Source organism: Mixophyes fleayi, chromosome 7, assembly GCF_038048845.1.
Source record: "Mixophyes fleayi isolate aMixFle1 chromosome 7, aMixFle1.hap1, whole genome shotgun sequence".
Taxonomy (NCBI): domain Eukaryota; kingdom Metazoa; phylum Chordata; class Amphibia; order Anura; family Limnodynastidae; genus Mixophyes; species Mixophyes fleayi.
In genome coordinates this window covers 40,645,035-40,717,123 of record NC_134408.1, presented here as the reverse complement: position 1 = coordinate 40,717,123, position 72,089 = coordinate 40,645,035, and positions in this window count along the sequence as shown.

The window sequence follows — 72,089 nt, the reverse complement described above, 5'->3', positions numbered from 1 at the left end:
AAGCTCCCATAATGCCACCAATTAATTATTGGAGCGAATGGTCTCAGTCCAAGATGATATTATAACACCATTCAAGGGCGAATGACACTGTCAATGGAGCAGAATAGAGCGCTCCAATATCGGATGAATCAGTCCATGGCACAGATGAATGTTCAACAGCAATAAACAGTGCATTTGCAACTCATGAAAATGCATCTTCAAACCATTTGGAAGAGCTGAGGGTCCGGCAAGGCCAGGGGAATGTTTCACTCTCTTTCCCCGATTGGAATCTTTCTGGACTGGTTTCCCCAACACCGCAGCAGAGCATGGCAACGGACTTGAACACCCCCCGTGGTGGAATTAAGAAGACCTGAGGGAGCAAGAAGAAGATTGTTGGAAGAAGAGGCCGAAGAGGAAACCATCAACCAGGTGTCAGAAGAGGAAGAAGGCTGTTCGTGAAGAAAGTAATATTAAATAAACTGCATTGTGTCTTTTTCTGTTTTTGGTTACATGGATATATATATTTGTCCTTTCTTAAGTAATATTAAGTATTATTATTTTTTCCTTTCTGAAGTGAAATTATATTATTTATATATATGACATCTTGACAAATATTTAAACATTGTTTATGTTTTCAATGTTCGTGTTAATGTATCCTCTTAATTGTTTTTTTTTTTTTAATTTCATTTTAGCTAAACCCGATATATCACTGACCAGACCCAGGATGGACAGACAGAAAGATAGAAGATACCATCAACCCCTTGAAATCATACATTGTTACTGCAAAGGTATTTTGGCTTAAAGTAATATCTCTGTCTTTATCTATCTATCTATCTATCTATCTATCTCTATATATCGGTATATATAGATATATATACATACAAGACAGAGATTTTGGTTTATAAAATATTGTTCATCATTTATGTCATTAGACACGAGAAGAGTGTAAAATGTGAAGAAATTCTGAACCACAGCAGGAAAGAAAGTGCTGAAAAATTTACTTAGTGAGTTTGTTTTAATTTATTCCTGGTTTTTATACTTGTTTTTTTTTACATGATTGTGTTCCCTTAATGGAAGGGGTATGATGTGACCAATGGACGATGATGTATAAATGATTATATGAGTCCAATATATGACTGATCCTTCCTTTTTTTAAAGATAAGAATTTTTTAAAAATACCCCAAACAGTTTTCACATGCACATTTTTCTTTTTTGTTTACAATGAGAGCGATTATCAAGTTTACCCTTTATGGCAAAGAACCTGGAACACACCATGGAAGGCATGTAAAGATCGAAGGTAATAATTATGTAAAGTTTTATGTATTAGAAATAGAGATTTACATACATCTGTAATGCCACTACCAGATGTGAATGCATAGGATAGCTTGTCACTTCTGAATTAAGTTAAAATACCAACATTTTGAGAAACAACAATGTATATGTGGTTTTTGTTTTCCAAAAAAATCATTTTTAGCTTAACATATTAGTTCTTTGAAATAGCTAATATAGTTCCCCCCCCCAAAAAAAATAAAAAAATAGAGGTGGAATTATATCAATCACAAAAGTTTAATGACCCCCAAAGATTTATTACAAATATCTGTCTAACTCCTCCATATTGTAATGGTTACTGTAAAATTGGGAATTCAGTGCAGCTTTAACACTTTTCTGTTGAAGAATACGTAGAAGTCACTGACAATTGATTGAAAGAAAAGTAAAGGTACCGACATAGAAGATTGTACATGTCATATTCAATAAAAATTTGAAAGAAAATTATTTCTTTTTTTAGTAGATGGATACACCTTAACACAAATTCTGTATAAATAAAATTAAAAAATTGTACGCGGGTAGAAAAGTCACAATACAGTTGTGGTAGTAGATGGCTTCACTGTAGATGAGTATTTTTCAGTTCAGATATTCTAAAAAAAATGTTGATGGGCACTGCTTCTATTCACATAATAGAGGTCAGTGTTCAGTAGGTAAGTGTTGGTCATAAAACCAAAATAAGTTTGGGTGTAAATCAATTATGTTTTCATATTTAATCTGTTAAGAGTTGGAGTAACTCAGGGATGATTTATTTTTATAGCAAAAATTATATTTAACACAGTATTCAAAATATAGTTGAGAACATTATCTTTTTTTGGAGCTATATCAGGATGAAATGATCTCATGAAAGTTGTATTAATTTAGTTTGGTCAGCACTTATTTTCACTAAAATCTAGTTGCTGTTTTGTAAATCAATTACATTCAGGTTATATGGTATAAAATTAAACCATCACACTTTTAATATTGGGTACCTGATAAAAAAAAAAGCAAAATTACATTTATTTTTTTAATTTATTAATGAAAGCAAACATTGTTTTGTCACAAAACACATTCCTGATGACTCCGTTCATCTGCGAGGTCAGTTTACGTGAAGAATCTCAGAGAGGTACTGGTTACTTATGTGAATTAAATATTATTATAATTTATTTTTTTAAAATGGAGCTTAAATTATGAAAAATGTATTATTAATGAAATAAAATGTCCTCCTTGGTGAGAGCTATACAGTTGTGCATCATTCTTGTATATTGGATGACAATGCCATATTTTTTATTATTTCACACTTTCTTGAACACATTAATATTATGTACAATCAATTGCACCCAGCACATTGGGCATTTGAGCCAAAGTATAAAAATCAGCTTTGAGCCCACGCCACTCTTTGGCGCACTGCGGGAAATTTATAAAATGTGCAGTGTGCTTTTAGGCCCTGGAACAGGATCCTAGAAAAGGTGGGTTGGGAAAACCTGGCAATAAGTGCAAAGGTGGGCTGAAATGTTCCTGAGGCCAAAAAATGCAAAGCATCAAGCAGTTTGGCAAGTCCAGGGACTGCTCGGTTAGTAGTGACACAAGGTTCCAGGTCCTTTTTTACAAGCATAGAGATTGTAAATTTCTGAAGAGGATAGGCGATAAAGTTTTCTCACGTCGTCCTCGGGCACTCCATCAAGCAAGCGCTTTTTGCGGTACAGACGTGGCCTGGGGATTCTAGTCCTACTTGCCTCACTTGACAATGCAGCCATTGCCTGTCCACCATTCTGTCCCACAGTCTCTCCCTCTTCCATACTCACATTCACACCACATGTATCAACATTCTCTCCAGCCACTCCCACATTTTCATCGCTTTGCATTGCATCCAAAGCAGTCTCCTCCATACATGTAGCATACATGTACAGCCACACTGTGTCCAGGAATGGCTCCATTGAAAAAGAGACACTAATTAAAAAGGATAAGTAAATTAAACTAAACTATTAACTATTTCTTTACAACCAAAAATGGAGGGAGTCAAGCCTGTTTGTGCAGGGGAAGAATGAGCCTGTGAGAAGCACTAATTTACAAGGATATTACTTTGGTTGAAGTGATTAATTTATATGTAAATTTAGCTAATTTTTAAATGACAAACAACACAAAGCAAACGATAAGATATGTGCCCTTGAAAATACATGATAATCCAGCAGAAATCACTTCAGTAAAATACAGGAGAAGGTGGTTAGCCCCAAAAAATCACTCAGCCAACAGTTCTTTCTCATAAAAGCTGTCCTTCACCACTGTCAACTCAAGTGATTGGAAAAAAAATGTGTCTGTTCTGTTTAAAATATAGGACTGCATCATTAAGCTATTTTTCAAAGCAGAAATAAGTAAACGTATATTTTTTTATCATGCTTTTTTATAAAATATTTCATCCTTTTGATTTTTACATTTTTTAACTTTATTGCCTGTTTTATTTAACTTTAAAACAATTTTTTATTTTTAGCACGCCCCAAAGATGTGCTGGATAAAACAGCATATTGGCCTATGTAAAAACCAATTGAATAGCTTTTAACACGGCTGCCTCTCACCCACCCTATACTTTCAATAAACCTTCTACTTGAGCGCGATAGGACCATTTGAGGTAAAAAAAACCAGTGCGTTAAAAATGGAATTGAATCTCGGGTAAAGTTAACCCAGTCGAAAATGATAAAAAACGCGTTAAAATTAATTTACGCGGTATTAAAAATAAGTGGAGCTGTTGCCTGTAGCAACCAATCAGATTCTAGTTATGAGTTATTTAGTACATTCTACAAAATGTCAACTAGAATCTAATTAGTTGCTATAGGCAACATCTCCACTTTTTCAAACCGGAAGTTTAGTAAATATACCCCTTAATATCAGTGTAAAAATAAAGCTATCACGTATTTGTGTGCTATGTGAAAAAACAGCCAGTATTTAGCTTATGTACAAAATAATAGACTCATTTGCACCCCTTGCATTGTAACATGGTTTTGTCCAGGAGAAAACTTGCTAATTTTTTTGCCTTATTTCCCATAATGAATCAGGATCATTGTATAGAAAGTATTATTATCTGATTACCGTCTCTTTTGAGCTGATGGTAATTTGAGTGAGCAAAGAAGTTTTGAGGATTCCAGCTAAAATTGAGAATTCCAAATATGCACAATTTTCACAAGTTCTAGCTCATTTCATTTCCTTACTATCATCATCACTATTTATTTATATAGCGCCACTGATTCCGCAGCGCTGTACAGAGAACTCATTCACATCAGTCCCTGCCCCATTGGGGCTTACAGTCTAAGTTCCCTAACATACACACACACACACAGACAGAGAGAGAGAGAGAGAGAGACTAGGGTCAATTTTGATAGCAGCCAATTAATCTACTGGTATGTTTTTGGAGTGTGGGAGGAAACCGGAGCACCCGGAGGAAACCCACACAAACACGGGGAGAACATACAAACTCCTCACAGATAAGGTCATGGTCAGGAATTGAACTCATGACCCCAGTGCTGTGAGGCAGAAGTGCTAACCACTTAGCCACCGTGCTGCCCTATATGAGAGACAGTCACGTTTTTGCATGTGTGCTAAATCTAGTGACATTATGAGAAATATCTTTCCTATAGATTGCTTATTTTGCAGTTGTTGCTATTCTGAGGAACTCATTGGTGTGTTCCCATTGTCTCACTTATTGTTTGTTTTCCTACTTGTGATTTATTACCTTTATATGTGAGAAAAGACCACTGAATGTTGAATGTTGAACCAGAGAAAGGCAAAACAAAAATCTCAAGTGAGGCAGCTGTCAATTTCATCCTACAACCCCATATATGATAATCACATTAATTATCTGGATTAATCACCTCAATATATTAGTTGTAATTACTATATAATTCCTTGTGCAAAACACATACAGTCCATTTTTACCCATGACCATGGCACCAGTTCACTGGTTGTACTTTCTTGGACCACTTTTGGTAGGTACTAACCTCTGCATACCAAGGACACCCCACAAAACCTGCGGTTTTTGAGATGCTCTGACCCAGTCATCTAGCCATCACAATTGGCAAAGTCGCTCAGATTCTTTACGCTTGCCCATGTTTCCTACATCCAACACATCAACTTCAAGAACTGACGGTTCACTTGCTGCCTATCATATCCCATCCCTTGACAGGTGCCATTAAAATGATATAATAAATGCTATTTACTTCACTTGTCAGTGGTTTAAATTTTGTGGCTGATCAGATTATTTCTACATACTCTATTAATTAGATCACCTCCAATGTGCTTTTCTATAGTATAAATAAGCTCCGTTTGTCTAGTCTTTTTTATGTAACACCTCCATTCCCTGCCATGGTCTAGTTGCATTATCTTATTTTTATCCATTTAAAACCTGATCTTCCATTTACATGTCCAACTTGCAGTTGTATCCACATTTTCCGTAATGAGTTTCTATCCTGTCTTGTGTTTATAACATATATAAATGTTATCTGCATATAAGGACAACCTATGTTCTTGGGCACCTAGAAGTTTATTAATAAAAAAAAAAACCTGAAATAAATTTAGTTGAATACATACCATTCTCCTTCAATTCTTACTGAATCACTATGTGCATGCTCCTTGTGCCTGCGAGGTTTTTCTCCAAGGGCTACAGTTATCTCCCCCTACAATCCAAAAACATGCTACCTGGATAAATGGCGTCCTGTGAAACTGGCCTTGGTTTCTGCATGTTTGTGTGCTTGTAATAGGGAAAGTACATTGGGGAAGGGACAATCTGAATAAAGTTCTCTGTAAAGCACTGCATAATATATAACTGCTTTATAAATAAAGGACTATAATAAAAATAATAAAAATAGCTGTGCACTAACTCTGAACCCTAGAATAACTACTTCTGTAGTTACAAGGTAAGCTATCCAGCCTGGGGAAACACCTCTAATTCCTGAACGTCTTAAAACTAGAATCCATTTTCAAGGTGCTACCTAGTGTTTAGAAACTTTATGTAAAGCATTCTGAACCAACCTACAGTGGATGGCACCTAGTTCGTTTACACTACAAAACTATCAACTGCATGATACCTCCTGTACACCTTGAAAACTTTAGATACCCTTAACTATATAAAAATGGGTGTTTCCTGAAGCCACCTCCATCCTGGTTATGAGGGTTTCAATTGCTTACTTTTATTCCTTTTCATACCTCCAAAGTACACAAAAGTAAGTGCTACAGTGCTTAGACATATTGTTCACATAGCACTGTTTAAATATAAAGGTATGAGATGGCAACAGAAATTTCCAGTCTACGGTCTCAACTACAACATAAATGTATAGATTCCACATTTACGTCAACCACGATACCACTCATATAATATACAGACTAAGCAGTTTTCATGCATACATATGGAATAATATATGTAACGAAGACAGGTTAGCCAGAATTTGATGGAATATTATTGAGCAATAAAATACAATGGAAAAATGAATTACTGCTGACAAAAAGCTATTATACTATTTACCAAACGCACAGATATAGTGTTAAAATAGCTTTTTAAATTAATTTATATTGTAAAATAATTGATCACAAAATTCACAAACACTGTAAACCACTTTTGTGAATTTGGTGTTAGCAAATCAAAATTTAAATCCAAATTCTATTTATGACCCCAGCACGGGAGCGTCAATATGTTCCGCTGCAAATCGCAGCAGTACGTTAGGAAGCACAGCTGCAGCTTACTATGCTGGGGCCACTCTGAGAGCCCCAGCGTTAACCCGTCTCCTCAACAAATACTTTTTTCTACTTTTTTCTATTCTCTTAATACTGCCGGTGAATCGAGGAAGTGCTCTGCGTATGGGAATAGCGCTTTCTCTGGGGGAGATCCCGCGAAGCTGAAGAGGTTTCAGCTGGTCCCATTGAAATAGACCAGTAATTCAATCTCAGCTACTTTGCTGCAAAAAGCTTTCATTCCTCCAGTATTAACCCTTTGATGAATAATAAAAAGTGGTGAAAAAGTCTATTGCTGGTTCTTATGCCGGCATTTTGACTCCACTTGTTAAATAAACCCCTTAATATTAAAATTGCATAACACTACTTGACATCAAATTCACAAATTGGGAAGTTAAGATGGCGGTAAGAGTAGAGTCCACTTTTTCTTACAATAAACGTTGTAGCACAATGCTTTCAACATTAATTTTAATTAAGTGTAGAGGTGTATCACTAATAAGTGTCATTATTAGCACCTAATCTAAGTCCACTTTATAAGTGTCTGCTAAAATTGTGCTATTACATTGAAATGTTACAACTCATTTATTTAAACCCTATATACTGTTGTTTAAATTCCAACTGATACATTTTTTGCTCTAAAACTGGTTTGTTGCCTGTTGTTATGATATGTTATACATTATTATGTAACATATTGTATGATGTTTCTTCTGTCATTCCACAGTGATCAATCAATAGCAGAAAACCACAGAACAAAAGCCATCATTCATTTGTTACTCTCCCCAGAGGATAAACTATCTGGCCAGTAGTTGTACATCACAGTTGCTAGATCATAAAAAAATATTTTTTTTACGGCTTCTGAATAACAAGTTTCTGCTTTGTAGAAATGACTTCTCCTTTGTTTTCCTTCACATTGAATACATCAGAGGCATCTAATGCCATCTAAAATAGTTCTATAAATTATATGTGATAGAAAAATATATGTTATAAACAATATTTATCATTAAATATAAATCTGGTAAATGTAGGGTTTTATTATAAGACCTGTGCATATTTTTATTTGTTAAAGTACCAATAAATCCCTAAACTGATTTATAAAATATAATCCACAGAGGTAAAACATATTGTTCTGTATTACCTCCAGGACCAGATTAAGGGCCACATGGACCTGGAACTGTAAATTCTGAAGGGCCTATCGTGAGAAGCGACGTCCCACCAGAGTGGACATGACCATGGAGTACATAGCTAGCGCCTACATCCAACAACCTACATCTCCCTCCCATCTTCCCTGACATGAAACACGCAACACTTACTCGTTCATGCAGGATTTAAGGATAATGGAAATATGTGGGGACAATACATTTACAGAAACAATAGAAAAACAAGCAAAATATGATATAGGGGTCACTTTTCACCTTAACAGCTTGTAAAATGTCTGTCAAACTTACTATAAGAAAACTTACAAAATAAGTGTTACCAGATACCAATTGAAGTTACACAGGAAATCCTTTGTAAGTCAAATTATATTATAAAATGAAGTACAAACAAGGTATTTCCAATATCATAAATAAAAAGTATGGAATCTTATATCTGGAAATTGTTTACCCAGAACATTGAGAAAACCAGAAAGGACAACAAAAATAATTATTGTTGCTAGGTGATAATGTCATACACATAAATTTGATCACTACGAGCTTCCTCCTATAGTGACTATTCAATTTCTTGAAGAAGGGGAGTCAAGGAGTAATTTTTTTAATTTCCTTTATTAGATCTTAGGCTTGGTGCATAAAGTCTAAGGGCTAGATTTACTAAAGGGTGGTTTGTTGAAATCGCTGTTTTTTTGCCAATTTTTTCGGCGGTTTTAAAACTGCTGCATTTACTAAAGCCAAAACCACCATTAAAACGGCCAGAATTTAAATTTCTCAAAGCTACCACTTTACTAGTCGCCATCCCGATTTTTTTTTAATAACATTAATTAAAGGGTACCAGCACACAATGTATACATACAGTATAGAAACCCCATGTAAGCCAAAATAGATAACGGTATATACGTCTGGAGGGGGCTGTGTAGCAGCCCCAGTTTTAACACAGAAGAATGTACACAAAAACAGAGGCAAATAAGTACAAAATTAAGTGGTCAGAACTGTATCGACATATTAAATATCAAACTATTGAATGATGAATCAGAGTGTAAGGTCTATTTTCTTTATTGTAATGAGGAAGGGAAGGAGAGAAAGGGACGTAAGGGACAGGGGCTGGCTGGGAGACTTTAGCCCGGGGGGCAAGCACATTGCACTGGCCCATAAGTAGCGACCCATCTTTATAGTATGGTTTTCGGTACAATATATATTTATTAATATAAAAAAGGTTATTTTAGTGTTTCTCAAGCCAGCGATACTTTATTATTATTATAACTGATAAATCTTAAATAATGAAAACAAATAATGCAGCAAAAAACAAACCTCACTTTATATTGCATTTTATTTTATATGTTACTTCTCCCTACAGCACTTTATTTATTTTTACACATACCTGGCTGATTATAATGGGGGTATAAATCATGTAGCAATAGATTATAATGTTCTATAATGTTCTATATGTTGTATAATGTTCTATTACAGTACTGAACATTAGGGCTGATTTATCAAAATGCAAAAAGCCCTTTTGCTTTAAAAACCTGGGGGCATATTTACTAAACTGCGGGCTTGAAAAAGTGGAGATGTTGCTTTTAGCAACCAATCAGATTTTACCTGCCATTTTGTAGAATGAGCTAAATAAATGATAACTAGAATCTGATCGGTTGCTACAGGCAACTAGTCAATCTGTCTGTTTGTGTGAGTGTTAGGGAATTTAGACTGTAAGCTCCAATGGGGCAGGGACTTATGTGAGTGAGTTCTCTGTACAGCGCTCCGGAATTAGTGGCGCTATATAAATAAATGGTGATGGTGATGACAGGCAACATCTCCACTTTTTCAAACTGGCAGTTTAGTAAATACACCCACTAATGTGTTTGCCAGAAAAAGGGCTTGCTTTTTGCTTCGGACAAAATACTAATAAGGTTATTATTTGTTTTAGGATTAACCTAAAACAAATAATATGATGGGGGCTACTTGGAGGAGGAGCAGAGCACTAGGTGTCAATCTGACACCCTGGCCCAGAGCTGGGGGGCCAGAGTGTACTTTAGGCAGGGGAGGCCCTGTACATGGTTATCATTTTAGACAAATACACATGCAATACTGTGTGCACTACAGTTAGGTGCATGCAATTCTGCCTTCAGGAGTAGTACAGTGTGAAGCAGGACATACCTTCCAACTGTCTTTCCAGTCAGACCAAATCCTGACTAAGCGTGACAGTTACCCAAATTCAGGACTGCTCCAACAGACTCAGGACAGTTGGCAGACTGTCTTGCTCTCTCCTACCTGTTCTTTTTACTTTCACCACCTGTGGCTGCTGGTGTCTTTAGATCAGTTGCTGCTTGTCTGGATCCTGGAATGTTGGGGCCCTATTTGGAAAAAAAATGGGTACATGAAATTCAGAAAACTCCAACCTGCCTCGATGTTAAATCAAAATAGGACCCACGTTTTATAATTAGGCCTCCCTCCAGCCCAAACATTAAAATAATTGTATTCACATTTGATAAATAGATCTATTTCCCTCCAACTAGCCCCAACATTAAATTAATAGCACACACATTTAATAAATAAATCTATTTCCCTCTCTCCAAACAGCCCCAGCACATATTTAAATAGCATTTACATTTTAGAATTATAACCATGTCCTACAATAATCACAGGCATTAAATAATACATATCGTATATACTCGATTATAAGTTGACTCGAATATAAGATGAGGTACCTAATTTTACCACCAAAAACAGGTAAAACTTATTGACTCGAGTATAAGCCTAGGGTGGGAAATGTAGCAGCTACTGGTAAATTTTTTAGATTTATTCATTATTATGTTTTTTATTTACATCTGTATATGCATTTTTATTGTACACATTTTTATATCATGTGTGTTTTTCAGTTTAATGCTATTTTGTCATTTTGATTTATGCTTTCATCCCCTATGTACATTGTTGTGGAAAATAAGAATATGTATACACATAAAATACAAATAAATTATTAAGTGTGTAAGTTGTGAAATTTGCAAATCTATTACTTGCAGCTTGGTGGGGTTGTCGGTTGTCAGGACTTGAGTTCCAGGGTCACTCTCACACGTCTGCAGCCACTATCAGGAAATATTTTGTACTCCTTTGGGACGTACTGCATCATATTTTCCACAACCTCTATTATATGTTCATCCTCCTGGAGCCCATATTGTCTTAGCTCTTCCTTGATACACATCTTCACATGCCGGCGCTCCAGTGGCAGAAAGGGGATGAAGAAATCAACTATGTTCTCGTTAATGAGGCTGCTGTGAAAGAATGCACCGTTTTTGTTGTTGTAACGTGCTAGAGAGATTTCAGGCTCCATATCCTGTAACTTTATCTCCTCCCTGTCTTTCCCCATTTTGAAGTTTTCCAGCACCTTTGTGTTTATCAGGTTGCCATAATCATTGCTGCTGAAAATGAAGATCGCTTTACGGTAAGACACTCCGTGAAAAAAAAAAAAAAAAGTTTTTCAGCCTTTTACTTACCCCACAGTGGAACGCATGTGCGTTCCACCAACAGGAAGTTCGGCATTTGGAACGCAAGTTTGCGTTCCAAATGCAAAACTTCCTGTCAGTGGAACTCACATGCGTTCCACTGGGGAACTTAACAGCTGAGGGACCGGACACCAGGAAGTTCACCCGTGTATAAGCCGAGGGGGCCTTTTTCAGCATACAAAAATGTGCTGAAAAACTCGGCTTATACACGAGTATATACGGTAATTACATTTAATAAATAGACCTTATTTTCCCTAAACAGCCCACAATCAATAAATAGCTCCCAAATCACCCCAGCATTAAATTAAAGGTCCAATTACCCCATCATAAATTCATAGGCCCCACTATTAGATTACATTGCCCCACCATCACCCCAAAAATAAAAGAGCACCCAATAATTAACCCCCACCTGCACTCCACAATTAAATTAATAGCCTACTTCCCACATTATATTAAGCACCCCCCTCCCTCACACACACTGCATTCATTTGCTGACACACACACACACACACACACACACACACATACATTCATATGCTGACAGATACATACACAACATTCACATGCTGACCACAAACACACACTACATTCATTTGTTGACAACACACGCAGACACTACATTCATATGCTGACCACAAACACAAACTACATTCATTTGTTGACAACACACGCAGACACTACATTCGCATGCTGACCACAAACACACACTGCATTCATATGCTGACACATGCACACTACATTCAAATGCTGACACACACGCACACACTACATTCATATGCTGACCACAAACACACACTGAATTCATATGCTGACACACGTACACTACATTCATATGCTGACACACACACACTACATTCACATGCTGACCACAAACACACACTGCATTCATTTGTTGACCACACACGCAGACACTACATTCATATGCTGACCACAAACACACACTACATTCGCATGCTGACCACAAACACACACTGCATTCATTTGTTGACCACACACGCACACACTACATTCATATGCTGACCACAAACACACACTGAATTCATATGCTGACACATGCACACTACATTCATATGCTGACACACACACACACACACTACATTCACATGCTGACACACACATACTACATTCATGTGCAGACCACAAACACACACTACATTCATATGCAGACCACAAACACACACTGCATTCATATCCTGACACACGCACGCTACAGTCATATGCTGACCACAAACACATTACATTCACATGCTGCCCACAAACACACCACATTTACATGCTGACCACACACACACACTACATTCATTTGCTGACACACACACTGCATTCACATGCTGACCACAAACACACACTACATTCATATCCTGACACACGCACACTACATTCTTATGCTGACCACAAACACACACTACATTCATATGCTGACACACGCACACTTCATTTCTATGCTGACAACAAACCTACATTACATTCCTATGCTGGCCACAAACACACACTACATTCATATGCTGACACACACATACTACCACTGTACCCCCCTCACTTACCTGGTTCCATCCGTGTGCCTGGAGGTTTCCTCCTCTCTTCTATACACATTGGACGGCACCAGTTCCGTGTCCCATGTTACCACAATAGGACGGCAGACAGAGCGGGAGGGAGGGGGGGGGGCAGATCTAAGGATCCGCGGCCCACGGGAGAGGGTGGCTGGTCCCGGGGGAGGGGCCAGCCTCCTAGTCTGGCTGTAGGGACCGGCCCAAAACAATCTTTTTTTGTCCGGCCAAGGGGGCATATGCCCCCCTGTCCCCTAGCCCAGCCCGCCCCTGATAAGAGAGGGGGGAAGACTGAGACAAGACATGGGACTCCCGGCGGCCAGCTCTCCTCTAATTGAGGAAAGCTGAATCCACATATAGTTTCGAGTTAGACAGGTTATAGGAAGAGGGATGAAGTGTCCTGAGGATGAGAGCTATTATCGTGTGTATTGAAGGGACATTTGTAAATAAACCAGTGGCACCAGATTTGGGAGAATTTGTAGGATTTATTGTTTAGGTATGCCAAAAATTTTTTCATTGATGCTAGGAACCATAATTTATTGATGAGGTGCTCTCTACATGGGGGGGGGGGCTGTTTTTTCCAGTTCATAGCCACTAGGAATCTGGCTGTGTTTAGGATTTGTGTGGACAGCTTCTCTACATATTTATCAAGAGCCTCCAGTGGAGATCCCAAAATGAAGGACCAGAGACATTTAGTATTTGAATCTGTGTAACTTCACTTATTAAAGCAGACACATAATCCAAGAACAAAGCAATTTTGGGGCAAGACCACCAGATGTGGAGGAATGATCCCCGTTCGCCACATCCCCACCAAAATAGGTCACATGTGGTCCCGTATATTGTTTTCAAAATAGTCGTGACAAGGTGCCACCTAAAATAGATTTTACAAGGGTTTTCTTTCACAAGAGAAGAGATAGAGGTGTTCGAGACCCTGTTCTCTGATTGTTAACCAGGTGTATTCATCTGGTGGCCTGCCCAATTCAGCTTCTCACTTAAATTCTTAGGGAGGGTTATTGGTCTGCCTAGAGGCGACAAGTAGGTTATACAAGTTAGAAAAAATTCTTCTCTGAAGGGGATCTCTTACACAAATCACAAATAGATTCCAAAGGGGTCAACTCTCTCGCAACATCAGGTTTTGAGAGGGATTCAACATCATTTTTTACCTGAAGGTACACAAAAGGGTTGATTGACGGAAAACCAAATTTTTCTTTAAGGGTCGCCAGTGGAATACAATTAGCAGACTCAAGTACATCTCAAATAAACTTTATGCCTTTCACGTGCTCGGATTGAAAACGTCATTGGCCTTGTCCTGGTGAGAAAGCAGTGTTATCCCAGAGAGGCGCTATGAGAGGTGGTATTGTGGCTGTCTTAAAATGCAATCCTCAATGCTCCCAAATGTTGGAGGTAAAGGAAATAACTGGGTGAGCGTTCATAGTTCTAGGTCTGTTGCTCGCTGGCATCCACAATGTCGCGCCTAAGAAAGACACCTTACAAGCAGAGGATTCCAGATCTAGCCACCATGGGCCAAGTCCCCCCAAGAACATTGCCACGGCCTGCCATCCCGATTTTAACAACGATGAACATACAAACCACCAGATTTACTGCCACAAAACCACCATCCAAATGGGCAAAATAAAAGAGGTGGTTGTAAGTGGTGAGATTGTTTAAACTGCATGCTGTTTTAGATCTTTTGCCATTTAGAACATAAGAGAAAGCACTATTGATAGTTAAATTATTTGGACAATCATTATTGATTGAAGGGCAAAATTCATTTAATATTAACTTATGGGGATTTTTTTTTTTTTAAGGGGACTCTATTATAGCATTCTATTATGGGTGAAATATGAATATATTTTAATATTAACTTATTGTTAATGGTGGATATAATTATTTATGTTGCACAATTTAACATTACATAGTGCCTGAATAATATACAGCCATGGCCAAAAGTTTTGAGAATGACACAAATTTTATTTTTCACAGAGTCTGCTGCCTCGGTTTTTATGATGGCATATACACCAGAATGTCATGAAGAGTGATCAGATGAATTGCAATTAATTTCAATGTCCCTCTTTGCCATGACAAGAACTTTATCCCAAAAACAACATTTCCACTGCATTTCTGCCCTGCCACAAAATGACCAGCTGATTGGTGAGTGATTGCTGAGCTGATCAAGTGAGTGATTCTCTCATCAACACAGGTGAGTGATTCTCTCGTCAACACAGGTGAGAGTGTTCACGCGGACAAGGCTGGAGATCACCTTGTAATGCTGATTGAGTTAGAATAACAGTCAGGAAGCTTTGAAAGGAGGGTAGTGCCTAAAATCATTGTTCTTCCTCTGTTAACCATGGTTACCTGCAAGGAAACACGTGCAGTCATCATTGCTTTGCATAAAAGGACTTCACAGGCAAGGATATTGCTGCTAGTAAGATTGCACCTAAATCAACCATTCATCGGATCATAAAGAACTTCAAGGAGAGAGGTTAAATAGTTGTGAAGAAGGCTTCAGGGTGCCCAAGAATGTCTAGCAAGCGCCAGGACTGTCACCTAAAGTTGATTCAGCTGTGGAGTCAGGGCACCACCAGCGCAGAGCTTGCTCAGGAATGGCAGCAGGCAGGTGTGAGTGCATCTGCACGCACAGTGAGGCGAAGATTTTTGGAGGATGGCCTGGTGTCAAGAAGGCCTGCAAATAAGCTAGAAAAAACATCAGGGACAGACTGATATTCTGCAAAAAGGTACAGGGATTGGACTGCTGAGTACTGGGGTAAAGTCATTTTATATGATGAATCCGTTTTCAGATTGTTTGAGGCATCTGGAAAAACGCTTGTCTGGAGAAGGAAAGGTAAGCGCTACCATTAGTACTGTGTCATGCCAACAGTAAAGCATCCTGAGACCATTTATGTGTGGAGTTGCTTCTCAGCCAAGGGAGTGGGCTTACTCATCATCATCATCATCATTTATTTATATAGCGCCACTAATTCTGCAGCACTGTGCAGAGAACTCACTCACATCAGTCCGTACCCCACTGGGGCTTACAGTCTAAATTCTCTAACACAGACACATGCACAGACTAGGGTCAATTTTGTTAGCAGCTAATTAACCTACCAGTATGTTTTTGTAGTGTGGGAGGAAACCGAAGCATCGGGAGGAAACCCACACAAACACGGGGAGAACATACAAACTCCTCACAGATAAGGCCAAGGCTGGGAATCAAACTAATGACCCCAGTGCTGTACGGCAGAAGTGCTAACCACTTAGCCACCGTACTGCCTTCACTCACAATTTTGCATAAGAACACAGTCATGAATAAAGAATGGTACCAAAATATCCTCCAAGAGCAACTTCTCCCAACCATCCAAGAACAGTTTGGTGATGAACAATGCATTTTCCAGCATGATGGAGCACCTTGCCATAAGGCAAAAGTGGTAACTAAGTGGCCTACGCAACGGTATGAAGGGGAGCACTGTAGTATGCTACAGGGCTTTGTTTGTCACCATGTCTCTGTATAAGAACCCTTGATGCATATCCTAATTGCTCATGTATGAAAAGTGAGATACATCAGTGCATGTATCTTCAGATCTGCTCCTTGTTGAATTTGGGTGTGCGTATGCCCGAATTCTGTGTATATTAAAACAAACGCATGTTGCGCTCAGTATGTGTGCCTTGATGGATCAGGCCCAGTATGTTTTATGGTGTATGTAAGTGACAAAGTGGGTCTCGTCTATATTAAATGGGATGTTGAGTAAAGGTCGAGTACAGAAGCTTAGAGTGACTTGTGATCTCCTAGGTACAGGAATACTTTGTAGTAATTGGGTAGAAAACAAGGGCATGGGGCTGTCCTGGTGTCTGTATTAGCTGTTTTTCTCGTGGTGTCCGACTTTGCAGTTTATAATGCACTAAAATAATTGAGTATGTTGATGTTGAAAAGAGATTGTATATGTATCGCTATCTCCTACATTTGTGTCAAACAAATATTGTATGCCCATAGGATTTTCAAAAAACAAAAAAACAAATGAATGTTTCTCAGTCCAGTTTTGGCACATCATATTTTGTGTAGAACATCTGTGGATAAAGATCTTGAGCCTTATTAATTAAAGAACGTAAGTACCATTACATTCCGTATTTTGCATGAAATAGCTCTGTACGTGCTCTAAAACGGACTATATGCCAGTGAGCACAAGTGCATGCAATTCAAGTTTGAATACAAATTACAATTCTGCCAGCCTACGACTTGAAGGGCAGAACAGGGAGGGAAGGGGCGTACGCACATAGGCAGCAAGGGTGTGCCAAAGTCAAGCACACTCGCGTTTGTTAGATTTAAGCTCTGGGCATCTCTGAGGTATGTGATTTTTAGCCGTATCACTTGCACTAGCTGCAGGGCAGGTGCAAGTGCAGAGTGATAGTGATGACAGCTGTGTATACATGCTAGAACATGTGTTTGCAACTAACAGCAAATGCATTTTATGTACAGTAGGCATTAAGAACATCCTGATATATTTATTTCATGTAAAAAAAAAATTGATAACATTTTTTAAATTTATTTTTATAAATGATTATAGTATTAACAGGTGTTAATGTATTTCATTTTATTTGTTTCTGTGCATTCTGATGGGATTTGATATTGCACATGTGCCATATCCATAACCTCTAGTGTGTTCTGTCTGCATGTATACGGCAAGTGCTGTATATATAACCAGCGTAAACTTATACCCGTATTCAAATGGAAACATTTCTTCAGATCCGCTTGTACTTGAATATGAGCGTTCATGCGTGCAAATTTCTGTTCGTTTTAAAAAACGCAAATTGTGTTCACTTTGCGTTTCTTGAAGAATCAGCCCCTTGTATTTAGAATAGGGATCACGGATCCCTATATAACATCTGTGGACGCAACTCTAATATATTTTTGCTACTTTATAGTAGCATTTTCTTTGTGGTCCGTACACATGACTTATTTTATTGTCCTAGGACTCAGCTTCCATAGTTGAGGCATATGATATAACTGAAGTAATTGACACAAAACATACTCTGTAGAGTTAATTTATTATAAAAATTATTTTCAATGGCTTATTGTATGCGATTAGCTTGTCTATTTCTCCCCCTTTTGCTGTGGAAGTCACACAAATTAAAATGTGTTACATCATATTAGTGACTTACACCTCATTTGGGAAGAACCTGTGGATGTGATAATGACCATGAAAGGCTGTGAAATATATTTATGTGATTAAACTTGTCAAGTGTGTGGTTTAAGGGATTTGTTTTATAATACAAGCCCTATAAAACCCACTAGTTTGAGCTTGCATAACAATTTCTAGGAAATACTACGCTAACTTGGGTCCAACACATGATGTACAAGCTTTGTGTCCTACCAGAACTCTTTTATTTAAAGGAACATTTACTAACAAAATGCAAACGTACAATAACAAACAAATAGAAATTTGCTTATGTTAATCTAATATATCAATCTAAAAAGTTAATGTATGAAAGTGCAAAATGTGCCTCCCGCAGTGTAAACGTTCTTTGTAACAGTTTTTCTGCAAAGATTGAGGCATGGGTGACTGCCCAGGTGCCAATCTGCATAGACCACTGACTGATGTGCCAGCGTGCTCTGGCATAATGAAGCATTTATATGGCTTGCTGGGACCAGTAGTGTCACATACAATAATTCTATTGTTTGACTAACTTACACTATTACTCCAACATTGACCAACAGGGGTGTACAGAGAAGCCCCAGTGCTTTCAGTACGGAATAGGCTGGACCTGTGTCTTATTATGATTAGGTGTTATAGTTTGACCCATCCAGCCTGCCATGTTTTGGTTGCAGTTTTCTTTAGTGGGGACATTGCTCACCCTCAAATCCCCCTTTCCCCCCCGCAAGCAGTCCAGGATTTCAGCACTGTTGTTTTGATCACTTTGGTAGAGGGGTTGGAGAACACGCTATTTTTATTTATCAATCCATTTACACAGATCTTTGCTCCAGGTGTAGATGGCATGGTAAGCCTCCTGACATGTGTATCTGCAGCTTTGTCCACTCATAACTATAGAGCAATTATGAAAACATGTCTTTGCAGTGACTGGCCTACTCTTGCATGTCCCTTCCCGTTCCTGTACTGCTTTTCCAGACACAAAGAGGCGTAAGCCTGGGGTACGAAAAAGCGTATTTTACACCAACTCTAAATGACCCCCCAAATTTCTCTTCTCCATGTGTTAAACACAGGGACGCTCATATCACCCTCTTTCAAACATTGTCTGTTGATCATTCAGAAACGCCAAACACATGTAAATGTAATTAAAAGTGGTAACTGCATATTTGTACTTCTGGCACCAATTTACGTTAAGTCATCCCATACCAATGGCATACAACGTCTAGCGCTATTCTCCCAACTTCTGGTCCTGGGTTAGAAAGGTAACTGTTTTTTTGTGTTTGTCACTATGACGACTAAAATGCACTTATATCATACTTAAAAAAAAAATACAGAAAAAGTGTTAGGTGCTTATTTGTACTACTGGGGCACGCCCTATACTAATTCAACTGATAGAAATGGGGACCATTCTTATTGGGAGACCATTAGCTATTCAAAAAGCTATAATAATCCCTCCTTTTCAACTGCTGTAGCACCATTTTCCAGAAATGATTATGTATTCTAAAAAGAAAAGAATAAGATACTAATGGTGAATCAGAATGTGATCAGCACAGGGGTGAAAACTGCTTTATCAGAGCAGGGGTTAATATGAAAAACGTGAGCACTAATGAATTGATTGGATTAGTTTATTAGATAAGACTTGTGCATGTTAAGGATAAAGGAGAGAGGAGCAAACACACGTAACAATAATGATATTGAACAGTTAAATTAATGTGATTATTATCAGAGTACTTGAGGGAATGTGAGAAAAGGGGTGAGAGAGGAGCTAAGACACAGAATTGTATTACTTTTAAATATCAAAAGGCTATTGATGTAAACGGGTGACTGCACACTAATATCTAAAAATAATTTCGTCTGGTAGTGGCAGAGCCAGGCAGGGAACACAAACTAACTAAATATTTCAGATTGTCTATACTATAAAAATATCTTAGTTCTTCTCAATTTTTTTCATGCATATTATCATTTAGGGAGCGGAAAAACAACAAGTGTGTATGTTTAAATAGGTTTCCTAAAGCTTCTGCTGTAGAGACCATGGGGTAAATGTATCATACCCCGTTTTTTTAAACTCGCCGGAAATCGGCGAGTTGACAGCTAAAATTGTAGCTGTCAACTCGCCAATTTCCGGCGAGTTTAAAAAAACGGGGTATGATACATTTACCCCCATATGAATCTTTTCTCAAGGGGGGGGGGAGGGTGTTTACAGTGGCGGTAGCTCTTTGATAGATAAGGAAAATCCTATCGGAGATAGTGCTTTTCACTGTTTAATAAATAGGCCAGAGTAACCCTCTCCCTGGGCTTTGCTTCCACTCTTTCCATTCTTCCCCTTATATTCATCAGTCTTATTAATACAACATTATTATTCATAAATATCAACGTCTCCACCACCATTTAACCCCCAACATTATAATTTACCCCCTTATAATCATGTTTCCCTTATCAATCTACTCATCATTAATTAAGCCCTCTTCATAATAATTGACTCTTTCAGCCTCATTATAACAAGACCTTTAAGATCAGTAAACCCTTTATAATCATTAACTCCCTCATCCCCATCATTAATTAATCACCACAACATCAAGTCCATTCATTAATACCTTCCTAACCTTCCTCAGTCTCATCAAAATAACCCCCTTAATTGTAATTAGCAACCCTCACCCTCTTATTTCCCAATCATCATACCTATGCACCTCACCCACAACACTAACTTGCCTCTATCATATTGTCTTCTCCCTCCACCCTCACTCACATGTTGCTGTTCCATTTGATAGTCAGAGGGGAACTAATCACATAGGAGTTGCCCTCTGAGTACTTCTGGCATGCCGCTACACAGTGCGGTTGTAGTGTGGAAGAAGAGGGGGTCCCACTTTGGAGGTAGGAGCCACCAGAGCTGAGGCACGTGGTTGTGCAATATAACAATGGGCTTCACAGCCCTTACATTGAAAACAAGTGAGAGGGATTAAGGAGGAGACCAGCGTTTTTTGTTTTTTTAAATATAAATAACAAAGCAATGCTTCATTCTGGCACAGCAGGCATTGCAGCCAACACAAATGTCTGGCACCGGCCCAGGGCATTGCATATGGGACTGGTTCAGGGTGCATATGCAGGGACACCAAGAGGAATTCCAATACCCTGGTACAGCAACTTCTTGGGGTCCCTTCCATATTTGCCAAAGGGGGTGTGACCACACCAGGTTGGCAGCTCCACCCACTATACAGGCAGGTTAAACCCCCAGGCAGGCCCCGGCCCTGGTACTTCGTACCTGCTCCCCCATCTTTTGGTGCCCCTGGGCACGTGCCTTCTGCCCCCCATGAAAATGTGTATCTTATGCAAAAAAATCATATAAATATACTGTTACGTAAAGAGGATAAATAATGTTTTCTGATTAAATGATTATTCTATCACAAAATGCCAGAGGTTTACCTCTCCAAAGAAGAGAGCCATAGCTATGTCTTATTATTGCAAACACAACACTTACTATATCTCCCTCCAGGAAGTTTACTAGACACATCTAAATCTTTAGATAAAAACTTTAGTGAGATCTATATAACTTCTTCTTGAGGAAAGAGGTGTAATCATTCTGATTCGGAGACAAAAACCCAGCAGATATCTGTTTATTGAAGGCCAAATGTTTAGGAAAAAAATGTGTTTAGTTCCATGTATTCTTCTAAAGATGCTTGTCCAACATTCGTCAATAAACTATTCCCATTATTATACAAGCTTACAAATCACTTCTTTATTCTAGGAAGAAAATTTAACACCGCAATTAACCCAGAGGTGGACAAAGCTTGCTTTGAAAAGTCCGTTATCTCAAATATTAGCTCAACTGATTCTAAATCCATAAGTAAACCTATGTAAAAATGAGCTCTCATTGATAGTTGAAGAGCATTTCACTCTACTAAGACAGGATTATTTTTTTTCTCTCTGTCACAATTAACATATTCTATAGTTGACTTTTTCTTATGCAAATGATAATTTCTCAAATGTTGAATCAGCTGGGTATATACTTATATCATTGGGCCTAATTATGATTTGAACCTAAGCCAGTTTGCATAACATAAATTCTGAAAACATGCATCGTGCATGCCCACAAGGAGTGTGCACGTAGATGCACCCTTGCAGATTTGAGTGCATCTAACACAGTGGTGGGCAAATATTAGCCCTTGGGCTGCATGTGGCCCTTCGAGCCTTCATTTGTGACTCCCAGTTCCTTCCTGAGTTATTGTCAGTGTGAATATATAGGGTTCTTTTAACCCAGTAAATGGAATTAAATGAATGCTTTATTTTTGCACCGTACACAAATTGATAATACACAGTATCAGGGTATGAGTTTTGTGAGGTGACAATATACTGGTAACACTCCAGATAGAGCAAGTGCTCGAATAGGGTAGAGTTCCACACAATAATCCCACACAGGGAATAATAATAATGGTCCCACACGGGAACACAGGTGCACAAGTCCACACTAGAGATGAAGGACAATTCCATGGATGAATAATGATGAAGTAAATCCACACAGGAACAGACCTGCATAAGACCACACAGGAGCTGAAGATAAATTCCACACAGTCCAGAGAAGAACAATGGGAAGCCAATAGAGGAACAATGACAGGGTAATTGGTTCAAGTCCTGAGTATCAACTGTGGAGATGGAATCTAACCCATGAGGTGTTTTTTCAGTAAGATGTTGCCTTTCCCACATGGGTACTTCCTGTGTGGCAGGTAATGAACCACCCAATATAAAACTGCATAGCAACTGGTCAGTTCTTGGGATTGAAAGGGAGCTAAAAAGTAATGGCCTCATGTCGGTCTACTGAGGGGCGTTGTTTCCTCACAGTCAGATTTGTTTCTTATAGCTTGAAACAATAGTTTAAAATGCCTGCCAGTATGTTATTACAGATCTGTATCTCTTTCTTTGACTAAATGTATTGTTTGAACTTATTACTGAGTTTAAGGGTAATGTGTGGCCCTTTTGAAGGTAAGAGGGTCGCACCATGTGGCCCCTAAGGTGTTTCAGGTTGCCTATCATTGATCGAACACTTGCACCTCCTTAAGAACTGGGGAGGGAAGGGGTGGTATAACTTAGGTAGAGTACAGTAAGGGAGTGTTCACGCAAATGCGGCAGAGTCCCACCAGCAGGGAGATGCATAGCCAGAGATCGGATCAGGAGCAAATACATTCTGATGATGGTCGCCAGCACTAGCTATCTGCTTTTGATTGGCTGATTGCAAATTCACATATGATCACATCATAGGTGCTTTCTGTATTGATTGTGCATATATTATAGGATTTTGTGGGTAATTTTAAATATTTTATTTTGTGCTACTTTCATTTGTGCGCAAGAAGGAATATTATATTTGCTGATGTTATATCAAGCCTAAAAACAAATGTGTTTTTCACTATCAAAACTAGTGTTAGCAAACTAATTTCTTCTGCTTGTGACCTGGTTGTGTGTAAGTGTATATGGGTGGATGTATGTCTGACACTTATTCTGTAGGTGCAGAGCTGGATGGATGTGGAGATGCCTCCAGCTCAGCAAATAAGCTATATTTGTGGGTATCTTTTCTGAGCAGAAATGACACCCAATATGCGTACAACTCAGCATCAGACCCCATATATCTGTTATCTATCAATAAAGGGGGTCTTTGGATCAGGTTCAGGCCTGTGGTTTGCTTCAGAGGGATTTTCTAATAGGCACCTTCATTGCTGAGAAAGCTATAATTTATTTATTGTTAAATGATATTGATATTTCCATATTCGGTCAGCCTTAAAGCATATTAGCTATTAGAGGTATTATGGCGTTCAAAGCTACTTTCACTAAAATAAATAAATGATTGATTTATTACCGCAAAAGTGCAGTACCCCACAGTGACACATCAATCCCTACTTGGCATTTCACATGAATTCTTCTCATAAAATTACAAGATGGAAGTGCGATGAAACAATTATTTGACAACTTTATTTGCACATGATATTCTCCTTACTATGAAAAACCCACTGAAATCATTCCCCTCTATTTGAACTCTTAATTAATAGGCATAAATCAAGGCACTTAACTATTAACCTGCCTCCTGGTCATATTTAATATCCCACTTTTCTTTTGTATGGCAGAAAGAAATGATACAAAACTCAGGGATAAACTTGAAGAAAATCTGAGGTGACCTACACAAATATAATTATACTCCTCTAATTTGCAACATATTCGGGTTTGAAAAAGTGGAGATGTTGCCTATAGCAACCAATCAGATTCTGGCTAGCATTTATTTAGTACATTCTACAAAATGACAGCTAGAATCTGATTGGTTGTTATAGGCAACATCTGCAATTTTTCAAACCCGCAGTTTAGTAAATATACCCCTAGGAATAAGCATTGTATTTCATGATTTGGATGTATCTCTGTGGTTAAAATGAATCTTCCATGATTAACCTATTTTTTAAGCAATCCTTCCCATTCTATTTCCATGATTGGAGGCACTCTAGGGATTCACATAAACCTCTTTATATGGAAACAAGGTATGGTCAGAGAGAGGAATGACATTTTTCCAGTGCTAATGGCTGGATTAGCAGTACTCAGTGTATGGAAATACTATCTTTCCCAATAATCTCAATTGTTCGTATGCAACAACAGTCCTCAAAATTACATGGGAAAAATAGAAGGGCATTTAAGTTCAGGAAAATATATTAAATTCTTATCTTGGATTCTTTCTTAATTCAGACCACATTAATGTTTTGATTCTCTGGCAACAGCACGTTCTCTGGAGGTTTCTGCAGCTCTATACATCAGATTGAATTTTCATTATTTAATTATCACATGGATCCCTGGTGTTTGGTGAACATAAATATGCCCAAGGACAAATTATGGACAGATTATTCATTTGCAAAAATAAAAGCCTATGTTTGCTACAGCCATAATCATCAGCTCGGAAGTTTTCACTGCTTGTGGGAAGCGCAAAGAAAGGTGTATCTTAAAGAGACATAACTCAAACTCAGATGCATCTCTAAGGAACGTGGTTAACTCTCTACACCACTACTGAATGGCACTGACACGTGAATGCCCTTGATCAGTCTCTCCAAGCACAAAGTTTTGCAAGTATAAGTGTCAGGAATAGCCACCTCTAGCCACTCCCTGATTTAATATCTTATCCTATATTCACACAGTCAAACAATATATCACTTCTATTTTGTCAGGAAGCCTCTCCTAACTACCTTTACCAGTCACAAACCGTGACTTGGAAGTGTTTACTGTATGGGGTTACACATGATTCTAGCACTCAATCTTCCTCTCACCTATCGCCAAATCGCCCCCAAACAGCGCTCACACATCCACACCCACTTCGGTTTTGCCACCCCCTACTGATTAAGAGCAATAGGAGCCCAATATACTGCCCAACACTGGCACACAATGAGCACTCTTTGTTACACACAGGTTAACAAGGCACACACCAGCAATCCAAAAAGGGTTAACACTTAACCCCTCAAGGCTCTATGACACTAAGGTGCATGCAGACAAACACTCACCTTGGTATACAGATGTATTTACAATTCACATCTCAGTATTTAAAGGGTTAGCAGCATGATCAAGCAATCTATCTCTTCTAAACAGGCAGTGAATTTGTTTAGAGCAATAAGGACAGCACTAATTAAATTGTAGTTTTAATATACAAAAAGTACAATGATTACATTTATAAAAACAATTAATAAACAATTGACATACATAAGCAAAACATGTAAAATAAAGGGATTAAATTCAGAGTATATGTTACAGACAAGTGGTATAATCTGTGCCAAGGGAAATTGGCTGCAAGATGGACAGCTTATCAATGATGATCGATTTCCCAAAAGACTGACAGTTTGTCCCATCACAACACAGGCTTTTAAGCCAACTCAAATGGGACAACCTTCAGAGGGGCTGTGTTGATGCTAATGTGAGGGCGAAAATGTCCCCTGGGTGTCAACCACGGTTTGCTCAAAAATATTCCAAAGTTTTGACCTGTCTCAAGTTTTCTCAGATAAATCCCAGAGAAATAATTCCCTCGTCAATAAACCGGCCATAACCTCCGCACATTAAAATAACAAACATGATGGAATTAATACAATATGACATACCTTTCCCAAAGACATGTGACTACAACTATTCCCTGTCACCGCTAGTACCTGAATTCACAACCCTGGTGTAGTTTCTGCCCCTTGGTATAGAATGGCACATGGATTTTCCAAAATATGAAATATGAAGGTATTTTCTTTGAAGTTCATATTTCTATATACCTGCATAGATAGCCTTTATGTGTGGCCTTTGTCTACAAGAATCTCACCTAAGTATATGCCTTTCCCTAATTTACACCTAGTGGTTATTTTGTTTTTACAGTATCTATTGAAAGGAAGTCTCCTCTAATTAGGAAGTGAAATACATGATCAAAGACAATGGATGTCTGATCTGCATATCTTAAGTTGGTTTACTCACAGAGTGTCTGTTACACCTAATTACCTCCCAATGGGCTAATTGAATAAAAATGTTTTAAAGAAAAAAAAACAGCAAATTTTATCTAAGGTGAAATCATGGAAATTTCTATTTATCAATGTAATATTTTTGGGGGGGCCCTAACATTTCATTTTCTATTTAGGCCCTTATCCTGACAATAAGATACACTCAACTCAAAATAAGGACGAAAGTTGTGTGCATGTGTAGTGTAAGAAATTATATGCAAGTTGTATTTTTATGTGGTGCAAACACTTTTGTCGTACTCTAAATTAGGCTGTAAAAGTGCTTGGTGTCACGCACCAGGCTCTCAGGTCCTTATACTTACCTTTTCACCTCTTACCTCTTTCTAAGCTGTCCCTGCAGTCCGCAGGCTCTGCTGGTTTCAGATCTTCCTGCAGGATGTTGCCCAGTCTGTCCACGCCAGAAATCCCTCCAAAATCAGTACATGGGCGCTGTCATCTTGGACTCAATCAAATGCTCTCCCTCAGGCAATCAGAGTACTGTTTCAGCGCAGGTGACTGCAGCTTCCAATCAGGGGACAGCAGTCTCCACTTCAGGGTTCCCTCCAAAACCAGTTCCTGGGTGCTGCCATCTTGGATCTAGTCACCTAATTCATCTCAGCTAGTCAGAATGCTGCTTCAGCCCAGCCTCCAATCAGCTAACAACAGTTAGTATAAAAGGGCTTCCTGGAGCCCTTAACTGTTGCCAGTGTTATGTTAAATCTTCAAATGCCAACCTGGTGTCCAGCCATCTGCATTCTTTTCTATTGTTCCAGCTCAGACAGAGCAGTCTGCAGTCCGGTTCCAGCACTCTGGTCCAGCATTCTGGTTCCAGCACTCCGGTCCAGCACTTTTGGTTCCAGCACTGTGGTCAAGCAATCCGCTTTCCTGCCTGGTCTCCTCTGCTACTCTAATCACCATCTGTACCAGTCCTTTCACTTACATGCAAAGGAACATAATCAGGCCACCCAGCTTTGTGTGCATAGTCACCAACTTAGCTTCAGAGACACAACCAGTGTCTGACTGGCCCAGCGGGGTCCCAGGAGATCCCCTGTGGGCCCCATTGCCTGATTGCCCCACCCCCTTTTGCTAGGAGGTAGGGCCGGAATGCGATCACCACGGCCCCCTATTCACACAGCCATGGAGGAAGCTGGAGGAAGCACTGTAGGTAAGTTTATGGGAGTGTGTGTATGAGAGATAATGTGAGTCAGTTTGTGTGTATCAGAGTGTGTATGAGACCGGCATTAGTGTGTGCCAGTGTGCGTGAGTCCTGCATTAATGTGTGCCAGTGTGCGTGAGACCGGCATTAGTGTGTACCAGTGTGCGGGAGACCTGAATAAGTGTGTGCCAGTGTGCGTGAGACCTGAATTAGTGTGTGCCAGTGTACGTGAGACCGGCATTAGTGTGTGCCAGTGTGCGGGAGACCTGAATTAGTGTGTGCCAGTGTGCGTGAGACCGGCATTAGTGTGTGCCAGTGTGCGTGAGACCGGCATTAGTGTTTGCCAGTTTGCGTGAGACCTGCATTAGTGTGTGTCTGTGTGCGTGAGACCGACATTAGTGTGTGCCAGTGTGCGTGAGACCGACATTAGTGTGTGCCAGTGTGCGTGAGACCGACATTAGTGTGGGCCAGTGTGCGTGAGACCGGCATTAGTGTGTGCCAGTGTGCGTGAGACCGACATTAGTGTGTGTCTGTGTGTGAGATCGGCATTAGTGTGTGCCAGTGTGCGTGAGACCGACATTAGTATGTGCCAGTGTGCGTGAGACCTACATTAGTGTGTGCCAGTGTGCGTGAGACCGACATTAGTGTGTGCCAGTGTGCGTGAGACCGGCATTAGTGTGTGCCAGTGTGCGTGAGACCGGCATTCTTGTGTGTCTGTGTGTGAGATCGGCATTAGTGTGTGTCAGTGTGTATGAGACCTGCATTAATATGTGTAAATGTGTAGGAGAAATGTATTACTGTGGGTTCCACCAGGGAAATCCCTGGACGGCCCCAATGTCAGATGGACCTGACTCCTACACTATATTTGATGGACATGCTAGTCCCTTCCACGGGACCAGTCGTCCTATTGTTTTGCCACTGCAGATTGTAATGATCTGAATTCTCCCCTCCTCCTGTCCTCTTCTAGTGATCTCATCATGTCTCAGCTCCAGCGCACATGTGCAGAAGGGGAGATAAGAGTTCAGAAGTCTCGGCTTGTGCAATGCTGGATGAATGAAGGTAAGTATAAATAGAGAAAGGACCAGTCGAAAACTTCTTGCTTCATCACACAATTAAATATTAGTGCATTAAAGTTTTGCAAGAGAGGACTTTCTTGTTCTATGTGGCGTTGTGACAGGGGCTCATCTTTAGGAAAAGAGATATTACTACATGCTACATGATATGCTACAATATGGCACTAGTCATGTCCTCTGTGGGCTGGCCCACTAGACACACACTTAGGTGGCTGGCCGCCCTCTGGTGGGCCCCTACCATTGCATCCCCTGGGGGGCCCAGGGGCGAACGCAGGATTTAGAAGGGGGGGTTTCCGCCCCCCCCCCAAAAAAACAAAAAAATAGAGAGAGAGAGTTGCTGCGCATGCCCAGCAGGTCCATTTCGGCGAGTCTGAAATGTGCAGCAGCCGCGGCGCTGTCAAGAAGCATCCGCGGCAGTGCTGTATTATAGTACAATACAGCACTGCAGCGGACGCTTCTTTGACAGCGCCGCGGCTGCTGTACAGTACCGTTTGTTTGCAGAGGGGGAGGGGTTTCTGGAGAACCAGAAACCCCCCTGAGTGCGCCACTGGGGCCCTTCATGTCCCAGTCCGACACTGGATACAACCCAATCTGGGTACAGACACATCTTCAGGTGTGACACTTGGGAACTTACATTAACCATCTTGGTGGTAGCCTGTTGTGTTGGGGTACAATACTGAAACATAGGGGAATTCCTGAGCATACCTCCTAATGCTTAACAAAATAGCTTTCATTTATTTCTTGAGAAAATCTCTAACTCCATGTCAGATACGCCCAATACAGTCTGTGAAGTCTTGTCTCTGTGAGGAATATACTCAATTCATTAATGTATGCATTTATGCTGTACAGTATATGCTTTGATTCCAGAGATGTAAATCAAAAACATTTTGTTTTATTTCAGCTCACATCTACAATTTTATTTAGATTCTGTGTTTCCTAGATATAAAGCTTTGTTCACAAATGCTAAATGTTTGTGACAATGATATCTTGCAACAGTATTCACATATATGTGCTATTGCCAAATTTTAATCTGAATTTATGACATAACCGATCAATGTGTACAGCATTCCATTATTCCTGTACCGTTAACCCCCTCTAACCTCCCCCGCTCACTCTCCTCCCACCCTACTCTCATATTTTACTAATTTCTTAAAAACCTGGTCATATTTTTGATATGCCTTAGTTCTCTGCTGATCCAATATTTAGCCATTTTAAGACACGCTACACTTTGCAAATTTTTGTCTTACTACTGTAGTTATCTGTTTGCAATTCAGATACTCTGTTATATGTTCCTGATATATGATGGACCAACCAAAATAAAGAATTATAAAAAATGTGCACAGCATATACATTAGAATAGTGAGGCTGATGTGATTCAGGTGGTGATTTACTAAAGGCATCATTTTGATGGACCTGTTTTCACATCCAACACTCATTCAATTAGGAAGGAATTTTTAAAAAAGAAAAAAAAAAATAATGAAAAAATTCTCCCAACTGTATTTGGTGTAGTAGGCGAGGACAGATCTACAAAGCTGCCTGAAAACCTTTTTTGTTTATCTCTGTTTGTCTTCTTCACTTTCTTTGTTGGAAACCTCACAATTTTTTTTCGGTATTGACGTGTAAAAATCTGGTTTTCCCTGAGAATATTAAAATACATAAAATAAAGTTGTGGTGCACCCTAATTTCTATTTGGACTGTCTTTTGAGACTTAGGGCTAGATTTACTAAGCTGCGGTTTTGAGAAAGTGGGGATGTTGCCTATAGCAACCAATCAGATTCTAGCTTTCATTTATTTAGTACTTTCTACAAAATGACAGCTAGAATCTGATTGGTTTCTATAGGCAACATCCCCACGTTTTCAAACCCGCAGCTTAGTAAATCTAGCCCTTAGAGTGGAGAAAACCCTCCTAGTGTTTCCTTGCACCTGATGAGAAGCCCTATTGGTGCAGACAGACATTTAGGGGTATATTTACTAAACTGCGGGTTTGAAAAAGTGGAGATGTTGCCTATACCAACCAATCAGATTCTAGTTATCATTTTGTAGAATGTACTAAAATAAATGATAACTAGAATCTGATTGGTTGCTAGGAGACAACATCTCCACTTTTTCAAACCCACAGTTTAGTTAATCCCTTATAGTATTTATAAAATAGTCAACTATCTAACAGATATTTGGATTATTCTGTTTTTTACTCTTTACTCGCGACTTTTGCTCACTGCATATGTGTACTGGAAATGAAAACAAGTGTCATGTATTTGTCACATATTTATTCATGCGATTGTAGTTTGTTCCCCAGCTGCTGTGGGCTTGTGATGTCTTGTGCACAGTTTTTAGGGAGATGACTGGATTCCTTAAAGACATGAGCTCTCACAGTAAGATGAGCATCTGCAATTAGCAGCACATATTAGTATCATACATCCTGTGCTGCCCAGGGGAACTGGCTGTCAGTGCAAAGCCAGCTGTTTTAATAAAGCCTCAACCTGCTGTCTAAAGGTTAAACTTCACATCAGTGACATCCAGACGCTTCAGGGGGTCGCACTTTGTTGCCTATCTTCATTAGTGGGAGCTTTGAATGCTTAGCTAGCAGCTGAGTTCAGAACAGATACATAGCAGCAATAACGTACTCTAGTTTATGAAGATCTCTGCATTTACAGAAATATACTAGGGAGAAGTACAACATTATTGTAATTATCAACCTGAAAGTCGATTAAAAAAAAGATACAGATAAACCGTGTCCCTTAATTGTGGTAGAAATTCCAGTAAAGGTTTTTTTTTTATATATTAAGACTTATTTTTTTAACATAATAACTTATATACCATGGGCTTTATTTAAACTTGCACATAAGTGCAATAGCCTGCCATAAAGATGCATCTTGGTGCAAATTTGTCGCACTAAGCATATACACTAGCAGAGCCAGCGATTGATTCTCTGGTGCCCCTTGCCCTGTGTGGCGCTTCACTGTACATGCATGAAAGAGGTGCCACTGTGCAATTCTCCAATACCTCTGAGAGTGCTCCAATGTCCTTGATCTGTGGAGAGCAGATCGGTGGACTTTTTTTCGGCACATGCAGGCTGGCAGGGCACCTCTCAAGCATGGCGTCCTCCTGCAGGGCCTGATTAAAGGTTCAGACTCTTCTAAACTAATATGCTTGTAGCACTCCCTCACTTTCCATGCCAGGCTAATACACGGTAGGCAAAATTAACTTGTCCTCCTTTTAAAATATGATTTCACTCACTTCATGTTCTCTTTTTACTTTGGAGAACAAATATTCTCTTATATTTTAAAATTAATCTCAGGTAATACCTCTCCCTGTCACAATTTTGCAGCCCAAGAAATGTTGCACCCACTAAAAACCTTGCGCCTAAGGCTGTAGCCTAGTCAGCCTATTGGATAATCAGGCACTGCCATCCTGACACACTTACCGGGCTTACCATGTTTTTTTTCCCACTCATGCACAGAACTTGTATTTGTATTTAGCTTTTCATATATTTTGTGCTTAAAAAGGTGCTTCAAGGGAGTTAATGTACAATATAGTAAGAGCATAGAGATGCAAGTTATGTTAAGCTACATTACAGTACAGAAACTGGATGCAAGTTTTGGAGTTGATGATGGTTGTTGCATCTTTGGGCTAGACATTATCGAGTATTTTGTGTTAATTAGTGGGAATAGAAAATGTGAAAAAATCCAAGTGTGGTGAAAACCTTTTATAGCCACTTTATATAGTCACACGACAAACCAAATTCACTCAATTCAGTACTCTTAACCCCTAAGCCAGGGTTGGCCCAGCACGCCTGTAAATGTGGCCCAGAAGGAGTTTTGGTTGTGGCAAGGGGGCAGCACTGTTAATGGAAAAAGAAAATCCTGCAAAAAAAAAGAAAAGAAAATACTTACCTTGCGGTCACGCAGTCCCTTCAGCTGGTACTCCGGCTCCCTCCCTTGTCTCCTCCTCCGTGCGGTGCTCGCAGTAAATGTTGGGCGTGATGTCATCACGCCCAACATCCATTGCGGAGCGCAGCACAGAGGAGTCACCCGCGCGAGAAGAATAATCAGCAGCACAGAATTGGACAAAAGAAGAGAAGAGGACAGGAGAACAAGCCGATTAAAAGGTAAATTAAGGGGGATTTTTTTTATTTCAAGGGACGCTGACCAGTGAATAAAAGTCACCTGGTCCTGGAGCATCATGGGCCTTATCTCCCTGCTACATACTTCTACTTGTAATACTAATGGGGCATTATATATTATTCTCTTTGGCCCATTATAAGTTGTTATTCCTTAGCTTCCATAGTGGTGTAATTAGCAAAACAGGTCACAACTTGGGGTCACAGTGATGTATATGTCAGGTACCGCAGGCCTGGTCAGGGCACCCTGATATACAATGCCTGGCTTAAATGCACTTTATTGATATTGCATTGAAACAATACAAAAAGTGATTATAGTATAATAACTAGTGAGGATTTTTTGAACAGGGCTATTGAAAGGTAAGTATAGGGGGATTTGAAAAAAAAGTGAGATATATATATATATCACTTTTTTCTCATATATATATGTTAACTATGTTTTCTATGGTGTTTTGGATGATCAGCTATCGTTGTTGTTAGTGTATCTTATGTGCAGCCCAAACCAACTCGTCATCTTCCAATGTGGCCCAGGGAAGCTAAAAGGTTGGACACCCCTGCCCTAAGCCAAGATGAACATGCTAATTTACATCCACAAGTCTCACGTAGAGAGGTACCCAAGTAACAGGAGGCAGAATATAAGTAGACATATCCTTTATAAGGAACAGGAGGCAAAATGTGGATCTCTTAAGCTTACTACCCTAACACAAGAGCCATTACACTTCCCACCTTGGATCTATTACTGTGTTAAAATGAATCAGTTTACACTGCATTAAATTAATTCAATGCAAGACTAGTATATGCTGAGCTTCTATTTTAAAGTAAATAATAAAGTCAATAATTTATTTATACTGTGGAAATCATATTACACCATGTTATAAATAAACAGCAATTTAGTACCTGCTATAAAGCAGGAAGTTGGTTGCACCAACTAAACCTGCATGTTGGAGTCACTAGCAATTTAAAGCAGAATCAAACCAAGGTTGAAATGTTCATATATAAATTCTAACAGCAAAATTCACTGTTCAGTCCTACCCTGAATTTTCACTGCAGATTTGTTAAAAAGGTAATTCTTCTAAAAAGGTGCTGGCTGAAGAGAAAAAGGTAAAATGCAAAGTATAACATGTTGATTAATTATGCTTGCTATAGCATCAAGTGATGTCAGTGTGTGTCAATTGTTTATTGCTGATAACGGAATCATTCAGAGTTTCATTTTATTAAACTTATTGGGGCAGAATTTGAGTTATACGAATATGTGTTAAAAATAAAGTTATAAAAAGAAGAACATAAAAATAGCATATTTACACTGTCACAAGATTGGGTTAGGGGTACCGTCTCCTGGAGTAGATGGCTGTACTTCACTCGCATCAGCCAAATATATCACACCAGTCCAGTGTCTTGGTTCAAATAGCCTTAGCTAGTTTTATTCACCAGCATAAAAATAAAGAAAACATAGACAAATTCCTAGCCTGTCCGGTTTCTAACTAATACACAAGGAATACCCTCTCTAAAGTGAAGGACCTGATGTTCCACACATATAAAATAGCAGCATTCACTGATAACAAATTGCAGTACCTCTCTATAGGCATCTGACCTGTTCCCCAGGTGGTGAGAGAGTAAGGAAACAAACTCCCAGCTTTTTATCAGCACCTTACAGGTGGAACTCCTGATTACCAGCAGAGTGTCTGGTATGTTGGAATACCCGGAATAGGCTTGATGAATTGAGCCCAGCCTTCTCTCTCCATTCATAACCCCAGGGACCCTTATACCGGCTTTTCCTACAACCAAAATTACTGATTGGAATGCTATTTCCCAAATACAAACAATCTCCCTGGGGGTTTAAAACACATATGACAGAAATTCAGGACATACTGTACACTATATGGACAAAAGTATTTGAACACTTGACTATTACACCAACAGGAACTGTAATAACATTGTATTCAAATACATATACTTTAACAAGTTAACCCGTGCATGATACTTATGCATTCTAGTCAAATCAAGCTACTTAAGGTGTTAAAAAGGTTCTTGTCATGCATTTGGGCCTAGCCCAGGCCTCCTTAGGGGAAGAGCGTTACTTCCCGACGCAAGCACCCTTTTTTAACGTAGTTTTGTCCACATGTCACCACCTCATCATTTTTCTCCATCACCTCATCCTTCATCTTCATCGCCACATCCTTCATCAAGCTACTTAAGGTGTTAAAAACTCCCCACTGTCACCCCCGGCAACCACCAACCACTCCCAACTGTCACTTCTCCTTCAAGAAATATATAGGTCAGTGTATAGCTCTGCCCAGCAGGTGGCGCTGCAGCTTGTTTTATTTTTTCACACACACGCCACTAGGCATTTATATAGTAGATATGGAGTTGGACCCCTTTTGCAGTGATAACAACTTCCACTGTTCTTGGAAGTGTTTACACAATTTATTGGAGTATTTCTGTGGGAATTTGTGCCCATTTATTCTGTAGAGTATTATGAGGTCAGGCACTGATGTTGGACAAGCAGGCCTGGCTTGCAATCTCCATTCCATACAAAAGGTGCTCGATGGGGTTGAGGTCAGGGCTCTGTGTGGGCCAGTCAAGTTCTTCCACACAAAACTCATCAAACCATGTCTTTGTAGTCCTTGCTTTGTGAGCTGGGACACAGTAATGTCAGAATAGAAAAGGGCCTTTCCCAATCTGTTGCCACAAAGTTGGAAGCATAGCATTGTCCAAAATGGCTTGGCATGCTGAAGCATTAAGATTGTCCTTTACTGGAGATAAGGAGCTTAGCCCAAACCCTGAAAAACAGCCCCATACCATTATCCCTCCTCCACCATACTTCTCAGTTGGCATAATGCATTCAGGCAGGTAGCATTCTCCTGGCATCCACCAAACCAAACTCACACATCTGACTGCAAAACAGAGAAGGGTGATTTGTCACTCCACAGAACACGTTTCCACTGCTCCACAGTCCAGTGTTGTTCTGCTTCACACCACTCCATCCGAAGCTTGCCATTGGTCTTGGTGATGTGAGGCTTGCATGCAGCTGCTCGGCCATGGAAACCCATTTCATTAAGCTCCCGTTGCACAGTTTTTGTGCTTACATTAGTGCCAGAGGAAGTTCGAAACTCTTCAGCTATGGAATCAGCAGAGCGTTGGCGACTTTTATGCTCCATGCGCCTTAGCAGTTGTTGACCCCACTCTGTGATTTTACGTGGTCTTCTGCTTCGTGGCTGAGTTGCTGTTGTTCCTAAACGCTTCCACTTTCTAATAATATCACTTACAGTTGACCGTGGAATATCCAGCAGGGATGAAATTTCACAAACCGTCTGAACTGGATGAAATGTGTGGGGTTCCACACATTTTTGTTTCCTGATTTTGCCACAACCAGCAGTAGGCTCTCAGCGATAGCGTTAATAGTGTTTATAGGGTGGGACCCCATGCTTATTTTTATTCATCTGATTTTTCCTGTATACAGCCGGCGGGTCTGGCTGTATACAGTAATGCCCACTTAATGCCTGTAGTGTGACTGTCAACATTTTCAGTGTCAGCAATCACACTGGCATCATTTTATGTGTTGGCATTTCTTACATATATGTTTTTATGGTGTCTACATTTATTGACTGTCACTGTTTCTAACATTAGGTATTTCTTACTTGTCCCTATTTTAAGTGTCTGGAGTTTTGTGTTACTGTTGGCATTTTAGTCATAGGAAAATCGTACCCCACCCTTCAAACATTGCTATGTGGTATGATGATTTGTCTAAATGCGAGTGGTACTCAGGGGAGGGCTGGCAACCTTTAGCCCTGGAGGCAAGAATCGACTCAGCAGCTTTATAGAAACATTTTAAAGGAAAAGTGCAGGTGGCCCAGTGACCCAGCCCAAGGTATACCACTATAGGACTGGTCTGGGGGGCAGATACCCTTCTGTCACCCAGCCCAGCATGTCCCTAGTGGTACTGTATATCTTTAAAGAGTCCTGATTGTTGAGAGATCAGCGCTATTCACACTCTCCATTACTGAGGATCTGGGGTGCAGTGATGTCCAGATACCTACTGCACATGTGCAATGCGTCAACCAGAAATACCTAATGCGCATGTGCAAAATGTCTGACACTCTTCCTGTATGCACAACGGAGCTGCACGGATGTGCTGTGTCTGGTTCCTGTGTATGTGTGATAGAGGTAAAATATGGACGTGCAGTACATAGCCTCTTGAGACAAACATACATTATCCTGTTTCCACTATACTGTCTGCAATATCACCGGTATCCTGGGTCTAACAAAACTTTTGTTCTAGTTAAGCTGACAATGTGTGGACTGACCTCCTTACTCACAACTGTTGACACCAATTATAGTTCAATAGGCATCTACCGTTACTGAGTCCAAGGGGCACGGTATCTAGAAAGTGGGTGTGAGAGTTAGTTTTATTCTGTCTTGAACTGAGATGGCCTGGGGCCCAAAATTTAATTTGCACTGCACCACACCACTGCACCAGAGTCTGCCCACATGTGTGCAATACCTGTGTATTCGGAGGAGGGTGGTCCTCTGGTATTGGTTGCCCCACCTGGTAGCCAGGGCTGAAAGTACTGACTGTACAGTAATTGCAGCTATGGTCACCAGAGCGACCCTTCACATATTCATCAAAGTGAATTGTGATGAAGGTTCTAACAAATATAACAATGTACAGTGGGCAGTGGACAAGACAACATTAATTTGATGGTTCTATATTACAGAAGCTAATGCATTTCACCATTTTCTGCAGCTGCACAGTATGGAACAGTTTTGAAACTAATGCTACTGCAGGGCTGCAGGTGTCATGGGGCCAGCCCCCAATCATGCATAGAAGAGCAGAGCAGTGGTGTCCTCAGAATATGCATGGTGCTGGCACATGCGCAGTAAAGCTTAAATGGTATGTTACTGAGCATGTGCCAGACTCCGTGTGTATTTATCTTTATTTTACTAATGAAGCATTTTTTCTTGTGCAGTGGCTGTGTTATCACTTTCTTGAGATAGTAATAGTGCTACTAGAACAGCGGCGACACTTGTACTGCAGCTATCATTGCTAAGTAGGATTCCCCGTGCTTTGCTGGGCCTTGGAGCTTCTGTCAGCGATGATCTTTAAAAAATAGAGAGAAGTCAGATCTCCGGCTAAAACACCAGATTTAAGGCTTTTCTCTGTTTCATTAATAGACCCAGTAGTAAGGACTAAAAAATTCTTCAACAAGTGCTATATATATATATATATATATATATATATATATATATATATAACAAATGGGTGTGTCACCGGCCTCTGCAGACGAAGATTTAGAAGATGATGACGAGGAGATCACCGTCACCCAGAACACTCCTATAACACAGTTGGAGATGGTGGTCACATGTACGAGAAAGCAATTGAAAGGATGATTGAAAACAAACTTCAGCACTTACAAGACATGTAGGTTACATTGGCACACAGCGGTAGCTGAAAGGAAAAGTGGTGCAAGATGGAGTTGTCCTTGGGACCCTCTCACCCACCGTTATAATGGATCTTAAAAAGAAATGCACACTTTAATAAACCAAGCACTTCCGCGACAAAGAGTGCCACTTTTGGGGCTGACGTGCTTGGTTTGTATGGGCCCCCACAAAACAAGGTAACAGTGGGCTTAAGGCAACTAAGGTAACAGTGCTGTCAATGAACTCTACATTGGCAAGATGTTGTTGTCATCATCTTCATCCTCATCTTCACCCTCATCAGTGTGTACATCATCCTAACACAATATTAATATCAACCCCACAGGAAAATGTCAAAAATAAAAATGAAATAAAGGTGAAACTTTACTGTAGAAAAACATAAAATTGCCAACATGTCATTTTACCCAAATATTAATAAGCATTCCAGCATCAGCTAGCTTTCTTCTCTCAGCTATATCCCAGAACCTGCAATCTACATTGTCATCATTCTCATCCTCACAGTGTGTACATCATCATCACTGAATACTAATTAATCCTGGCTGGAATCCACCATCACAGAAGTCTCTGTACTTTGATCTACTTTGATCTAAATGCCAGTAAAGGCCTTCCTCATGGAATTTGTAGTTCATTTTACGACAGAGCTGTCATGATTTTTAGGAGATTCTTTTAGACCAGACCAAATGTCAAAATGTTCTGCTGAATCATCTGCATCATCCTTGGGTCTCTTAGAAAAGCTTAGCTTTTTCCTAGCAGCAATAGCTTGAGAAACTGAAGGAGGGGACGCCATTGCATCACGTACCACTTCAGCTGTCAACTTGCTCACCAGTAGCTCATTACATCTCTTGTGATCTGGGATAGTGGGAAATAAAGAGAAGATATAGCTCTTAAACCTAGAATCAAGCATAGTCACAAAAATGTAGTGATACGATTTCCAGAAGTTGATAGCTCTTTGATCCTGGCAAAGTGATTAAAGTACTTCATCTAGAAGTCTGACATACTTAGCGTAATTTCTTTGTTTCATCTCCTCCTTCAATTTTTCAAGGTGCTTTTCCAAAAGTGTAAGTAAGGGAATCAATTTGCTCAAGCTATCAGTGTCTGAACTCAATTCACATGTGACTACTTCAAATCGTTTCAGCACCTTGCACAACACGAAAAGTGTTCTCCACTGTGCTGGACTAAAGTACATTCCCCGTCATTTCCCAATATCCTGGCTTGTGGAGTAAGCATGGATGGTTTTTCGCTGTTCCTCCATCCTCACAAGCATATAAAGTGTGGAATTCCCCCTTGTTACCACCTCTTGCTTCAGTTGGTGGCAGGGTAAAATAAATTGTTCTTGCAGCTGCTGCAATTTCCTACATGCTGTTGCAGAATGCCGAAAATGACCCAAATTATTTCTGGACACAGAGCATGTCACTGTCATTTTTTTAAAAGCTTGGCACTACCAAGTTGATTGTGTGCGTAAAGCAAGAAATGTGATGGAATTCTCCCCACTGTAATGCTCTCACAATAATGGTGACGTTATCGCAAATGACATAACCTCTGGAGAGTCCAAACTGGATAAGCCATGTTGCAATGACAACCCTTAGCTTTTCAAACAGGTTGTCATCGGTATGCCTCTTAATGTAGCCAGTGATACACAAATGTAGGATACCACTTTGTATTTGCAGCAGGATGAGGGGATATTTGTGTTCCCCTGACTTAAAACCACTGTGCACTTGAACATAGGCTTTAGCACATGATGTAGAGGGATTAGTATCATCATCATTAAGATTGGAGAGTGACAAGAACAATGTGAATGAAGACTGGAGAGTGACAAGGAGATTGCCACCCCTCCTGTTTCTGTATGAGCAATGGCACATTAGAATGTCATTGACTTAAAAATACTGACAGCCCTATTATTAAAATTTCTGTTTCAGCACTAAATACTGCCACCTCTCCTATTTCTGGGTTATCTATGGCACAGTAGAATGTGACTGGAGACTTTTAAACACATTGCCAGCCCTATTATTTGAATTTGTGTTCCAGCACTAAACACTGACACCTCTCCTATTTCTGGGTGAGCTACGGCACAGTTGAATGTGGCTGGAGACTTTTAAGAAAACTGCCACCCCTCCACTTTCTGTTTTAGATATGACGCTGCCCAACTGCACTAGAGGCTGCCAAGACCCGTGCTACCGCTTCTGTTCTCTGTGAAATGGTGCAGGATCTCCGTGGAGGGTGGTAACGCAACAATGTCGTTTTGCTCGTTTTCACTTCAAAGGGCGTGCGAAATACAGAGCCGACTCGGATCTGCATATATATATATATATATATATATATATATATATATATATATATATATATATATATAATATTAGGTCCAAGCTTTAACCCTGTTAAATTTCACAGGGATTTCTCAGAATCATACAGAGGAGGATGCAGGAATTGGGGCACAGCACAGTCTGGATGTATAGAGGAATAATGAGCTGTGTTTTCATTTTTTTTACAGCAGCATGCTAGCTGGTGAAATTGATGTTTCAGGGGTGACATTTATTTACAGAGTATGTTACTGTATGTGTTTATGCTTATATATGGAAATTGACAAAAACACAATAGAACAGAGGTAGAATCCACTGCAAGCATTAGGTATATAACAGAAAGCAGAAACAATTTCATCCCTGTGTGTAACAACCAATTATGCAAATATCAGAAGAAAAATGCATAATATTGGCATGACTTCTAGTGACAGCAAATAAATAGGCATACTATATGTGATTTACACCCATTTACACGTCTGCAAGTATGAGTGCTAGGCCTGTTCTACCTCGACATTTTGAAGAAAAAAAAACTAAACCGCCTCCCAAAATGATATAAATGAAGTCAGGATGATTTATTCATGCTATTTTAAATGACATACACAAGTGCCAGCCAAGTAGATATTAGTAAAGTTACGAGGAACAGGACATTTTGTAGAGATTCTGGTGATACATCTATAAATTCTGCATTTCGCCAAGCTGGGGCAGTCGAAGTGCCAGTTTATACTGTGATTTGATGGGGTAGGACTGGGATTTCTGGGCAGAATAAAACTGATTGGGCGTATTCAGCACCGAACACTTGCTCCCAAATTCCCCTGGTGAAGCAAGTGAAAATCCACTGTCAAAATGTGAAATGAGGAGAATAATTCACTGAAGAGTTTTGAATATTGTGCTCATTTTAATGGCCAACATTTTCAGTTGGAAAAACAGGACAAATTAGGGAACACCGTAATCCACCCAAACAATACCTCAGTAAACCTAAAGCGTCCCTGTTTTATCTAATGCCATGTCCGCTTTGGGCGCCGATATTGAGTGCTCTCACATAGGACTGATGAAGTTATGAACACATTATAAAACTTGTTGAAATAGAGAATTTGGAGTAATTTCTGTATGAAATAAAAGCAGACCTTGGGGTACCTATAGCAACCAATCAGATTCTAGTCATCATTTATTTAGTACATTCTACAAAATGACAGCTAGAATCTGATTGGCTGCTATAGGCAACACCTCCAGTTTTTCAAACCAGCAGCTTGATAAAGTTACCAGAGATGCTCAGGCTCCATTTTCTGAAAACTGAGCCCACCCGAAACTTAGGGGGTCTGAATAGGCTCGCGAGCCGGCTCAGTGTCTCTGCGCGTCCTCGAATCTGAACCGAGGCAAAACATCATTGTTGCTTTGTCGGATCTCGTGGGTTTTGAATTTCATAAGTACCTCCCACCCCAGGAGATCCAGCGCCATTTGCACAGAAACAGGGGTAGCAGTGTTCTTGTCACTCTCCAGTCTCTGGTGACATTGCTCAATGCCATTGCTCACACAGAAACAGGGGTAGCAGTGTTCTTGTCACTCTCCAGTCTACAGTGCCATTGCTCATACAGAAACAGGAGGGGTAGCTGTGTTCCCTGGAAATGATTGATAATTAGTGTTATTGAGGTTAATAATAATGTAGGGATAAAAAAAGAGGCAAATTATGTGATTTTAGCAAAACAAAATAGGGATTTTAGAAATAAATCTGGATCCAAAACCAAAACATGTGAGGGCGGTTTTGCCAAAACCAAAACAGAAAGTTATTCCAGATCCAAAACCAAATCCAAAACCAAAACACGGGTTCAGTGAACATCTCTAAAATTTACCCCCTATAGTCCCAGTTGTGACATAATTGAGTTTCCGGCAAGTAGTGCTGTAGAAGAAATGGGGAATGGTAGTAGGCAGTACATTAAAGGGAGGTTTTTACTTGTACATTTCAGTTTAGCTCCAATGTTTGTGTGTATTGCAGATCATACTGGAGATAAATGCCCCATTACAATAACAGTAAAACATATATGTCTGCATTGCTATTCTATATTTAAGTGGTTAAATAGCTATATTTATAGCACTATATATAGCAAAACTGGGTGCTACTAAATAACATAGGCTCCCCACTTCATGTAATTACCCCTATTACATGCAGCCCTGTCCTCACTTATATAAGCACACAATTGGACAGGTCCCTACATCTCTCAAGATCAGCTGGCTCATCTCCTGAAATACATTGTTCTGCTGTTAAATGTCTGATGATCTGATTGGCTACAGGTTATTTCATCTCCATTAACTTGAGCACACACAGACAAACAGATGAAAACTGACAACAAAAATTGGGCTCTGACCCTAGTCGAACACACCTTAAAAATGTTGCAACCTATAGTAACGAATCATATAATAGCTTTCATTTATTTAGCTTCCATTAGACCAGTGATGGGAAACAGGAAGCCCTAGGTCATATGCGGCCCTCCGAGCCTTTACCTGGGGCCCTGATATTTAGGGTAATGTGCTACCCTTATGAAGGTTAGAGGGCTGTACCATGCGGTCCCCGAAGTGTATCAAGTTGCCCATCATATCATTAGACTGACAAAGCTTACATCCAATTGGATGCTGTTTATTATTAAATACGCATTGGGACCAATTACAATTAAGTTAAGCTAGCAATGAACTTGGTTGAAATTGGGATTTTTTTTATGTGATATTAGTTTTATTTTATTTTCAAACTTGTACTTTTTCAATTTCCTTTTGTTTGTTGAGCGCCCCATATCGCTTTATCTTTTCCCCGGACTTTGGAAGCCATACTGACATTACTTTCCCTGCATGATGTCACAGTTGTAAATGCATAGACACGGGGGCATGTTCAAATGTAATAGGTGTTAAAGCCTATATTAAAAATGTACCAGAAAATGCTTATCAAATCTTTTATACTGATCAGATGAGCAAACATATGACAGTCACTGGCCAATATTTATCCCATGTGAAAATTGATATAAAATTGCTAAGATGTAGGTGTTATATAGCACAAAGATCCAAACAGTTGATAACTAAGCAAGGTAAGATCATGGTTAGGAGTTGACGTTTTTTTCTGAAATATATTAGTCTTCATACAGTAGGCTTATGAAACCAAATCTTATATTATTGTGGTTACTGATAGTATAGTAAACCCATAATATTTTAAATATATGTAATAATATGAAAATAATAAAGTTTGTAAATACGGAATTTTAAGGATTTGCCCAAATGAATCTGAATTCTGAATTCACTTGGAAGCTGCGCAAATTAAGATTCAAATTTAGGATTTGACAGTATGTAATCTTAAAATATGGATTTAGCTTTCCTTAATTACTCTATAGCATTTAAACATGAAGGAAGGCATAAGACAATGCTTTGAGGGTCATGTAGAGTTAGTCACCAAGTGCGGGTTTTACTTCTACGCATGCGCACAGACCACTAGCTATAGTTGCGGCCTTATGAAGACTAAATCGCATCTTGCGCTTACGACCGCTTGTGGCTTCTTGCGATCGAAGAGGTGGAATGGGGGAAGGAGGTGGGTAAGCATAGCCAAAATACCTCATGGGTGTGTTGGCGCAAATGCAATTTATGTAGACTGAGACTCAGAAGCACAGGTGCCTGTCAGGAGACGGGAAAATTGCGGGTGCTTGACCACTGGTGCAAGCTACGAACTGATAGTAATGACAGTCAACTGACATGCGTTCGTCTCAACATACCTATGTAAAATGTGTCTTTTTTCAGATTACGTCAGTGTTTTAGGCGGAATTTGCGTCTGACTCTACATAAAGCCCTTTTGTAATAGAAAACAAGAAATTCATTACGACCATGGCAGTACTTTGGATTCTGCAACGTGCACAAAAGGAGTCTGTGTTGCATTGTTTCCAATTCCACCTCAGCAGAATTCTTTTAGCTGCCATCTGATAAGCATTCAGAATCAGAGGCGCAACTAATTACCTTCCATGCATATTTAGTTATCTTTTGTGCCTTTCTCATAACAGCATCTGAATTGGAGGAGGCTGAGCATTGATTCGGGGGTACTAGAAACTGGTGTATTAAATGTGACAGATAATGGCAGCAGATCATTAATGATTACTGTAGACCTGTAACAGGTAATTGCTTCCTTGCTGTTCAGTACGCTATTGTTTGAAACATTATGACGTATAATTTGGGAGAACGTTAGGAGCTTTTGGGATGACATTAATAGAGTTTGGGCTGTGTAAATATAAATACTATTATTAACAATAATAATAATAATAATAATAATAATCCCTTCCAATTAGTTTCATCTTACTTAAAATATAAAGAAAATGTAACCTTCCATTGCATATATTTTGCTTTTAGGGGGTAAGCTGATCTAGAGCTGTCCGCACACTTGACCCAAACATCGAGTGAACGGATCACTGTACAATCTGGGCACACATGGGGTCTGATTCATTGAGGAACTTAAATTAAGAAGTTTCTTATTTAAGTCTCCTGGACAAAACCATGTTACAATGCAAGGGGTGAAAATTAGTTTTCTGTTTTGCACATAAGTTAAATACTGACTGCTTTTTCATGTAGCACACAAATATCAAATTTAAATTTCAGTGTACAAATAAGCTATCAAATATTTGTGTGCTACATGAAAAAACCGTCGGTATTTAACTTATGTGCAAAACTGAAAACTAATTTTCACCCCTTGCATTGTAACATGGTTTTGTCCAGGAGACTTAAATAAGAAACTTCTTAATTTAAGTTCCTTAATGAATCAGGCCCATGGACATATTGTCTAATTGTTTTGCCTGTGATACTGCTGCATTTGTGGCCATCTAAATATACTACAGTGTAGTACTGTGGGTTTATCTCATGAGATAAGGAACTTATGTTTTAAGACCTTTTGCCCCTAAGGTGCAATTTAACACCAAAATATTTAATTCTGTAAGAAGAATGAAAGAAAAATACATTGTTTAATCTTACCCTGTATTTCCCTGTAGTGTCCAAATAAACAAACATAAAAGCAAGCAAATAGAACATAATGGAGCATTTTCTTTCCTTTCCATCGCAAAGGCACACCCCACAGCTCCTCTCTAAGAGGTCTATTTATCATAGGGAGAACAGCCCTAAATCCAGTGAAAATGGGTGTTTTCACTGAATATATGGCTTTTCCCTATTTACCAAGCCCCGAAGCCAGCAATAGATATCATTGGTTATCGCCATATTGAAGCCTATCATCTCAGGATGGCAATTGCAGCAGCTTTTAGTATATAATTTATCATAGACTTTGTGATAGAATATTGTCCAGTAATGGGTTTACTTGTTTTAAGCCTCTTTACATAAAGCTGGTGATGCATCTGTGAGCATTGTTTTTTATAAACCTCAAGCAACAGACTTACATTATTGCATGATAAATAATGGCTACTAACTTGCTTGCTGTATATTGTACAGTAAGGTGAATTGGCACTGCAATCCTGTGATGCAATATTACCGTTATACTTGCCTGACACATCATGCAGCGTCATTAAATACTTACCTGATTTATCCTGCCCTTAAAAGCCTCTTACCAGCATATTGATAACCAATCAGTTTGACATTGATCAATGTTTAAATAATACCTGTTAGTTAAGGGCCAGACATAATTAATGTTTAATGACTGCTGAGAGAACCCAAACAGCTCGATAATTGTATACATTTAGCTTGGAGTTTATTTCAAGTAGAAACTCTAGAGATTCATGGATCATATTTTAAAATGTATCTTTCGGCTTTCAACCTACCAATGTTTGTATCCTCAGTCATTCGATATTTTTTTGCTTTTGTTGTTACTATGTTTTATTTAAGTTTAAATAGGCTTTTTACTCTGTTTATTGTAGTTGTCTACTTGTTAATTTGAATAAAGAGATTTGCTTTAAAAAGTGTTCAAAATAAATTTAATGATATGGGGGGTTAGTGACCCTTGACATAGCTTGTGAACCCATATTTTGGCTCCTGATCTATAGGATAAACTTGAACTAAACCTGCAAAAAAATATTTTGTGTTGTAGAAGAGGGTAAACAGTGTTGTATTGACTTTCATTAAGTGTGTTTGTGACAGCTCTGGTTAATCAGGAAAGGTATTCAAAAGAGTAGGCTTAGTAGAACAGAGGAACAGTATGCTAGTATGTTACACCCACTTGCCAATGCCACCCATATAAATGACTCATATTGATTTTTGAAATACTCTGTTTTATTATTTTAGGTTTAGTTCCACTAAGATTTTGCCCAGCTTACAATCCTACACTTCAGATATATTGGTGTATCGTGTAAAACCTACACTTGTGTGAATAGATGTTAACACTTTATTTTCTAGAAAGATATCAGACCAATGTTCTTTAATAACAGTTTTTAACATAAACCTTACGGTTGGACATACGGTTTATTCTAAATTATGAGCTCTGTTATAACATTAAACATCTCTTAAAAAACATGTATTAGTTACTGAGTATGCTGCAAACTTTGTTTTATATTATTCATAACTAATTACCATGCTATGTAGCGTGTCAATGATATTTATTATTTATGATCATGCCAAATTATCACACTCATTTAATTTTTTTGTTAGATACAAAAATAACATTTCTATACTTGCTGTGAGGTGACAGATAGCAGTATTTCAGTGTGTGGGCTGCAACATCAACACATGGATAAATACATGGGAAACCATAGCAACATGCATCGTTTATAGGTTGCTTATGCTGGTACTGAATAGTTGCTAATGTATATTAATGAGTATATATTACTAACATTAATCTACTCTCACTGCAGAGTCTACAAGACAATATCATTCTGTGACATCACCAAGGGGTATACTTACTAAACTGCGGGTTTGAAAAAGTAGAGATGTTGCCTATAGCAACCAATCAGATTATTGTTGTTATTCTATCGAATGTACTAAATAAATGATAACTAGAATCTGATTGGTTGCTATAGGCAACATCTCCACATTTTCAAACCCGCAGTTTAGTAAATATCCCCTTAAAGGGCTCTACATTTCAAATCAGATTTACCACAATACAGAAGTAGCGTAATATGAAGCTTTCTGTCAAACTCTTGCAGATGACCACAGCCCCTTTAGGGTTACATAAGACCCATCAAATTTAACAGTTGGCCATGCCCACCTGTATCTGTTATTCTAATTTACTGTCAACTTTAATTCATTGAGTGAGGGGCAGAGGCAGATTGAGAATTTAAAGTGACCATGGAAAATATTGTGAAAGTGGCCAATTGTTGTAGTTGGGACCAGTTTGCCAGCAGGCGGGGACCAAACTGGCGCAACTCTGGGCACTGCCATCCCTTCAGAGTGGGTGTGGCCAGCAGGGAAAGAGCTTGGCCTAAACTACAAGTCCCAGCATGCTTTGCCAGTAGACAACCAGTTGATAGCTGGAAGGGCATGCTGGGACTTGTAGTTTCACAAACACCTGGAGGGCCGCAGGTTAGACAGGCCTGCTTTAGACAGTGTTAGGTTGCCCTCAAATACACAGGCAATGTTGTGCTGACCACTGTTAGGTGCATGCAGCTCCCCGAGTGTGAAGTAGGAGATACTCAGTCCTGAGTTAGAGGGAAAGTCCACCCAAATCAGGACTGTCCCACCAGAATCAGGTCCCAGTGATTGCTTACTTGGTTCCTGGAATGCTGGGACCCTGTTTTGGAAAAGGATTTGGTACTATTCTCTTCCTCGAATGCCAAGGGAACACAACCAGCCCCAACATCAAATCGATAGCACCCATATTTAACAAATCTGCCTACTTCATCCCAACCAATCTCAACATTAAATTATTAGCACACACATATAACAAATAGACGTATTTCTCCCAAACTAGTCTCAACATTAAATTAATAATGTTCACAGAGTATAATTTCATTACATTATTAGCCTCATGTTGTTATCAATCGGGTGCATCTCAGCACTAGTAGCATATCCCCCGTGACTGCACCACTAATATCTCACATTAATCACATTGTTTAATAAGAAATCATTCATTTCATTAAATTCAACTAATCTATGATCAATCACATTGCAAATTAAAACAGCATTCTTTTTTTTGTCATCAAGTGTGTATTTTAGTGTTATATCTTTATTTTAAATATGCTGAAAAATAAAGCATATTAAACATGCTTATATGTATTATTATGTTTGTTCATTTATAAAGTACCACATACAGTAGAGCAGCTGGCTGTATGGTGGGAAGTTGAGCCTTTTATTAAGCGTATATATCATAGTGTTCTGAAGGCATACTAACTAACAACATGCTAATACAAGCATACACAGTGAGGTCCTGATGTAGAGCATACTTGCCAACTCTCCCAGAATGTCCGGGAGACTCCCAAAATCCGGGTAGGTCTCCCAGACTCCCAGGAGAGCAGGCAATTCTCCCACATCTGAGCCTCAATTATGCGATTCGCAGGGAATCTCGTCATTTTGGCCCTGTCCCCTGTGACAAAATGTTGTGGGGGCGGGGGCAAAGTGATGCAGTTTTCCGAGCCTCACCCACTTCTCCCCTCCAATCACATCCCCTGTCTGGGATCTCCCGCAGATCTAAAATACAAAGTTGGCAGATAAAGAGGTGTGTTTGTGCCATTTATGTAGTATTCATTCAGAGTCGTCCGTGCTACTTGGAGTACTGCCTCAATTACGGGATTCGTAAATTGCATCCTACTCTACATCAGGCCCTGAGTGAGCTGGCTGCAGTATTGTTAGGCGCACATGTGTAAAAAATAAAACATGGAATGAAGTTTTGGGGAAGAACTCAAACTAATATACGTCACAGATGCCTACTGTCCGGGAGACTCCCAAATTTCTGAGAGTCCCGGGAGACAGGGCAACCTCCCAGTTCCTGTCCCCTCGCCCCCCCCTCACAAGTGATGAGGGGATGAAGCTTAGGACACAAGTCACGCATCATTGTGGCCCTGCCTCCTGCTGTAATAGGTTAAAAAAGTGTGCTGTCCTCTAGGGGGCATTGTCTCATGGCACAATTCACGGAGTCCCACCCCCCCTTCTGATCTCCCAGAGGCCAGCTTGCCAAAGTTGGCAAGTATGATATAAAGTTACTGACAAAGGAATCTGATTGAAAACATATTGTTGGTAACAGGTGGAACAATTATTTCTAAAGCATAGTATCTTAAAAATGCACATTATCTACAATATTACATTACATAACAGTACATTAGGCATGATCATCACATTTGGTGCACACACAGATACTTAAGGTCTCCCGCTGTGAAACCTGTTTAGAAAGTCATTTTCTATTTCTGTCTTTTTTTTCTTAAATTACAAGATAGCATTCACACCTTCCTCCTCCTGGAGTTATCACCAGGATGTTCATTAGAAACGTGCAAACCCATTGAGTTTCTTTATAAAGAAAAAATGATGTATAGTACATACTCTCATTTGACCACTCCATTGCTTTCTAGAAATAAGAGGAATAATCTACTTTTTGTATATATCTTAGTCATTTTATATTACCTTATGTATCCTGAGTAACACAGTATTAGCCAAGCGGTGGTAATCAAGTTATCGGTGCTGTAAACACAGAAACTGTTTGCTCCTACATAATTATTCCGATAGTGAACAGAGCGACATAGAAAAAATAACTACTTATCAGTAAAGAGACACGAAGGAAATCCGATGAGAGGACATTGCGACACTTCCAAATGGCGTCAGTTGCGTGTGCGACTTGGAAATTTCGACTTTTAAAGTGGCAATGCACGGACCCAGATAAGTATTACCTTTGGGATAGGGGTTAAGGGTTAGAGTTGGGGTTAGAGTTGGGGTTAGGGTTAGGAATAAAATAAATATTACCATAGTCTGTGCGTTGCCGCTTTAGAAAAAAAAAAAGTTGCGCACGCAACTGACGTCCTTTGCAAGTGTTATGATGTCCTCTCATCGGATTTCCTCTCTGTCTCTTTACTGATAAGTAGTTATTTTTTCTATGTCACTCTGTTCATTATCGGAATACTTATGTAGGAGTAAACAGTGTCTGTGTTTACAGCACTGATAACTCGTGCTACACCCTTAGCCAAATGCTAAAACATTTTGTTTTGCTTATTCTTTGTGTTTAAATCAAAGATCTTAAAATAGAAATGATCATTTACAGATTAAATTATTACAAAAATAATAATAATAAGGAACGGGAAAAGCAGATGTGATGTGGACCAGCTGTGACTTCCAGGTAATAGTAGGTGTTAAAGGGCACCCATGACACCCACACTAAGCAACAGAAGCCATCCTTCTGCCTGCCTACTAAAGTGTCCAGTTCTACCCAACCACATATAATGGATACCCAGCAGCAACCAGTATTACCTATCTGACATCAACACAAGCAACTGACTACATTTTAAGTGAGATCACCTATTTGTGCGTTTCATACATGTAACCCCATATTATTATGGCATTATTATTATTATTATTATTATTAATTTTTATTTATAGGGCGCCACAAAGTATCCGTAGCGCCGTACAAGGACAAACAATGGCACAGTACAAGGTGAAACAGCACAGTACAAGTAACAGTAAGCACTATAACTCTGGGGGCTCAGGCACAGCATGAAAGAGAGGGAGGGAGGGGAAAAGTGAGTATAGGCAGGTAACTATGGCCCAAGAGGGTGGTCACGGATGACAGGTTGAGAGTCACTGAGGGGAGCGGAGAGAAGCGAGAGGAGACAGAGGGCAGAGGGACTGAGAGGAGGTGAGCTGAGTAGCTGGAGAGCGCAGTTAAAAGTGATGGAAACAGAAGGTAGGAGAGCCCTGCTCAAAGGAGCGAACAATCTAAAGGGAGGGGAAGACAGACAGACACATGGATGAGACGGAGAGACGGGAGAAACGGAGACGGAGTCGAGGAAGGGGGAGAAGGGAAGAAGGGATGAGAAAGAGAGGTAGCTGACCGGTGGGAGTTTAGGCATGAGACTGGAAGGCTTTAAGGAAAAGGTGGGTTTTTAACGTTCGTTTGAAAGAGGACAGATTAGGGGAACTTCTGATGGAGCGGGGGGCATCTTTGCACTCAGCACAGTCTGTGATATTCTATTTTAACTTTGGTCTGCAGGGTTTGTGTTTGAAACTCAGTTGGTTTTTGCAGATTTTTGTGAAAAGCAAAATCTTTCTTAAAAATGATGAAATGATGAAAATTATGAAAGCCTGGTAGGTGCTTTCAAGTTCTATCTCATCCAAATTCATGAGATATATATGACACATCTATATTGCAATTTTCTCTGTAATTGTATTTTTATAGATAATTGCTGTGTTTGAGTGTACTCTGGCAGTCACAAATGTTATGCAGCTACACATACATGTAATAATGAATATACTTATCTGTCAAGAAAAAAGCTAGTTTTAAGCTCGATTTATTTTATTTGCCAATAATGAGCAAAAAATGTGAAAAAGTATTTCTGCATATTTGCACCATAATTTTAGACTAGATATGAAATACAGTTCAAATGAGATACAAATTAAAAGCTGAACTTGTTCTGAATAGAAAGGTACTCATATAGAGTCGGACGCAATGTATGTCTAATACGTGTAGGAGTAGGAATGTGCCGCAGCTTGGTAGGGTATTAATTGTGGCATGTAACCCCAGTTGCATCCCACTCGTAATAACCTACCGAGCTGCAAGCAGTTCCTGCAGCTAGCTAACTACTTGCGCCACCTAATTCCTGCTGCACATTTTTAGCCCTTTTTTGACGTGTGTTGCGTGTGCGCCTTACTGTGTCCAGGATTTAGTTATGGGGTCACACCCCCTGTGTCAATATTATACAAGTTTACGCCTTCACAATTCCACATTCCACCCTTTCCCTGGTAGTAAGCCGCAAGATTTCGCAAGTGTAAATTGCATCCAAGATGCAGGCGGATATGGTGCTTGCTGCACATGCGTGATAGTGGTTTTGTGGTCGATGCGCCTAAACTAACTTTGCGTCCGACTCTAAATGAGGCCCATAGTCTCCTTACCTTCAGTAATTTGGCCACAGCAAAATGAATGGTGCCTAAACTATTGTATATATTTCAATGTGTGAATTGGCCTGGCACTTCAAATGACAATTTTAAAACAAACCTCGCAAACCTGGTGTCAAAGAAACAGCATTGCAAACACCAGCTCCAATCAAACCAAAACCATTTGGGAGCGACTACTTGGCCCCAATGCCCTAGGCCCTAGGGATCCCACCCGCCTTCACCTGACTTTGCAGAATGGACACCAGATAAAGGTGGTGTTGCATGCTTTAACGGCAACCTAAATGAAGTTATTCTTCCTAAAATAGAAATGTCTTTGTTATTGTTCCTGCATGAAACACTTCTCTTCTGAAAATGAAAGGTATGTGAGTATGTGAACATAAATTGGGAACATCCTCTGCCTTCCCCTGGATGCCCCATCTGAAACCAGTAAAACACTTTCTTAGTAGATTGGCCTAGATGGCCTTGCCTTTTATTGGGTGTGGTTGGATGGGAAACTTAAAGGTACAGGTTTCTGACCTCTTTCTTTTTTATTCTCGTTTTAAGCTCCAATGTCCCCGCCCCAGCCACAGCCCCTTCACACCTGTCTATCCGCTGTCTGCTCCCAACCCCTCCCTCCTATAGATCTCTCATCCTTTACATTTCTAAGGCTGTTCCTACATCCCCTCCTCCTGTGCTCCCACTACCACTACCCAGTGTTAAGCTATACTGGCCTACTAAACTTTATAATCCAGCCCACATTAGGAATTTTGGGCTCACCCTCAGTGTTTGTCATACTTCAGCCCTAAATTGTCCCTCTGACTTCTTTAAGTTCATCTATTCACTACTCTAATGCTAATCTAATATCTGTTTTCTGTTGATTCACAAAAGGGGCAAAAAAAGCAATAGAATAGTCAGAATAGAATAAAAAATGTTTTTTCTGATCCTAAAGTAACAATTGTGTTTCATCCTGGCTCATCATAGGATAATTAAAAGAACATTGTTTGCCAAAACAATTATTTAAATAATCTCTTAAACTGCATATTGAGAGTGCTGATATAACTATTTCTGATTGGTAATTCCAAATTTCTATTACTCTTACTGTGAAGAACCCTTTACTTATTTGAAGTCATTTGTTTCCATTTTCCAGAGAAGAAAGTATTCACGCCCTTTATTCTGCTAATAAAACATTTGTCAGACAGATTTTTGTATTCTTCTTATTCTACATTATTTACTAGCTTATCTCTAGATTCAAAGAGCATGAAATAACTTATTATAGTAAATTGCATGTTACAATCACATTTGAAAAGCCAAATTGGAATGTGCATTATTTACCAAGAATTCTGTGCTAGATATTTCTAAAGGCTGTGGATCACAAAAAAAGAAGTAATTATTAAATTACACAATATGTTCTGGACCTGCAGACAGGACAGCTTGTAATAATGAATTTTCATTCAGCATATCTCTTTTGTTGGACATTAGCTCAAAGCTGAGCTTGGCACAATTACAATATCTGTTGGAATAATTTGGCTCCTGTAAACTTCCCCTCTACATTTTGTTGATCACTGTAATGTATTTCAGTATGAGACTAGTACTTTTTTTGTTTCAGCAAACCAGATGGTTGTTAGAACTAAAGAACAGAATAGCCATATTAAAACATATTTCCCAGAGGAAACCTGTTTGTCATTTCACCGATAAGGTAACCCGGTCGGGTTTCCAGCTGGCTTGAAGTTACTCATACAGAGTTTTTAAGCAATGTTGGAATATGCAGAATATCACACTGACTGTTACTATCTTTCTAATATGGATAAAGCTTAAAAGTCTGACTGGTCGCTGGATCCCAGTTCCCTGGATCAACAAAATTCATCTATATCTATCTCTCCATCTACACACACACACACATATATACAAAAAAAAAAGGGAAAGAGAGAGAGAGATATAGATAGATAGAGCTAGAGATTAGTGATTAGCGGTTCAGACTCTCTGAAATCTGTCAGATCCAAATTTCTCGCACCAAATTTGGATCTGAAAATGAGGTAAAACGTAATTTCCGCTAATATGTTGGTTCTCACAAGTTTTGGATTAATATTGTTTGTAGATAGCTCTCCCTTGTGTTCTCATCTGACATTTTAGAAGCAATAGCATGGGGGGAAGAGGATTGCTGTAACGCTGTGCTACGAAAATCGCATGTAGAGAGTTAGACAGGGTGAAAGAGGCAATTTATATAGCAAGTAATAGCTGTGATTTACTGCAGTTTATGTAGAGATCAGTCTGCTAGAATAGTGTGCTGATCAATTGGGCGCTATAGAGATTAGGGAAGTGGCTACTAGTTGTTATTATAGTATATATAGTATAGACATTTGTACTAGTATTTAGTGTAAAAAAAACAGGTTGCTGTATGACTCTGAGTAGTACACTAAAAGATATTTCTTGCTTTTAAAATCCAGATTGTTTGAATCTAAAAGCAATTTTGTGAAGGGCAGTATCAGTGAGTGTGACATCTGTATTTAGTGGACAAAAACAGAGTGCCATTGCTGTATGACAGTGATAAGCACATCCCAAAAAACAAATATATTTCTTTCTTTTCAAATCCAAAGTGTTTCTATTGAAGGAAATCTTGTGAGGGGCAGTCTCCGTGACATCTTAATTAAGTGGCAAGCAGAATAACTGTGTAGCACACATTACAAAATAAATTATACTTTTTTTAAATAACCAATTTTCTAAATTTGAATTATATTGTGGAGCAGTGTCAGAGGAATTGTAAGGTAACATTCCCTCCTTTCCCTATCTCATTGGGCGTTCACCTCTTATTCAAGTAGCATTACCTTTCTTGCAATCATGGATAGGTCTGCAGATCAGGAGCATCCCAGTGCGAGTACTTGCCTGTAGTAGTACAGATCAGGAGAATCCCAGTACCAGTACTGACCTGTAGTAGTACAGATCAGGAGAATCCCAGTACCAGTACTGGCCTGTAGTAGTACAGATCAGGAGCATCACAGTACCAGTACTGGCCTGTAGTAATACAGATCAGGAGCATCACAGTACCAGTACTGGCCTGTAGCCGTACAGATCAGGAGAATCCCAGCACCAGTACTGGCCTGTACTAGTACAGATCAGGGGCATCCCAGTACCAGTACTGGCCTGTAGTAGTACAGATCAGGGGCATCCCAGTACCAGTACTGGCCTGTAGTCGTACAGATCAGGGGCATCCCAGTACCAGTACTGGCCTGTAGTAGTACAGATCAGGGGCATCCCAGTACCAGTACTAGCCTGTAGTAGTACAGATCAGGAGCATCCCAGTACCAGTACTGGCCTGTAGTAGTACAGATCAGGAGCATCACAGTACCTGTACTGGCCTGTAGTAGTACAGATCAGGAGCATCACAGTACTAGTACTGGCCTGTAGTAGTACAGATCAGGGGCATCCCAGTAGCAGTACTGGCCTGTAGTAGTACAGATCAGGAGCATCACAGTACCAGTACTGGCCTGTAAAAGTACAGATCAGGAGCATCACAGTACCAGTACTGGCCTGTAGTAATACAGATCAGGAGCATCACAGTACCAGTACTTGCCTGTAGTAATACAGATCAGGAGCATCACAGTACCAGTACTGGCCTGTAGTAATACAGATCAGGAGCATCACAGTACCAGTACTTGCCTGTAGTAATCATGCGGGTAAAAAGTGTAAGAAAGAAACACTGTTTGTCAGTTTCAAAGAAAACATCAGTTCTTGAGGTAACGAGGATTAAGAGAGAAGTTTCTGATGAATGTGGTAATTTGTACAAAAAATAAGGAAAATAGCTAACATTCCACACACCACCCACAGTGGCAAGACAAGGCTCAGACCATGCCCACTTTTTGCTAGTAGGGGTCCTGCTACATGTACTAGAATGCCCATTGGAAAAGAGAGGGCCCAACATGGTCATGTATCTTCCTTAAATTACCATGCACCACTGTCTGTCTCAGGGTGTAGGTCTGTCACCTTCAACACAGCCAAATACTGAGATTGAAAAACAAGTTGGGCACTCGCAGAATCCTGAGAAGGGTCTAAGGGAATCCATGGCTGCTATATGGCAATCTGACTATTCAGATTCTGACAATGTAATTATAGAGCAGCCGCCATCCAAAATTTCTCAACCATTTGGAAATTTGCAAATGAGTAGTAGTAATGATGATGATTTACGCCTATAAATTGAGGATGCTACTTTGGAACTTGCAAATATGCAAGGGGGATAATTGTGGAATTGTGAAAATGAATGTGTTGTACTTGAACAAGATAATGAGGAGGATGATGATGATAGTGTTGAACTAATGTAGTCACCAATGGTACCATCTCATTTCCATGATAAACACAATGTCATGCCAGGGCATAAGATCAAATAAAGCACCTCTTCTGTTTGGAAATATTTTTTCCCAACCCAGACAACATGAGTCAAGGCACCTGTAGCCTTTGTGACACTAAAATAAGTAGAACTAGGCACCTCCTCCCTGTTGTGTATAGTAACAAGCAGCCCAGCATCAGTCATCCTCACTGTCAACACCTGTATCATCAACCTCCTCATTATTAGTACGTAGTACAACATCCAAATTTCCAATTCAAAATGACTCCCCTGATTCCCAAGAGACATACTTGTATGATACAGCTGCTGCTACTGGGGTGATACATCTATACAGAAGGGGACCAAGAAGAGTAAAAACACCATAGTTTCACACAATTGTCTGTGAAGCAAAAATTTGAAAGAGGAAGCAAATATGACAGTCAGCATCCTGTTGCACAGCAGATCACTACAGCTATGACAGCTATGATAGCATTGGTCGTGCATCCAATTTCTGCCATCAATGCATCAGGTTTTACTCAATTGTTTGAGGTCATGTGTCCACACTACCAAATTCCATCTTGATTCCATATCTTCCAAACAGTAATTCCAAAGCTGTACTAGGAGGTCAAACTAAAAGTAACTAAGTCCCTACAAAATGCCATTGTACCGACTGTCCACTTAACTATGGATAGGTGGACAAGTGATACTGGTCAAACAAAAGTCTATAAGACCGTGACACCCCACTGGGTAGGTGTATCGCCAATCATCATCATCAGTGCTGGTAAACTAACTATGGAACTTTAATTGTGTAAACTTGGCACAGGGTTCTGTTTTGAAGCAGAGGGATGGTCACTGTAATTGAATGGAGTAGTGGCTCCAAAAGGACCAGATGACAGATGTATATGTGTCTGAATCTGATTGGTGAAGGTGGCATTCAGCTGGTTTGTAGCATAAGAATTCTGGAGCCCAGGAAATGCAGAGGACTGTTTGTAATGACTGGTCAGCTGTGTACTATAAGGCACTCCGTGATTTCCCTGAGACATAGCACTAGTTTCACTGTCATTTTTTATATCATAAGTATAATGAATTGTGCCAAGGATTAGAAGATGCTGCGTACTGGGGTTATGGGCTGCTCATTGGTGGCATTAGCAGGCTGTTCTAGTTGGGAGGTTTGGGTTTCAGCAGAGCAATCTGAGTAGAACTGTTTCCCAGCTTTCCTCCTTGTTCATGTATGTCCTTTTTAACATATGGGTGGATTGGCCCAAGGACAATTCCATCTTGCACTTTTTAACATTACGGTGTTTGTCTATCATCATCATTTAAATGTCTACTGATGCCGGTCTCCATCTAATGACCTCTTATTCTTACTGCCTCTTCATTTGCATGAGGCATGCTGTCTAACATTAAAAAGATAGTGTGCATGGTCTTTCACCATTATTTCTTCTGGGTGCAACCCACTTTTGTCTATCTACTTGTTGAAATGTCTACTGATGCCACTGCCTGTCTCATGAACTTTTATTCTTTTTTTTAAAATCCAGTATGTTTTTATTATTTTTCAAAATAATCATACACACAAAAATTAAAGGAAGGAAGAAGTCATAACAGCAACTGTCAACAGACACACAAGCATCACTTTATATAAAAAGGCATAACAGTTTAGCCGTACTGCATAGCAAAGACAATGCAGAAAGTTGGGATGGCCAGGATATAGACAACAACCTGACTGAAGTAAAGATGCTTTGAGGTTCAATTGACATGTAACAACAATTAATATGCATGAAAAATCCAGAAAGTCCCCCAGATCACCTGTAGCTTGGAAACCTGTATGGTCAGAAGTGCAAACAGTGATGGCAATGTTCATAACAACAATCACAACAACGTCAAAGGGTGCCTGCAGGTTTAGTCCAATATTGAAGGGTTCCTGCTTGTATATTCCAATAGGGAGGGCAAAAGTGGAGTCCAGGGAATGTCCCTAAATATTTTCAAACTTTAAGGGACATTTCTGCATGTATACACAAAATATTTGTGACCCACTTTAGTATTATCTAGGTTAATCCAATTTCAAATATGGGGGCCAGCAGGAGCCATCCACAATCTGGCTATACAGATCATTGCTAGCATAAGTACATTAATAAGATATTGTATCGTCACACTATTTACAATATCCTCCAACTTCAAGCCAAAGAGACAGGCATGTCCCTTTTAATATGTCAGTGGGCCCAAGGACAATTCCATCTTGCATTATTTAACATTCTGGTCTTGGTCTATTATCATTTGTTAAATGTCTACTGATGTCGCTTTACATCTAATGACCTCTCATTCTTACTTCCTCTTCACTTTCCATGATGCATGATGTCTATCGTTCAAAATATAGCGTGTATCGTCTTTAACCAATTTTCTTCTGGATGCAGCCCACCTTCGGCTAATTACTTGTCGAAATGTCTACTGATGCAGTTTTCTTCTCTGAAAAGGTCACTTTGGAGTGACGAAATGTGTCAGTTCTGCTTCTATGTCTATTCACCTTAGATCAATATATGGAACAAAGATAAGGATTTGAGGAGTCTCCGTAAAAACTGCAGCTATCCATTGGCCTTAGACAATGCTGTTACCTCCCGACACCTGCTGAGACTATCACCTGTCGGCTTACGGGAGTATAAGGTGAAGACAAGCAATATCAGGCTGTGCTGAGTGAAAAGGGGATGATAACTCCCCAAACAGCTACTTGATTCACCATTGGGGGAGGCCCATATCTAGTAAAATGCAACAAACTGAGACTGCTACCCCTGTTTCTGTGTGACCAAAGGCACTGAGGCTGGAGAGCGCCAAGAACAATGTGACTGAAGACTGGAGAGTGACAAGAACACTGTTACCCCTGTTTCTGTGTGACCAACAGCACTGAGACTGAGAATGACAAGAACAATGTGACTGGAGAGTGACAAGAACACTGCCACCCCTCCTGTTTCTGTATGAGCAATGGCACAGAGCAATGTGACTGAAGAGTGACAAGGATGCTGCCACCCATCCTGTTTCCTGTATGAGCTATGGCACAGTAGAAAGTCACTGGAGACTTTTAAAAACAGTCAGCACTATTATTAAATTTTTTGGTTTGAACACTAAAAATTGCCACCTCTCCTGTTTCTGTATGAGCTATGGCACAGTAGAATGTCACTGGAGACTTTTAATTACACTGCCAACCCTATTATTACAATTTTGCTTTCAGCACTGAACACTGCCACCTCTCCTGTTTGTCTGTGAGCTTTAGCACAGTAGAATGTCACTGGAGACTTTTAATTTCACTGCCAACCCTATGATGTGTCTTTCAGCACTGTAAACTGCCACCCCTCTTATTTAGGGGGGGCGATTTAGTCCCTGTCCCCTTTTTGAGGGAGAGTGTGCTGCCCGTCTGCTCTGAACACAATTGTGTTTAAAACACAATCAGGGCAGCCGGGCAGCACTCTCTCCCTGCCTGTCTTTGCCGAACGTACCTGCACACAGTGAGCAGCTGCCGGCAGCAAGACTCTGCTAGGGGGCCCCCTATCGCCCCCCCCCCCTGGGTCTAATGTCACTGGAACCTTTGAAGAACACTGCCAGCCCTATAATTAGTTTTTCATCATTGAAATCTGCCACCTCTGTTTCTGTATGAGCTATGTCACAGTTCAATGTCACTGGAGACTGCCAAGAGCACTGCTACCCCTTCTGTGTCCCTCTGTGAAATGGCGCTGAATCTACGTGGAGGGAGGTACTTATAGAATCCAAAAGTCGTGAGAGCCAACGACGCAACAATGATGTTTTGCCACGTTTTCTCTTCTGAGGGGTACTCAGATCAGCGAAGTTCGAGTGGGTTCGGTTCTCGGAGAACTGAGCCCAAGCATCTCTAGTTACAATGCAAGGGGTGCAAAATAATTTATTATTTTGCACATAAGTTAAATACTGCCAGATTTTTCATGTAGCACACAAATACTTGACAGCTTTATTTTTGCACTGAAATTTAAAGTTGATTTAGGACATACCCTACCCCAACTATAAATCTGCCCCAACATTTTAAATTTACCTCCAATTTTTTTTTGCTTAGCTCTCGTTAATGACTCTGGCCCCCCACAATGGAGGGATAGAATGAGTCTGATAGCAGCCCTACCTCCTGCCCTCATCATCTTTCTGCTTGAAATCAATGACATTCATGGTCCCAGAGAGATTGCTATTTGTACTGAAGCCTTGTATTTCATTTTAGATGATGAGGGTATGAAACTGACCTTAAGTAGTTCTTGCATTGCAGATATAAACATGGACCCCAACAGTGCAGAAAAGGGGGACTGAAGTGAGCGACCCATGTTGTTCAAGGGAGAGGGAGCCATGGTGCTTACTTTACAAAAGTTTCAATAGAAAGGTGGATTTAAACTGCTGTCTTTAAACTACTGCATAGTGTCACCACTTGCAAACAATAAACAGTAATGTCCTCTTTAGCTAGTGTCAGTACAAATTTAAATTGTCTACGTGCGTATGGGAGAAGCAACTTTGAATGCATTGAGCTTGGCCACAGAGCTGGGCTACAGAATTTAGGAATCTCTTTGTGGAGAAGGCTTTGAAGAAGCGTCTATCTCAGCTTCCTGGTTTCCTAGGTGAACATGCGATGCCTCATCTTTCAAACACACCATTATGAAATGCTATAACAAGATTTATGATTATAACATAACGTTTCTTTAATTCCAAAAAAACCAAAATAGTAAACAGAGAGATAAACCTCATCCTTTACATAACTACGTCATTAGTCCTAATATTAACCCTTAGTCTTAGCTCTACCATTAATATTAGCTCTAGCCTAAAATCTAAAGTGAAAACCTTCCCTAAAATACAGACAAAATGCATTTACTAAATTAAGTATTATAAAGAAACCCACCTGAGCCTAATTTGGCAAAAGGAATCCCATCAAGGAGTCTTAAATGAACATTTGAACATTTGTCAGCTAATTAGTATTTCAGAGAGTTGTACAAAACATACGATGCTCTGGGTCCAGTGTTTGGCATGTTTGATTGGCCGGCTGCCATTCTGTCATTCTGTCACGCACCACTGCATAAAATCTACTGCAGCAATGAGACATAGAATAATATCTGAAGCCAGTACCAATTTGGGCACTTCTTGCAAAAACCGTTAAAAAAATAAAAGTATGTGCTATGAGGCCACTAATATTATGTATGGTCTTGGATATTGTGCAAAAAATTGGCTGGTGTGAACATTGTTGCAAACTATAACCAATACCCTATTTTTCAGTCTTACAAATACATATCCCCTGAACAGTCCAGACTTCTGGCAGTCAAAAGTAATAAAGCCTACAGAGAATGGGAAATTATGTGGCGTGGGCAGATCTGGACGTGTCTTTTGTGAATTAGGTCATGGCCTAATTGTGCAACTTTTCCAATTGGTATATTGGTTATTGAGTTATGCCATCACTTCCAGCCAGACCCATGTAGTGTATTACAAAAAGAGAACGAGACAACAGAAACAGCAAATATAACATTTTATTTTTAGGCCAGAATTTTTTATGGCAGGAAAAACTAACATATTGTTAATTTGTTGTAAAAAAAAGCATGTAATTTGGGCATACCCAAGTCAGTATTCAACTACAAACGGATCTGAAGAATCGTCTCTTGTTAAATATGGGTGTAGGTGCGCTCTGCATATGCACTTGCCGTATTGAGACACAACACACTTTAATACATATGTGGAATATAAAGTCCCAGTTAGTAATATCGTAATTAGTAAAAAAAACTAAAAAAAATGTTTTCTTTTCATTTTTTCCCATGAAATACATTTATCAGAATGTTTATTAATGTCTACTACACATATAATGTATTTACAGTTGCTCTTGATTGCAAACACATGTTCAAGCAGGCATACGCGACCGTCATTACTATCACTCTACACTTACACCTGACCTGTAACTGGTGCAAGTGATATGACAGAAAAACACGTATCTGAAATGAGATGCCCATAGCTTGAATTGGATGTTGCTGCATTCACTCAAGCATGGCCCTTACTGTACATTGACTACGTGCATACGCCCCTTCCCCTCTTCTCTCTGCCCACAATATTGTAGGCTGTCAGAAATGTGCCATTTGCATTTGAAAACGAATTGGATGTACTTGCGCTCCCTGGCGTATAGTGTGTTTCTTGGCATGCGCAGCGCAATTTACCGCAAAATACCGCACATGTCGGCATTTACGTTCCTAAATGAATCAGGCCCTTTTGTGTATTTTTTAAAATGCATTTTTAGAAGATTCACTGTTAAAAAGTTATGTGTTAGAATTCTAACACCTTCTTTAGCATCAATTGCTTTAAACAGACTTTTTATTGTTACAGTTGATCAACCCTCTACATTAGTTTGCAAATATTACAGAGCTGTTTGTATCCTGTCATGCATCAAAATTGAATATAAGTTGAGGTCAGGACCAAAGCTGCCATCATGGGGGTACAGGGGGTACTCTTGTACCGGGCCCGGGGTCACCAGGGGGCCCGGCGGCTCTCTTATACTTTCATTTTCATTAATTCGTTTTTTTGTTTTTTTTATGCAACCACAAGGGGACGCCCCGACGGCCGACAATGAAGCAGTCCTGGAAGTAAATCACCAGACTGCTTTTCACTGAGGGTTGGCTGCAGCAAGAGCAGGAGGGAGAGAGATCCCATGTAGCTCAACATCCTGGAGCTCAGGCTGCTCACAGCTCTTCTATTACCAATGAGGAATGGACAACATCAATGTGAGAGGTGAGTTGACTCACATATAGGACTATAGAGCGGTTTTTAGTGTTTGTAGTGTGTGTCACAATTTGAATTGGGGCACTACTGTGTGGCATAATATTATCTGGGGACACTTCTATGTGGCATATTATTATCTGTGGGCACTACTGTGTGGCATAATATTATCTGTGGGCACTACTGTGTGGCATAATATTATCTGGGGAAACTACTGTGTGGCATATTATAATCTGGGGTGCACTACTTGGCATAATATTATCTGGGGACACTACTTTGTGGCATATTATCATCTGGGGTGCACTACTTGGCATAATTTTATCTGGGGACACTACTGTGTGGCATATTATCATCTGGGGGCACTACTGTGTGGCATATTAACTGTGGGCACTACTGTGTGGCATAATATTATCTGGGGACACTACTGTGTGGCATATTATCATCTGGGGGCAGTATTGTTTGGCATAATATGTTCCGGGGGCACTTGTTTGGTGTGATGTGATTGATTTGGGGGCAGTATTGTTTGGTGTTATATGAACTGAAGGCACTATTGTTTGGTGTTATATGAACTGGAGGCACTAGTGTTTGGCGTTATATGAACTAGGGGCACTATTAGGCACCCTCCCCCTAGACGTTGCTGTACACGCCCTTCTGGGAGCAAGCTGCGGCACAGAGTATCCCTCGCTCGGTGTCCCTGGGTGCACACCCTAATGAAGTGTTCTGCGCACTCCTATGGGTAAGTAGGGATGTGCACCGGCGACTTTTGAGGTCTCGTGTTTTGTGTTTTGGATCCGGATTTTCGTTATTTTTGAGGTTCGGATTTGTCTCGCAAAACACTTGACGAAAGGTCTCGGTTCGGATTTAAGGTTTTGGATTCGGATTTTTTTGCAAAAAAACATAAAAAGTTTAAAAATCAAGATTTGGGCTTATTTTCACTCCTAGGCTATTATTAACCTCAATAACATTCAATAACAAGCATTTCCACTAATCTACAGTGTATTCTGAACACCTCACAATATAGTTATTAGTCCAAAACGTTGCAACAAGGTATCTTTCTGGACTGCGTAGAGGAGTGGGTCACCACAATATATATTAAAAATGCTGAACTTTTATGAATCGCACCAATAAATGTACCTGGACTGCGTAGAGGAGTGGGTCACCACAATATATATTAAAAACCCTGAACTTTTATGAATCGCACCAATAAATGTACCTGGACTGCGTAGAGGAGTGGGTCACCACAATATCTTAAAAACCCAGAACTTTTATGAATCGCACCAATAAATGTACCTGGACTGCCTAGAGGAGTGGGTCACCACAATATATATTAAAAACCCTGAACTTTTATGATTCGCACCAATAATTGTACCTGGACTGCGTAGAGGAGTGGGTCACCACAATATATATTAAAAACCCTGAACTTTTATGAATCGCACCAATAAATGTACCTGGACTGCGTAGAGGAGTGGGTCACCACAATATATATTAAAAACCCTGAACTTTTATGATTCGCACCAATAAATGTACCTGGACTGCGTAGAGGAGTGGGTCACCACAATATCTTAAAAACCCAGAACTTTTATGAATCGCACCAATAAATGTACCTGGACTGCGTAGAGGAGTGGGTCACCACAATATATATTAAAAACCCTGAACTTTTATGAATCGCACCAATAAATGTACCTGGACTGCGTAGAGGAGTGGGTCACCACAATATATTAAAAACCCTGAACTTTTATGAATCGCACCAATAAATGTACCTGGACTGCGTAGAGGAGTGGGTCACCACAATATCTTAAAAACCCTGAACTTTTATGAATCGCACCAATAAATCTACCTGGACTGCGTAGAGGAGTGGGTCACCACAATATATATTAAAAACCCTGAACTTTTATGATTCGCACCAATAAATGTACCTGGACTGCGTAGAGGAGTGGGTCACCACAATATCTTAAAAACCCAGAACTTTTATGAATCGCACCAATAAATGTACCTGGACTGCGTAGAGGAGTGGGTCACCACAATATATATTAAAAACCCTGAACTTTTATGAATCGCACCAATAAATGTACCTGGACTGCGTAGAGGAGTGGGTCACCACAATATATTAAAAACCCTGAACTTTTATGAATCGCACCAATAAATGTACCTGGACTGCGTAGAGGAGTGGGTCACCACAATATCTTAAAAACCCAGAACTTTTATGAATCGCACCAATAAATGTACCTGGACTGCGTAGAGGAGTGGGTCACCACAATATATTAAAAACCCTGAACTTTTATGAATCGCACCAATAAATGTACCTGGACTGCGTAGAGGAGTGGGTCACCACAATATCTTAAAAACCCTGAACTTTTATGAATCGCACCAATAAATGTACCTGGACTGCGTAGAGGAGTGAGTCACCACAATATATATTAAAAACCCTGAATTTTTATGATTCGCACCAATAAATGTACCTGGACTGCGTAGAGGAGTGGGTCACCACAATATCTTAAAAACCCAGAACTTTTATGAATCGCACCAATAAATGTACCTGGACTGCGTAGAGGAGTGGGTCACCACAATATATATTAAAAACCCTGAACTTTTATGAATCGCACCAATAAATGTACCTGGACTGCGTAGAGGAGTGGGTCACCACAATATATTAAAAACCCTGAACTTTTATGAATCGCACCAATAAATGTACCTGGACTGCGTAGAGGAGTGGGTCACCACAATATATATTAAAAACCCTGAACTTTTATGATTCGCACCAATAAATGTACCTGGACTGCGTAGAGGAGTGGGTCACCACAATATCTTAAAAACCCAGAACTTTTATGAATCGCACCAATAAATGTACCTGGACTGCGTAGAGGAGTGGGTCACCACAATATATATTAAAAACCCTGAACTTTTATGAATCGCACCAATAAATGTACCTGGACTGCGTAGAGGAGTGGGTCACCACAATATCTTAAAAACCCTGAACTTTTATGAATCGCACCAATAAATGTACCTGGACTGCGTAGAGGAGTGGGTCACCACAATATATATTAAAAACCCTGAACTTTTATGAATCGCACCAATAAATGTACCTGGACTGCGTAGAGGAGTGGGTCACCACAATATATTAAAAACCCTGAACTTTTATGAATCGCACCAATAAATGTACCTGGACTGCGTAGAGGAGTGGGTCACCACAATATATATTAAAAACCCTGAACTTTTATGATTCGCACCAATAAATGTACCTGGACTGCGTAGAGGAGTGGGTCACCACAATATCTTAAAAACCCAGAACTTTTATGAATCGCACCAATAAATGTACCTGGACTGCGTAGAGGAGTGGGTCACCACAATATATATTAAAAACCCTGAACTTTTATGAATCGCACCAATAAATGTACCTGGACTGCGTAGAGGAGTGGGTCACCACAATATCTTAAAAACCCTGAACTTTTATGAATCGCACCAATAAATGTACCTGGACTGCGTAGAGGAGTGGGCACTGGGCACCACAATAAAATATATAAAAAACCTTCAACAGGTCTGCATTACACTACACATACGGCTGCTCCTCCATCCTCTCCATCATATACATGTTGGAGTTTTAGCGTGTGACAACCTCTTGTTTTTGATAATGTCAGTGCATTTTGAATATTTTTCAATTTGCCCCACACCACTGAATGTACTTTATCTATGATACGCATCTATCTATCTTGACTGCGTAGTGTGGTGGCCCCGGTACACAATTTGGTACCGAGGCCACAATATAATTAAAAAACCCTCCACGTGTCAGAATTCCACCAAACAAGTATCTGGACTGCATAGTGGGGTGGCCCCGGTACCCAATTTGATACCGGGGCCACAATACCTCCTCCAAACATGGTACAGACAATTCGTCATTGAGATCCCAGACAGACAGGGTCAAAGTGTTATTGTTTGACTTTGTAAACCCAAAAAACTGTCCCTGTTGCACATAGTCGTGCAATGAAGACTGACTTTTTCATTTAAAGGCACGATCTTTCAAGTGTAGTGTTTGTAAGTCTAAGTCATATTATACTTTTGGTAAAATTGGTTTATTTTGTTCCTCTTTATGGTAATTAGTAATAGAATTAAAGTATGAAATAGAATTAAAGTATGAAATAGAATTAAAGTATTAAATAGAATTAAAGTATGAAATAGAATTAAAGTATGAAATAGAGTGGTATATAGAGTTGTAGTGTGGTATAGATAGAGTGGTCCCCACAATATAATAATAAAACCCTCAACTGGTCTGAATTCCACCAAACAAGTATCTGGACTGCGTAGTGTGGTGGCCCCGGTACACAATTTGGTACCGAGGCCACAATATAATTAAAAAATTGGGCATCAACTGTCACCGTTGTTTAATATCTGATACACCTAAATATGGACTGCACAGTGGAGTGGCCCCGGTAGTAAATTTGGTGCCGGGGCCACAATACCTCCTCCAACTTCCAAGTGTAGTGTTTATAAAGACAGACAGCGTCGAAGTGTTATTAGTTGGCTTTCTTAACCCTAAAATTGTCCCTGTTGCAAATATTCGTGCAATGGACAGTTACTTTTTTATTGAAAGACTCAAGCTTTCAAGTGTAGTGTTTATAAAATATAAACAACAATACAGTAGTTTTAGAGCACGTCAAAAACTCTTGTTTTAAATTATGACACGGCATTTTACTTTTGGTTTAATTTCTTGAATTTTTTAAAATTTGGTTTTACTTTTTGAACATGGCAAACGACTGTTGATTGGTCATATAATGCCAAAAAAAAAGTTCCAAGATGGAATTGTCCTTGGGCCCTCACACCCACCCTTATGTTGTTGAAATAGGACATGCACACTTTAACAAACCAATCATTTCAGCGACAGGGCCTACCAAACAACTTTGGCTGAAATGATTGGTTTGTTTGGGCCCCCACACCAAAAAAGCTATTCATCTCTCCCTGTACAGACTAAACAGGCTCTACTGAGGCAAGATGTCGTCCTCATCCTCAACCTCTGATTCCTCTCCCCCTACAGTGTGTACTTCCTCCTCATCACACATTATCAATTCGTCCCCGCTGGACTCCACAACCACAGGTCCCTCTGTAGTATCTGGAGGGCAGTGCTGTACTTCATTGAGGAATTGATTATTCATTTTTATAAACATCATTTTTTCAACTTTGTGAGGAAGCAACCTCCTTCGCCGCTCACTGACCAGGTTCCCCGCTGCACTAAAAACTCTTTCCGAGTACACACTGGAGGGGGGACAACTCAGGTAAAATAGAGCCAGTTTGTACAGGGGCTTCCAAACTGCCTTTTTTTCCTGCCAGTAACAATATGGACTGTCTGACATGTCTACTTGGATGGTGTCAGCAAAGTAATCATCCACAATTTTTTCTATTGTGACAGCATCCAATGCAGCGAGAGTAGACATGTCTGCAATGGTTGGCAGGTCCTTCAGTCCGGACCAGATGTTATCAGCATCCCCGCCAGTGCCTCTTTTGGGAAAACTGAGCTTTTTCCTCGCAGCCATAGATGTGGAAGAAAATGAGGGTGGAGCTGTTGGCATGTCACGGTCCTCTTCAGAGGACAATCTCCTGACCAGCAGGTCTTTGCACCGCTGTAGACTTGTGTCCGCCGGAAACAGAGACACAACATACGCTTTAAACCGAGGATCGAGCACGGTGGCCAGAATGTATTCCTCTGACTTTAAAAGAGTGACCACCCTCGGATCCTGGCAAAGCGTACGAAGGGCTACATCCACAAGAGCTACATGCTTGGTGTAATCGCAATGGCTTACCAGCTCCTCCCTCACTTTCTCCAGCTGCTTCTGCAACAGCCTGATCAGGGGAATGACCTGACTCAAGCTGGCAGTGTCGGAACTGACTTCTCGTGTGGCAAGTTCAAATGGCTGCAGAACCTTGCACAACACGGAAATCAGTCTCCACTGCGCTTGACTGAGGCGCATCCCCACTCCTTTGCCTATGTCGTAGGTGGCTGTGTAGGCCTGAATGGCCTTTTGCTGCTCCTCCATCCTCTGCAGCATATAGAGGGTGGAGTTCCAGCGCGTCACAACCTCTTGTTTGAGGTGATGGCAGGGCAGGTTCATGCTTTTTTGATGTGCCTCTAGTCTGCGGTAGGCACTGGCTGAATGCCGAAAGTGTCCAGCAATTTTGCGCGCCACCGCAAGCATCTCCTGCACACCCCTGTCACTCTTAAGGTAATGCTGCACCACCAAATTAATGGTGTGGGCAAAACATGGGACGTGCTGGAAATTGCCCATATTTAATGCCCGCACAATGTTACTGGCATTGTCTGACACCACAAATCCCCATGAGAGTCTAAGTGGGGTAAGCCACTGGGAGATAATTTCCCTCATTTTCTCTAATATGTTGTCAGCATTGTGCCTCTTATTAAAGCCTGTAATGCACAATGTTGCCTGCCTTTGCACGAGCCGCCATTTTGTAGTTGCTGCTACTGATGCAGCTGTTGCTGTTGCTGCGGAAGGGGATGCATCTACCCAGTGGGCTGTCACAGTCATATAGTCCTTCGTTTGCCCAGAACCACTTGTCCACATGTCCGTGGTTAAGTGGACAGTGGGTACAACCGCATTTTTTAGAGCACTGAGGACACTTGATCGTACTTCTCTGTACATTTTTGGTATCGCCTGCCTAGTGAAGTGGAATCTCGAGGGGATTTGGTACCGGGGACACAATACCTCCATCAACCCTCTAAATCCCACTCCACTGATGGCGGACACCGGGCGCACGTCTAACACCAACATTGCAGTTACAGCCGCAGTTATACGCTTTGCAATAGAGTGACTACTATCGTATTTTGTGGTCATGGCAAACGACTGTTGGACGGTCAATTGTTTTGTGAAAGACTTAGCGGTCTTACGACTTCCCCTCTGGGAAGATGACCGACTAACAGCAGCAACAGCAGCAGTGGCAGTAGTAGGCGTACCGCTGCAGGATTCCTCGGATGAATCCCGTATTGAGGAGGACTCAGTCTGGCTGCTGACTTGGGCTGCAGGACTGAATCTGATGGAGATTGTGGAGGAAGTTGACGAGGAGGGTGTTGCTGGTGTGTATCCAACTGGACCACGGGATTTAGGTGTCCCTGTACCGATGAGGGTCCTAGCCCCAGTTCCTGAACTAACCACTGAACTATGAAGGTTATTCAGGTGACGTATAAGTGAGGATGTTCCTAGGTGGGCAAGATCCTTACCCCTGCTTATTTGAGCTTTACATAAGCTACATATGGCCATACATTGGTTGTCTGGATTTGGATAAAAATAACTCCAGACCGAAGAGGTGCATTTTTTGGTCTTCTGACCAGGCATGACGATGGGCTTTTTCATCCCATGGACATCAGCTGTTTCCCCCCCTGGTGCCTCATTTACAATAACCACATCACCATCCTCATCATCAAGTTCCTCCACAGCGCCAGCTACATCATCAATAGGCTCCTCCCGAGCCACCTCTTCCCGTACAGTGATGGGAAGGTCAGGCTTGACAACCACCAACACCCTTGGACTCGTCTTGAGGATTTGTGATAATTTCTCTTTAGAAGGCAGAGTTGTTTGCTGTTTTGTTGCTGACAGCATAACTCTCTTCAATTTTTTGTAGGGGGGGGGGGAGGAGGAGGAGGGCTAAGATCCGTGGGTGAAGCTGAACCACTAGTCATGAACACGGGCCAGGGCCTAAGCCGTTCCTTGCCACTCCGTGTCGTAAATGGCATATTGGCAACTTTACGTTTCTCCTCAGATGATTTTAAGTTTCTCTTTTTGCTACTTTTTCTTAACTTGGGCTTTTTGGATTTTACATGCCCGGTACTACGAGATTGGGCATCGGGCTTGGAAGACGACGTTGATGGCATTTCATCGTCTATGTCATGACTAGTGGCAGCAGCTTCAGCATTAGGAGGAAGTGGGTCTTGATCTTTCCCTACTTTATCCTCCAAATTTTTGGTCTCCATTATATGTAGCACAAGATACTGCAGAATGTGTGAACTTGGTAATATTGCAGTACCAATGGACTTATACTGCTGTATTGGTTTTGCAAATTTGGTTATAATAATTATTATATATTTTTTTTTTTTTTTATTTTTTTATTTTTTTAACTTTTTTTTTATTTTTTAAAAACTTGGGAATAATGGGGAAATAACTATGCCCTTAGAAGCACAGAGCACAG